This window comes from Terrapene carolina, unplaced genomic scaffold (assembly GCF_002925995.2).
Source record: "Terrapene carolina triunguis isolate 2854851 unplaced genomic scaffold, T_m_triunguis-2.0 Scaffold33, whole genome shotgun sequence".
Taxonomy (NCBI): Eukaryota; Metazoa; Chordata; order Testudines; family Emydidae; genus Terrapene; species Terrapene triunguis.
Window position 1 is genome coordinate 1,321,624 of NW_020664384.1, and position 72,089 is coordinate 1,393,712.

The 72,089-nt window shown below is 41.7% G+C and overlaps 1 protein-coding gene across 1 annotated transcript; it reads left to right on the forward strand.

Moving 5' to 3' along the window:
- Window positions 1–1,139: 1,139 nt before the first annotated feature.
- LOC112103087 (A disintegrin and metalloproteinase with thrombospondin motifs 5) lies at window positions 1,140–45,347 on the forward strand. The gene is made up of 8 exons (XM_024194689.2): window positions 1,140–2,876; window positions 14,542–14,674; window positions 29,857–30,024; window positions 36,654–36,937; window positions 38,420–38,603; window positions 39,090–39,265; window positions 40,770–40,945; window positions 44,264–45,347. Exons 1-8 carry the CDS (start codon window positions 1,836–1,838, stop codon window positions 44,832–44,834), a joined length of 2,733 nt encoding a protein of 910 aa, XP_024050457.2. The 5' UTR covers window positions 1,140–1,835; the 3' UTR covers window positions 44,835–45,347.
- Window positions 45,348–72,089: the final 26,742 nt, after the last annotated feature.

The following is a 72,089-nucleotide window of genomic DNA, read 5'->3' on the forward strand; positions in this document are numbered from 1 at the left end:
TTCAACAAACGGAGGTGGACTAGATGACCTCTTGAGGTCCCTTCCAGTTGTAGTTTTCTATGATTCACTGAGAGCTGCCTTATAGTGATTCTTCCTTCCCTTCTCAGGAACTGTTGTACTGTTTATCAGACAATTCACCTTGGCTGGGTATGGATGGCTTTACATGCTGTGGTCAGATGAAAAAGTAAATTGTCAATTAATTCAGATATCCTCCCTTTGTGGTGTCTCTGCTGGAGCACAAGGACTAGGGCGGAGGGTAGAGGGGTTAATGTGTGTGTGGAAGTAGGGGGATGATCTAAGTATCTGAAAGCATTCCAAAGGTTAAAGTAAGAGTTAACTCTTCCCCACCCTCTCTCCTCCTTGGGAATTGAGGGAAATTACAGCCCACCCAGACTAAATAACAGTTTGCTTGAAATAATGACAGGCGTGTGTGCAGAAGAATCACAGTCACACAGACAAAGGGAGGACATTTTTTGCATTTTCTTCTGACCGGGTAAATGTGGCAGCTCCTGTCCAGAGAAGAGAGGCATGAATCTCCCCAACTTCCCCATGCACCAGACTCTCTAAAGTCAAATGTCATGGAAAACCTGCAGCGATCTGTGTCCTTGCAGTAAATACAGGAAGCAGAAAGTCACTGCAAAACACCGGCTTGCTAATTCTTTTTCCCGTTAAACAGAGCAACTCATCCTTTTTGCTGGTTGCACAACCCCAGCCAAGTGGGATATCATGTGCTTTACAGCCCTCTACGGAAAGGATCACTTCTAAAAGCCCCAACAACTTCCTATCACCATTTTTAAAAAAGCCATAAATCTGTCTCATCCACTTAAAAAAATACACAAATAACAAGAAGGTAGGGAAGGAACCTTGCGGGACATGAGGTAAGCAAAGCTTAGTCAACCCCGATCAGTTGTGAAATATCAAAAGATCCAGGCGACACTGTGGCTTTAAATGATTCAAAGGAAATCTTGTGTTTTTCTTAAACAAACATTTTCTCCCAGTCTCTCTCTCCTCCCCTCGCTCCTTCCTCTCTCTCCTGCCTTCCTGTCTCAGTCCCTCTCTCTCTCTCCTTTTCTCCTCCCCCCTCAGTCCCTCTCTCTTTCTCCCCTCCCCACCGCCCCCCAGTTTCTCTCTGTGTCTGATTAAATGAGAAGGAAGTGTGGGAGTGGTGGTTTTGAAGCTCTCCCTTTAAGAGGCAGCCTGCAGTGACGAATTGTTGAAATTGCCATTGCAGGATGGCATTCCGCTATAAATTCATTGTTCCACCTCCTCTCATCTTCACATTTCTCTCCCTTCTCCTCTTGTTCACATCGACAGACTGGGGATAACAACCAGCATTAGAAAGGGAGAAGTTGTTTTACAAAATCCAGGGCATTTTTTTTTACCATCTCACCGGAGACGATCGAGCCTTTTTTGGCGTATGTTTCTTCTCTCTTCAAACAAAAGGGGGCAAAGGAAGGCAAGGCACTAGCTTCTGAAAGTGCCGATCTGCATCGGATCCCCCTGCCTCTGTTGAGGAGGATGATGCAGTGACTACAAGAGAGAAGTGGAAGAAGAGTGAAAAGTGCTCAAACTTCTCCGCTCGCCGGGTGTGAGCCTCACTTGTTTGCCGCCTGTTCAGCAGTTGTTTTAGGATTGTGGTGTTCTCCTTCCATGTGCTCCTGACTTTTCCCTGCAGAGAAACGCAAAGTTCAAACGCGAGCTGCCTTTGTTGACATTTTTTTTCTTCCTCCCACTCACACTTGCTTCAACCTTGGGAGGATTTTTTTCCACTCTGAAGCTCCTCTGTTGATCTCCACCGGGTGACTTTTTTTTTTTTTTTTTTAAGAGAGACAAATATGGTCCTGAAGTTTGTTTCCCTGCTGCTGGCTGCGGAGTTGCACTTTGCTGCTGCCAAGACCGGAGCTCCAACAGCAACAACAGCAGCACCTGCTTATGATAAAACCCAGCCGCCTCCCGGAGCAGCAGCAGCATCAGCATCCCCTCACCCTGGCCCCCAGCAGCTGTCCCGGACCAGCGGCCTGGTGCAGAACATTGACCAGATCTACTCCGGGGGCGGCAAGGTGGGCTACCTCCTCTACGCGGGGGGCAGCAGGTTCCTCTTGGATCTGGAGAGGGACGAGCTGGTGGGTCCGCAGGCCCCTGTGCAGCATCCCCGCGGCTGGGCTCACTGCTATTACCGGGGCACGGTGGACGGCAGCCCCCAGTCCCTGGCCGTATTGAACCTTTGCGGGGGGCTGGATGGCTACTTCGCGGTCAAACACGCCCGCTACACGGTGAAGCCCTTGCTCCGGGCCAAGGGGGCGGACCCGCGACGGGTCTATGGGCCCGGCTCCGCCCTGATCCCGCACCTCTTCCGCAAGGACCATTTCAGCTTCGAGACGGTACCTTCGCGCCCCAGCTGCGAGACGCGCGGCTCCGGCCAGGCCCCGCCGCTGGGAGGCAAAGGCGAGCTGCGGGGGGGCCAGGAGCGCCCCGCCCAGCCCCAGCTGGCCACCAGTGCAGCGCTAGCCCCGGGGCCCTTTGCTCCGCCCGGCGCCGGGCGCAGGAGCAGGCGCTCCATCTCCAGAGCCCGCCAGGTGGAGCTGCTGCTGGTGGCCGACGGCTCCATGGCCAAGAAGTACGGCAAGGGCCTGCAGCACTACCTGCTGACCCTGGCCACCATCGCCTCCCGGCTCTACGGGCACGCCAGCATCGAGAACCCCATCCGGCTGGCCGTGGTGAAGGTGGTGGTGCTGGGCGACAAGGAGAAGGGGCTGGAGGTCAACAAGAACGCAGCCACCACGCTGAAGAACTTCTGCAAGTGGCAGCACCAGCACAACCCGCTGGAGGACGAGCATGAGGAGCACTACGATGCCGCTATCCTCTTCACCCGGGAGGTAGGTCGCCTGAGGCCCTGGCACCCCTTGCCCAGCCCCACCAGGGCTCAGCAGCACAATGTGCAACAGCAAACAGGCCAGACGGGACCATGGCGATCATCTAGTCTGACCTCCTGTATAGCACAGGCTAGAGAATGTCCCCACAATAATTCCTAGAGCATAGCTTTTAGAAAAACACCCAATCTTGATTCCAAAATCTTGATGGAGAAGCCACCATGGTGCTTGGTCAATTGTTTCAGTGGTTAATTACCCTCCTTTCTTGTCTGGCCTAATTTTCCTTCCTCCTCGGTTGTTTCCCTTTCTTTGACAGCCCCTTTGCAGTCCTCCAGTCTGCAGGGTAGGTATCTGATCCTGGCTTCTGCTGGTATGTAGGTCACTACTCTGGACAGCAACGAGGCTGATTGCAACCCGGGTTGTGTGGGATCCTACTGTCATTTCCTAACCAGTTGCTTAGTTGACAGCACAACAGAATCATTATGATTTTTTTTAAAAATAACCCCTCCACACCTTATGAGTGGTGCTATCTAAACTGAGGTGTAATGAGTCCAGGTGCTTTGCAAGTTTCTCTGGCGCATCTGCCGATGCACTGCCTCCGTGGCCTGCAGCACCCCATGTTTATTCCAGAGTTGAGCCACTCTTGAATAGAGACTGCAGGTGTTTAGAGCTGGTGTTAATTTGTATGATTGGGACTCGTGGCTACTAGAGACTAGACCAGGGGTCGGCAACCTTTCAAAAGTGGTGTGCCGAGTCTTCATTTATTCACTCTGATTTAAGGTTTCACGTGCCAGTAATACATTTTAATGTTTTTAGAAGGTCTCTTTCTATAAGTCTATAATATATAGCTAAACTATTGTTGTATGTAAAGCAAATAAGGTTTTTAAAATGTTTAAGAAAGTTCATTTAAAATTAAATTAAAATGCAGAGCCCCCCAGACCCGGTGGCCAGGACCCGGGCAGTGTGAGTGCCACTGAAAATCAGCTCGTGTGCCGCCTTCGGCACGCATGCCATAGGTTGCCTACCCCTGGACTAGACCTAGATCAGCAAATTCATCTCCACTTGAGATATTACATTGCTGTCATAATCTGTTTCACATATCCTTGTTAACAGTAGTGCATCTTTTTTCATTTGTGTATAGTCACAGTAAAGAACTGACAACACCCATTGGATCAAATTAATCCAAGAATGAATTTGACCCATTGAGATTAGGAAAACAGAATGAATTGGTAAATAACACCTTAAGGAGCACATGACTTCCCTACTTAGCTGCTGTAATTTAACATGGTATTCCCAGCACGACAGAAAAATGGCAGTAGGCCTAGAGGAAGACAGAACTTGTGGTACAAGACTAGGACTTAAATATAAGACACATAAACAAAGCCACACTAACTCAGTGCAACTCAGTTTGTGGAGGAGCATGTAGTACCTTGCTATCCATGTAGTAAAAAATTGCTCTCCTAATCAATTAAAGGCCCGATACCGCAATTCTCATCCATGCAATATTCTGCATCAGTGCCGTAATTGCATTGCCATACATAGTTAAGGGGCACTGCTCCTGTGGACATGTGGCATAGTTTATGCAATGAGCTACTGTAAGAATATCCCTTTCCGTTATATTTTTTCTTTCCTCAGTAAGAAAATAAAAAAAAACTGTGGGACTTTCTGTTAGTTTGAATTCTCTTGCTTTGCTACATCACAGGAGGCTGCCAAAAAGGATTCTTTGGATGGTTTCTGGAAGGAGGTACTCGAGGAAAGGGGAAGAAAAAAACCTGGCTTACTTTTATAGCCGTAAATACTTGAAATATTAGGCGCCATCTCTGTCATCCCAAACTTGTACAGCAGGCGCTTTCTGGTGGCAGTTCAAACCCATCCATTCTGTTTGTTAAAAGCTATATCAGATCTCATTTTAAAACAGTCACCTTGCTAATTACAATCTGAAGGAGAGGAAGCTAGCTTGATTGTATCAGACTGCTCTTGTTTGTGACTAGACATCAATATTGAATAGCGATTCTGGGCCAAATTCTGTCACTCTTACATTTCTCTGTAAGTACTCCTGTCGATTTCAATGGGACTAATCGTGCTTCACGCAAATAAGGATGGCAGATTGTGGCCCTAAACTTTGAGATGATCACTAACGACTGGACTGCATTGCATAATATCTTACTCTGTGAGTTAGGCTTCAAAGGGACTAAGGGTGGTAGACTCTGATCCTAAACATTTATTTTAGATGAAAATTTCACAGCAAAGAGCAAAATATCACAATTTCTGCTGTCTGTTTGATCTTAGTGATTATAGTAATAATATTCATATGACACATTAGCCTTCATATGGAAAAATAGTTTGCACTGTTACCAAACAAGCAGATATCTGTTCCAAGAAAAATCACTGGCTGTGGTTTGCTTGGTAGTATATGGTTTTTGACACAATTAATTATTTGACATATCCTCAGTTGACGTAAATCAGCATAGCTCAATTCAACTTAATGAATTGCTTCACTGATTTACATCAGCTGAGGAGCTGGCCCTGTATTTTAAACTCGTGGAGATTGCATCAAAAGTTTATTTGGCTTAATGAGAAAAAAATACAGGTATTTTCTTACTATGTGCATTCCTGGACTGGTTTAGAAGGGAATGTGCTGAGATCCATACCGCTTTCATTTCATGGTGTTGGAAGGTTCAAAATGAATCTCAGTTAGACCTCAGAATGTAAACGTGGAAAAGGGTTAAAGGATCAACAAGCAGATGAGATACAGCTCCTAGAAAATAGGTTTTTTTTAACCTCAAAGAAAGATTCCCCCCACACTCAGAGTTTTATTTTTCAATGAGAAGAAGCAGCAGTTGGCATGAGGATCCAACTTCTACAACTGTGTTTTGAATGTATGAAGTCGGTTGCTTAGCAACTAGACGCCAAGCTATGGCTCCATGTTTTCATGGGCTCTGAATGCTGCTGTGCTAAGTGTTTGTACATCCAGATGTCTTCTTCTAAATGGCTTGTTTTTCAGGCTTGGAGCAAATGTGTGAGATACATTTTCCGTCTGTTTATTAGCCAAGGCCACCTTGAACTTTGCGTCTGTGTGTCAACAGAATAATATTGGCAATTCATTTATCAAACTAGCACATTTCACAAACTTTAAGTAACTCATTATGCATCATCAGTGTGTACATTAAGCAAGCATATTACCATATAGCTCTCCAGCATAACACTTACCTTGATTCTGGAAGGACTCTCGTACCAGAACTCATATTACACACAGCAAAATATTTTAAAGACACACTGATCTTGCTTGAATGTGAAAGTGCTTTCAAGGTCCTTTCTCTTGTTCTTGTTTTCCTTTCACTTTTTTTTAAAGACAAATCAACACATAAATGTTCATAGTACTGAATGCACCGAGGGCTTTCCCTCAGTGTAGAATTACTACCAGTAATTATGTTGTTAGTATTTAAATTACAGGTCGTGCCTATGCAATCTGTTTTTAAGCAGAACTACTGAGTCCTGATTTAGAAAAAGTAATTGACCTTTATGGCTCAATGATAGGTGATCTGTTATCTGTATTTCATTTGATAAGTGCTTCAAAATGAGCCACGCTGCATAACACAGGAGGTCAATATATAATTTGCAAGGGATCCAGGTTTAACTCTAGCTAATATAGACAAATGGCCAGGCTTTGAAAGGTATTTAGACACCTAGTGAGAACCTGGATCCATAGTATGCATTGATATCAACAGGTGCTTCTCCTGAGTAAGGATTACAAAATCAGACCCATTAGTTTCAATTAATCCTAACTCTTGTATGACAAATTCAGTGATTTGCTCCTCTGTTATCAACGTTATGGAAAAGTGTTATAGAATTTAATAGAGGTGAAATTTTAAAATCACTAGGTTCTGTAGAAATGTGATAGGGTTCTACAGAGATTATTTCAAAGCCTACACAATTTCATAAAGAAAAATATTCTTTCTGTAGGCCTGGTTCTGCCACTACTGCTCACTATGAGAGAACCAGGCCCTGTAGGGTATTTGAATTCTATAGAATGGTTAAAAAAATCCAATATAAAGTTGATAATTTTCCATTAAATTCTGTAGGACTTTTCATTAGGGCAGATAAATACATTCTCCATAGATCTGTTATTGTCTTTGTTTATTTTGTGACTGGGTCTCTAACTATGGTTCTAAATTTCTGGGCCAAATTCACCCTTTGTGTAAATTCATGGACTTTAGTGGAGTTACACCAAGGATGAATTTAGTCTGTTTTGCTTAAATCTCTTTTGTTTATGTCTAATGCTTAGACTCTGGAAACTATTTATTTGCTGTATTGACACAGCTTATTGACACTATTTGTTGCAACACAAACACATGAGTGATGTCGTTTCCAAACTGTACTTGAAACAACACCATTGTTTTCTTGGGTTAAGTCTTCTCAGCAAGTACCCAATAAAATCAGGCCAGATTAACGAGTGTGAACGTGCACAGCACTGTCTGCCCCTTTAAGGGCTTGCAGAGTCAGGGAGCAGCAAGCCCTGGCCTAAGGAGAATCCATCAGGCAGGTGTTGGGAACCAGCTGATACAGCCAAGCAGCAGCTTTAATGACTGGCTCTGATTCCCAGTTGGCAGATATAAGGACCCAGATCTGTGAGTGGAGGAGACATGAGAGACAAACACTTTCCTGAGCAGCAGTGGAAGGCTGCAACAGGGCAGGAAGGCCCTGTGGTCCCCCCTGAGGCTAAGGGAGGGCCTTGATCTCCTTGGGTGGTAGAGGACCCTGCAGTACCAGTCCAGTTCAGGACTATCACTTTAGTTTCTTATCACTATTTTTTGCCTTTGTGGGGCAGAGGAATAAAAGAACCTGTGCTGAAAGCTAAAACAGAGTTAGGTGTGGCTGATTGTTTTTTCCCAAACTGGTGGATGGGCCAACCATCTTACAGCCCCCATCTCAGGAGGGCCCCAACCACCAAACATCCCTCCCTGCAAAACCTGATTGATTCTGTGAGCCTCTGCTCCAGGTCACAACACCACTCACTCAGATTTGGCCAGCCATGATGGAGCAAACCTGTGTGAATGGCGCTGTGAACTGGCGCTTGGGCCCTCCACTTCTCCCACAACCACCAAACCAAACAGAGGTTTTGCTGCATGCCCCCTCCTGCCCCGAAAATCCAACCCCTCCCCTACCCCTAGTTAAGACCCTCTCTTCAAGGGGATAGCATTGTTAAGAGTGTATTGTTAAGAGTTTATAGGTGGGGAGCAGCACAGTGAAGTTTTGGCTAGGGCGGCAATTGTCTTCTATATCACATGCTCTGTGTAGTTTAAGGATGGGGCAATTTCCATAATGCACAGGGTCCCAAAATTATTTAATCTGGGCCTGTGTAAAATTCCCCCAACCTATATCATTCAAGACCTAAGCTAAACTTGAATGCAAGCTTCCAGAGGAGAACTTCTGAAAACACATGGACAAAATCCCATTCTCTTTCTTTCCTTTCATTCCACCTTGAATCAAGTGAAAACTAAAATAGATACTTCTCACAACAAATACAGGCAACCAGAACATGAAAAAGTCTTTCATAAGTACTGGTCAGCATAGTCAATGATAGTACCGTCATGCCTGGCTCTAACAAAAAAGTTCACATTAGAGCCAGAGGCCACAGTCCTGCCCTTTTCCACATAGCAATTATATGGGTCCTGCTTATGTGATTTAGTTTAACTATCAAGCTGACAGTGCTGTTAAAATTTAACAGCAAGCATTGGATTATCTCAGCTCAATGGATGATAATTTCATTGAGTGGAGAACGTGCTTTCTTTGGCTCTCTCCCCCCCCCCCCCCCCACCATCTCATCCAAATTACTATCCTTTGTTAGTAAGCCAGAGGTCACTCTGTCATTGTGCCAATTGCCAGCAGTATAGCTACATAGGTTTTTGATGTTTAATGTCCAATGTAACTGATCCTTATTACACTAAGCAATTACAACATTTGCTGTCACTCTTACTTGCAGAGCGGTTCCATTGACCTTATATAAATATAATATGTTTTGTGTAGGAAATGTCATTGGGGAAAATAATATGTGGTAATTTTGTGTGTGTAAGTAGATGTGAGAAAACCGTTGTAATATTTCACAATATTTGACTTCCTCCCCCCAAAAAGCTAGGCCTAACACAGTTATGCACAGACTTCTAATTGTCTGCCAGATTACCAATTTGGTAGCCCAAGGCACTTTTTTTCTGGCATGTCCAGAAACCTCTTTCAAATAGTTTTTATAGTTCTAACATGCAAAAGATGTTACACTATGAAGAATTAAGTGTGTTTGCTAAAACTGAAGAGCAAGGTTTATGAATGGAAGAAGTGTGGGGAAATGTTAAACTTCTTGCTCAAAGTATATCTAGCTAGAGCTTAAGACACTATTTAATGTCAGGGTTCAAAATTTGCATCTGTTACAGATAAATTTATTCCAGTTCTCAGAGGTACAACTGGAATTAAAGATTTTCAAGTGAAATTAGTTACTAGTCTCAGTAGGGACACTTCACACTTGTCTTCATTCACAACAATGCCACATGTAGGTGGCAAAAGATCAGACTTTCTTGATGCACTTCAAGAATGCCGAGAACATTTGGCCTTTAATGAGCTGTCTAGTTAACTACTGATCTTACGATGCACAACTCATTGTTCCTAAATCATTTCTTTGCCAAACCTTTAGGATTACCATCTATTGTCTCCAGTACAGCGAATGCATTTCCTATTGATGCATCATTTTGAAACTACTGCAATCGAGATCAAAGGGCAGACTGAATTCTTTCTTTAGAAAGAGCAAGAAATGTTTATTCTTGAAAGTTTCCACCATTATTTGGAGATAATTAAGTGAGCTAAAGGTCAGATGAAATTAGACAGATATGAATGGGTATCTAACTCTTTAAATGAACACCACACATTATGTGGAAATAATGCTTGAAAACTAAGTAAAAGTATTATATGGGTCCATGCTTGCTTAGTGCTTTTGAAGCAGTTTGAAAAATTGAGCAAGCCTGCAGATTTATTAGGTTACATCATTACATCAGGGTCTGATTTTAAGCAAGAATACTCTTCAGGTGCAATAAAAACCTCCAATATACTCCCAGCAACCTTACTTTAGGAGCAACTTTAGGAGCATCTGAGGTTGTATCTGACACTTCCCAGGGAAGCTAAGAATGTTATTGATACTTACAACTAACCATCAATAGTCAATGGGACCACTGAGGTGTATACATCAGGACAAAATTTGTCCTACAAGTTTCAATCCGCATAAGTATAAACAGGCTAGGTTCTTAATAATATAGTCCAAGTCTTTGCTATTGAAAAAGACCAGGCAACTAGGGAATGGGTAGCGAGTTGAGGTAAAGAGTATGAAAGCAATGTAATTGCAGAACAGTTGTCTCAGAATCATCACTTGGTAGGATTAAAAAATGCAGGGTGTACATTATACAGAACCACAGTAAAATGAGTTACATAGGTCAAGTCTGAGCAGCCATGGAGAGGCAGGGGAAAGGAAACATAGTTGAGATCATGAGCTGAGAACAGCATGGAAATGCATGTCTAAAAGTCTGCCTAAGTTAACGTGGATAATGATAGCATTAACTTAAGTAAAAAAAATGCATCTATGCATAGTTACCCAGGATTGAAAAACAGGATAAACCACCGCTGGCAGTATGTAAATCTGAATCTCCAAAACCAAGCCAACGCAAGTTTGACTATAGTTACAGCCATTGTAAAAGAGCAGCCCACAGCCACACTCTTCCAATAATCACTCTACACCAAGAAGCTAACACCAGACAGCAATTCCAATCCCCACACCACAGGTCCTCCTTCCACCACTACCCCCAACCTCTCCTCTCATGCCCAACTCTCTACCAAAATTCACTGACTGAGCCTGCAACGTACATCCACCCTTCTTCCACATTGCCTGGCACCTACTGCATCACAGGAATGGAGGCTTAGATGACCCAAATGACCAAAGTTTTTCCACCACCAAATACTGGATCCATGGGTCTGCTCTCTACATCCACAATTTCTGTTGTTCCCTTCATCCCTTCTTCTTTTTCCCATATAGGGGTTTATGATCACATGCTTCATTCCCTCCCTAAGAGGGAACATACACCCCTTCCTAATAGCATGATAACTTAGGAACACCATGGCTTGAAAGCTATTGCATTTTCAGTGTAATTGATCTCCTCCCTTGGGATTTTCCGGTTGTGACCACTAAATAATGCAGCTCATTGGGGACTCAAATCGCCTTATGTGAAGTTCTGTAAAAACAGGAAAAAGAGTCAAAGAAATTATAGGGGACATCTTTCAAGCCTGTTTTATTTTGGCTACATTCAAATGTTACGAAGACGAGCATGGTAGTGACATTTGTTGGTGAGCTGTTTGGGTATAGGTTTGACTTTGGCATGTACAGCACTTTGGGCAACTACTGGAGATGAGAATACACTTTTTGGGCAGTGTTGCAAAATTTCTGAAAACCTGTCTGTTGTATGGTGACACACAGCATGCAGTCTGATGTGATGTCAGCAACATGACCATATTAACAAAGCATTGCTGAATACAGATGCCCTGGCGTGTTGAAAGCCACATGTATATATATCTGAGACAAAAGGTTGGTGAGGTAATATCGTTTATTGGACCAACTTCTGTATATGTAGCAGTCTTGACATTAATAGAAGTGGCAGGGTGAAATCCCCATGCACCACCTTGGAAATTTAAGAGTAATATGTATGTTCAGGCAGAATTCATTTAGTGAAGTATTGTAGTTAACATCTCTGTCATGAATCTACCAGCTTACAGAGGAAAATTCAGAAGTGAATCTAAGGGCTCTTCTATATACAAAGGTTATTTATACCTCTTTAACTATGCTGGTATAGTTAAAGCAGTACAATGCCCCTAATGTGGTAGCAGTTATGTGGTATAAGGCACCTTTATACCAGTATCACAGCATCCACATTATGGGTTTTGCCGATATTACTATCGTGATAAAAAATCACACCCCTTAACAAAATAGATGTACTGATACAAAAACTGTGTTTAAAAGCAGGAGTAGCCAGATACAGAGTGCACCTTCCTCTACCTCTCTCTGCATCTAAGCTGTAGCTTACACTGCTCAAACTCCATTAAACTCCTTTACGCCTGGCCTGCTCACAGCTTTTGTAATTGTCAGTGGCTTGATAGACGCGGTCCATTTTAAATGGAGATTTGAAGGAAGGAAGAGAATCTGAATGATTTTAGAGAAAAAAGGTACCAAGCAGGGAGATTTCTTTGACAGATGCATTTTAAAATATAGTTGTGTCTTCAAATGGCACTTTCATCCAACCATTCTTAAGTGGTAGATCGACTGTGGAATAGGCATATTTTGGTATTTTCCCTTTAAGCCATCTGACCATCTCTGTTGCACAGGGTCTGTTAATTGCATTTTGCACATTACAGAATGCTAAACTTGCGGACAGATTTAGCAGTCCATACTATGTATATGTAAAATACATAAGGGCCTGATCCAAAGTCCATTGACATTTCAATGAGAGTCTTTCTGTTGACCTTTACATCAGGCCAAATATGTATATGCATGGCCACTCAATGTAATATTAATGCTACCATCTGAAAGCAGAAGCATTGGGAAAGTTAATATTGGTTGTTAATTTTGTTGCTAAGAGAGCTCTGTGTAGCTTGAACGCTTGTCTCTTTCACCAACAGAAGTTGGTCCAATAAATGATATGACCTCACCCACCTTGTCTCTCTAATAGCCTGGGACCAACATGGCTACAACCACACTGTATAGTTTTTAGACACTCTAAAGGACAGAAAGAAAGGTTCAGTGGTCAGGGCACTCACCTGGATTCAATTCCCTCCTCTGCCACAGACTTCCTGTGTGACCTTGGGCAAGTCATTGAGTTTCTCAGTGCCTCAGCTCCCCATCCATAAAATGGAGATAATAGCACTGCCCTTCCTGACAGGGATGTTGTAAGAATAAATACATTAAAGCCTGTGATCTACTGATGAAAAATATAAATATTATTAATTATAAGTGCCATTAAGGCCTAGGAATGCATAGTTTTGTGGTTACAACAGGAGACTGCGAGTCAAGACATCTGTTTTCATACCCAGCTCTCTCTAAGTGATCTTGGAAAAAAATCACGTACAATTCAGTTACCTCATCTGTAAAATGGTGATTAATAATACATGCTGTACCTATCTCTTACGTTTTATTATGAGGTTTAATATTGCATAGGAGATATTGGACCATCTCATTTTCTTAAGTGTAGGTAAAAAATGACCTCTTTAGAAAGGAATGATGGTCTTGGGGCTAAGGCACTGGACTGGGACTCCGGAGGTCTTGGTTCAATTCAGGGGCGGGCAAACTTTTTGGCCTGAGGGCCACATCGGGTTTCCGAAATTGTATGGCGGGCCGGTTAGGGGAGGATGTGCCTCCCCAAACAGCCAGGCATGGCCCGGCCCCTGCCCCCTATCCGGCCCCCCCTGCTTCTCGCCCCCTGACGGCCCCCCCAGGACTTCTGCCCCATCCAAGCCCTCCCTGTTCCCTGACGGTTCCCAGGACCCCGTCCCATCCACCCCTCCCTGTCCCCTGATGGTCCCCGGACCCCCGCCCCTGACTGCCCCCCGCCACCCCATCGAACCCCGCTTCTCATTCTTGACTGCTCCCCCGGAATGCCTTCCCCATCCAACCACCCCTTCTCCCTGTCCCTTGACCACCCCCGGAGCCCCTGCCATGACTGCCCCCTGCTGCCCCATCAACCGCCCCTCTCTTTCCTGACTGCACCCCCAGGACCCTTAGCCCCATTCAACCCCCCTGTTCCCCGCCTTCTGACCGCCCCGACCCCTATCCACACCTCCGCCCCCTGACCACCACCCCGAATTCCTCTGCCCTCTATCCAACCCCCCCCCCGCTCCCTGCCCCCTTACCACATTGCCTGGAACACTGGTGGCTGGCGGTGCAACAGCCACGCCGCCCAGAGCACCAGGACAGGCCACCATGCTGCCCGGCTGGAGCCAGTCACGCCACCGGGTCAGGTCACGGCTCTGCAGCTATGCTGCCCGGCAAGAACTTGCAGCTCTGCCGCCCAGAGCATTGCGCCAGCGGCGCAGTGAGCTGAGACTGCAGGGGAGGGGGAACAGCAGGGGAGGGGCCGGGGGTGAGCCTCCCGGGCCAGGAGCTCAGGGGCCGGGCAGGAGGGTCCCGTAGTTTGCCCACCTCTGGTTCAATTCCTAGTTCGGCCACTGACTTTCTGTGTGACCTCATTCTCTCTGTTCCACAGCTGTAGAATGAGGATTATAAGTCTCCCGCACTATCTTTATCTATTTAGATTATAAGATCTTTTGTTCAAGGACTGTCTCTTACTATACGTATGTATAGCGCCTAGCACAATGTGACCCTGATGTCAGTGGGAGCCTCTAGGCACCATAGTAATTAATTGCAAGTCTTATCCAACTCCCCTCAAAGTCAATGAAAAGTCTCCCATTGACTTTCATGGGGCTGGGATTGGGCCATCATGCTTTTAAACTGCACTGAGATCCTTAGATGACTGTCCAAAGTAGTAGTAGTATTATCCGGGTCCTGCTGTTTGCAAAGGGCCAGTGACTCTACTTGTTGTTATTTGTGGGTTTAAAAATTTATTTTAATGATTTTTTCCCCCTTTCTTGGCAGGATTTATGTGGGCATCATTCATGTGATACTCTGGGAATGGCAGACGTTGGGACCATATGCTCTCCTGAGCGCAGCTGTGCAGTGATTGAAGATGACGGCCTCCATGCAGCTTTTACAGTGGCTCACGAAATTGGTATGCAGTGCCTTTTCTGTTCCCTTGCCAAATCAAACACTTGTAACAGCTGCATTAGTAACCAAAATACTTCACAATTAATTCCAGATTTCCCCTGGTTCAGATGTACACTTGGGGATTAAAGCTGTATACATATGCACTTTGGGGTTAACTAATAAGAGATCAGAAGGCAAGTGAAGGCACACAGTAGGTGTTTCCTTTCTGACAATGTCATTTTAAATCAGTAGTTGAAGTGAAAATTCAAGGACTGCTACTGTCCAAAAATGTCAGTACATGTCCCTTATGAGAAAGTATTGGCCCGGTCTATTATGGTTTATATGCATCTAGCATACATACCGTGGGAAATAACTTACATTGCAGAATCACTTACTGGACCTTTCAGGAGCAATCATTATGAACATTCACTCAGTATGTATTTTATTGTCTGCTGAGTGGGCTGAAATCAGCTTTCATGGAATGGGCAAATGCCGATATTATTTTCACCCTATTAACATTCCAATTTTATGGTGAAATGCAATATTAAAATCAGTTCTGAAATAGCTGAAAATAGGTTTAGGTGCCAGAGACTTAGTCTCAAAAATGACTCAACCATGTGTCAGCTGATCCTCAGCAGGCAATAATTTACACTAAAAATCCACTCCCTGGCCTTCAGAAGGTGACATTTAAGACTGCATTAATGACGGAGGAGGGGTTGCATACCTGTAAATTACATCTGGTATCATATATTCCTCGAGACAGATTGCTGACACCTTCATCAGTTTTAATTTACCGGTAGATCCCACACTATGTTTCAGATCTTCACTTTCCTCAATCATTCACACTATCATGATTGCTGGAGATTTGTTTGTATAAAAACTATTAGCTCTGCAGCATGAACCGTAATGGAAATGGAAAACATAATTTTTTTAACATTCTTGGAAGGAAATAACAAGGCAAGAGACTTTCAGGCAGTGCCAACTTCTGAATTGCCTTGTACCTCATGCCAAACCAAAGTAAAGTTTGTTTTGGGAGTATCATTGCACTAGTTCAATTTTCAAATAGCTAGCAGGTAGGGGAAAAGAGTCCTGTGTCTAATATCCCTAGAATGGCAATCAGAAGTCACTTGGGCTTTACTCATGGTTTTCATGTTAGTGGCTCTAGCCCCTCTAGCTCCTCTACCAGACACCCTCAAATAATAAAGAGAAATTAACCCGGCACTCTTGCAATGACACAGTCCAATGAAACTACAGATGGCTTGAGCTAAATCATTTGCTGTAGGAAAACCTATAAAATGATGTCAGAGTGGATCCTGATCCTGAAAGTTCTTAAACAGGAGGGCTGGAATCATAATAGGAGATAAAGCCATTCTAAGTCATGAATTCAAAGCATTGGTAGATAGGTGCCACTATATGATAGTTATTCATTGACCCTATAGGAAATGTGTTTGCTTAGTTCATTTCCCAGCAAGAAGAGTCCACATCACAAAACCCACCTTCAAAACTGGAGCTGACTGATTCCCTCCTTGACACCCGTAGCAGAATGGCCAAGGAATTAAAGAGCATATAGTCTGAATTATCCTCTGACTTCTAGAGTTGGCACCTCCAGCTAAAGGTTAATGCACACTGGCAGAGAATGATGTGAAGGCTTGCACTGCTGCCATTCATACTAGATCTGTTCTGTGGATACTTTTCACCAGCAATAAATTCATATAATATTTTTAAATATCTTATACATTAAAGAGAAGAGAGGAGATGAATAAAAAGATGAATGAGTAATATGATACCTTTAAACTCAATGAGAAGAAAATATAAACATGCTTGAATTATTTTTAGTGATTTGGAAGCAGATTTTTCTTTAAAAAAAAAACCCCACCACTTTCTTACCTAGAGGTTTACCGTGGACCTGTAAAAGCTATAATTTTAAATATAAAAAAGGCATGTATTGAAACTAGTGGATAAATAAGTACCCTACTGCACACAAAAACTCTAGTTCTAAGTTGTTTAATAGCCAGGCTTTCCTCACCATAAGATTTTAAGAAAGAGGGGGTATTCAGTCAGAGTGGTCTTTGTGTGTGTGTGTGTGTGTGTGTGTGTGTGTGTGTGTTACCCAAAGTGTGAGATGCTGGGAAGTGTGTGTGTGTGTGTGAGAGAGACCCAAAGTGGAAGACGCTGGGGAAAAACACACTAACGTTGCTTAGTCTGGTACTTAGATGACAGTAAAGGTCAAGAAAAATAAAAGTGTGGTGGGACTACCTTGTAGTTAAACTCTTTGGGAAAAACCCTGATGTGTCTAAGCTGGAGGCCGAATTCCTTCCTACCATACTGGAGTCTTACAGTTCTCTTTTTTTGCAGGAAGGGAGTGGCTTTAATTTTACAGTAACTTAGTTATTCAGTGGAATTCACCTAGCAGAGCAGAAAACACCCTCAGGACAGGGGTATTCTAAGTATTCCAAAGCTAGCTGGTCTTTTCTATTAACAGGATTGGTTAAGCAAGCCAGCTAAGAAGCAAATCAGAATAATTGTCTGCAGTTCTTTAAGGGATTTGTGATGTGTTATAACATGAGAAACCAAATGTGATAACTAATTAATCTGATCCTGTGAATTGTTGTACACCCTTACTTTGCACTGAATTCAGTGGGATTTGAAGGCCTGGATTTGAAGGCTGGACCTTTTGCAGGATTGTGTCCTTTTTTAGGAAGATCAACAAAATAAATGGAAATAAGGATCAAATCCACAGCTGTATGTGCAACCCAAGTACACAGGCTGGGGCTGGGTAAATGGATAGGGGGCCAGAAGGGGACTCATCTGCCTGCTACAGCATGGAACCTCACTGGTTCTGCTACCAGCAGGACTTCCACACCCACATACATGGGGTTTGGATTTACCCCTGAAAGAGAAAATAGGTGAATTTTGCTCAGTGGTTTTTGAAAGATCGAATATGAATGACTAGCAATGACTGGCGAAATCAACAGAGGACTATGAACGTGAAAGCAAAAACAAACTAGTGGAGTCTTGAAATAACAACATTCATAGAGCACTGGTTAGCAGACAGTAAGTTAGACTTGGAGAAGGTTTCATAGCAGGGATCTCAGCAAAGTTGGGCTTCAATTTTCTCCTACTTATACTGGTGTAAAACAAGAATAATTTAAGTGAGCCCAGTGAAGTTAGACTCACATAAAACGGGCGTATGGTGAAGGAGAATCAGGCACAACATTCTTCATGCTAAGGATGTTGCATCAAAACCAGTATTTATGAAAAAGACCTCCATACCTTTGAAGGTAATAATCCAGTTTCTGCCACGAGTAAAAGCAAGCAGCAGGTATGGGCTATACTTTTAAAACATAACCTGTAAAGATGTTCAATCATTTGTGGTGAATATATATGTATTAATTTTCCTGTGTTAAAATATGCATTGGATGTGTAGTTGGGATGGTACTATTTATGTGATTGATAACATTTGCAATGGTAGAGATAGGTTAATTATAACCATAAACCCACAGGTTGCATACTAATAGAAAACGGGTGGGACATCTCAGGTGTATTGGAAAGTATGAGGCCAAAGATCTAATGCCTTGAATAACATTAATAGGTCACCAGTAGGTTACTCATGCACATCCTGATTGTGATTTATATTTACCTTTCAGTTTTAAAAATAAAACAATTCCAGGAGTGGTTATGCAATGTATCCTTCTTCCATGACAAATAGTTCCTAGTAGAAAAGTGAACAAATACATGTAGGAAAAGGTTTGTAAATAACTTTTCCCTGTTACTTTGGATCTATTTTATTGGGTTCTGTTTCCTGACAGTTGCTACATTTTGTCCTTCCCCTTAAGGAAGGGAGGTCCAGAGTTTAGGGCTCTAACCTGGGACTTAGAAGACATGAGTTAAATTCCCTGCTCTGCCACAGATTTCCTTTGTCATCTAAAGCAAGTTACTTAGTTTTCCCTGTGCCTCAGTTCCCCCACTTTAGAGTGGGGGTAAAAATACTTGCCACCTCACAGAGGATAAACACATCAAAAATTGTGATGTGCTTAGGCACCACGGTAGTGGGGACCATAGAAATGTGATAGCTAGATTTCATTGCTAACACTATGGAAGTCCCAGCTGTGCCCTGTTGAGATATGGTGCATGGGCATGATGTCATTAAAAGACTCAAGCAGCCAGTCAGAATGTGGCTTTTGACATGATCCAGAGTCGCCAGACATCCTTTAATTTTCAATATTACACTTGTCAATTTAGTAACCACTTCTTGTTGTTGTTGCTCTTTATATTACCACCGCATCTAAAAAACCCAGCTGATTTCAGGACCCCAATGTACTAGATTTTGTTCCTACACATAATTGGAGACAGCCCCTGCCCAAATGAGTTTACAGTCTAAAGAAATAAGACTTGCAAAGGCTAGAAGAAAGGACAATTGGGGATCTGAGGCAAACAGAGAACCAGTGATCTGCCCAAAGTTACAGAGAAACCCTGCGGCAGAGCCAGGAATCCAGGCTACATCACCCGCATCCCATTATCCACTATCTTTGCCACAAAACAGCATGCAAAACTCCTGTTTACTTCATGGAGAGTTACACATGCATAGAAACTCGCCAGGTGAGGTTCCAATTGAACATTTCATTGTTCTTTATTTCAACTTTGCAGAAGGCAATTTTGGTAAGCAGTAATGCAGGATAACATCAGTCTCTCTGCTAGGAACCTTAACATTCATTTGGCCTTTTGAAAATTGCCTAATTCTCCATATGTGATCAAACTGACACATCACTGCTCTCTGTATCCTCCTGAGTAATGTGGCTCAGGTATGCTCTTCCCAGTGTTTTATTTTTAGAATGTAACGTGACATTTATAACACTGAATTAATTAAGCTTCTGTTTGTTCATTAATTTCATTATTTTTCCTGTAATTCCTCCTCTCCACTTTCATCAGATAGGTACAGTCATGACATTATGGAGCTGTATGGAAGCTACAATTTGGGAATAACATGTTTAATACTGAAACCTTTTCTCTGTGTCAACATCCTATAGTATATGTTAGCACATGCTCCCATATTGTGAGAACCCAGTTTACAGTTGCAAGCGCAAATACTGTTAATACTGCAAACATGCTTCTGAGCTCAATATAAAGACAATGGTATTGCAATCCTTGCTCAGGAAACACATAATGAAGTACAGACACAAACCAAAACCCCAGATGCAAAACTGATAAAAGGCTTGAGAGCAGGTTCAGAACCTGGATCCAGCTGTGAATTTGATAGTTGTCTCTTATCTCCATAAAAGGCCAAACCAAGAACCTGGATCTTAACCTCCCTCACACTGAAATAGGCGTGTTTAAACTCTGCATGCAAACTTTGTGACTCTGACCCTTCTCCACAAGACTTTAAAGTCAATGTGAGTTTCACTTGATATCTGAGCACCGCTTTTGCTCACAGATAAATTATATTATATGACAGATATGTGAGTAAGCATATCTTTGTCTATGTCAGTGTTTTAACATTTGTGATATTTTGTATATGCACAAAATGTAACTAAATTCACAGTAGCTTTTTGTTTTTACTGATAAATATGTAGCCTTTGAGTTTAAGGCTGTCAAGATAAAACAGATAAGAAAAAGCCCTAGGCTAGATAGGAACAAATCTTTTGTAGTCCTTCCATCCCAAGGGGATACATTGCCAAGGGCACAGAATCTCATAGCACGAGAAACAATGGTGAAGGATGTCTAACTTTCATCTTACTCTTCCCACATGAAAGGTAAAGTTTGGGCAAATATCCAGGTGACTATAATTAGGCTGAGTTCCTTTCTAAAACCAAGACACTACAATTCATCTAAATCTTCTCAAATGGTATCCATGGGAAGAATTACTTAATACATTCTTTTTATATCTTCTTTTTCAAGCTTACATTTTAACTTTTGATGCTACCAAAGCATCTGGGTTAAGCCCTCAGAAACAAGATGAGCGCTCAACACTAAGCCCTGGTGAGAGGTAAGGAATAGGGCAGAGACTTCAGCTGCTGTTTCAAAATACAAACATGAGCTGTACAAAAGGTTTGTAATTAACGCCAGGTTAAATTTTTACTAAAAATTCTTGGCTCATCCAGAAATATTTTTATTAACTTGTAATGATGATAATTGTTCCACCTGCTGCACACATGGGGCTTAAAAATAACCCTTTTCCTGAAGCTGGGCCAGTTTGTTATTGGCTATAGGTGGGAGTGGAAGGTGGGATGGCGGAAGGAGGTTGATTTGATTTAGAATACCCGAATCCTCAATTTCTGAACATGCGTAAGTTTTCTTTCTCTAATGCTTGTTTTTAAGCATGTTAAGTTCCTTGCTTTATTGAAGGCTGTAAAGTGATTGTGAAGGAGAAGTGAGAGGATCCAAAATCAGAGCAAAATGTTCAGCCAGAGACTTAGGAAATGGCTTAGACACAACAGCCTCACTGCCGAGTTTTGCTGCTGTGGTTAGAGGTTTTCGGGAGTTGTGCTGATCTAGGTAGGAATATACCCCCATACATGATTAGATTAAACAAGGCTGTGTTTTGAAAAGCTGCAGTGGATCTTGAAACATCATAAATTAAAGCCACAGAGTCAAATATCAGTGTCCCAGCCATCTGCAGGGAAGTGGGAATGAAACCAGATTTTGCCTGATGTTTCAACATGATCATTATTATCAGTAAAAGTGTATGTTGGGCATGTGCGTCCCATCCCATACCCTTTCATGTTCTAGAGGAGAGCAAAGAATTTTTTAATGTTCTGGTAGTGCAATAAATGAAGATAAACATTGTGGTCCTGATCCCTGTAGTCCTCATGTTGTAGTCAGAGAACCAATGAACCTGGCACAAGGAGATGTAATTTATACATTCCTGCAGTATCTAATCTCCTTGTGTCTCGTTAGGGGATTCATGTGGTGTTCCTCAAAATTTGGGCTGGGGGAAACAGATTTAAGGCACAGGAATCCTGCTGACGGAGGCTGCTGAGAGAATGTGCTGAATCAGCACATCCTCTGGCCGTGCCTTCTTCCCAGGCAATGCTAAACATTTTTTGGGATGAGCTACTTTTCTACAGTCCTCCCTCTCCCTCCTTTCCTCCCCCAGTGGAGGCAAGATGGCAGCTGTTTTCTTCTCTTGTACCTTTCCTCAGTGGCCTTTCTGCCACCCATGTGCTCCATCAAGGTCGACACCAGCAGATCCTGATGTAGATCCTGGACTGAATGTATATGTGAACTCCCATTGAAGCCTGTTATGATAAGTGACTGGTAGGAGTTCTGTCTATGTGAGGTCTGTAAGACAAGGCCCTTTTGGCTGTGTTGTTTTCTGTTTTTGTCTGCTATTGCATTGAACTTTAATGAAATCATTAAGGTGCAGGTCAGTGATCCAGAGCTTTATTAACTATAAGATTTTAAAATTGCCTCTGGGCTGAAGATTTAAATTAAAAAGTAATTTTTTTGTAATAATTGAAGAATACCAGTTAGAGAAAATGAAGATTCAAATGGAAGTAGAGGGGAAAGCACATTGTTAGATTCTCAGTAGGTATTTTGTTGCTTTTACAATTCAAAACACCTTATAAAACAGAACTTTGTAAATCACTATTCCTTAGCGTCATCAGTTTTTATGTAAAGCTCCCATTGACTTCAAAGTGATCTCTCCCCGTGAGTGATAGCAGGATGTGGCTCTTAATGAAGATCAATTGTTTTTCATAGTTAGAAAAACAATGTAAAAAAATTGTTTTTATTCTAAATGAGTTACTGCACAGAAGTGAAAAAAAGTGATTATCCAAAATTTATGGACTGGTGATTAGAGCAAAAACCTCTGAGCCAGGAGATCACTGGACTCTAATCCCATGTGAAAAGAACAGGAGTACTTGTGGCACCTTAGAGACTAACAAATTTATTAGAGCATAAGCTTTCGTGGGCTACAACCCACTTCTTTCTGAATCCCATGTGAGCTACTGACTCATTGTATAACCTTGGGCAAGTCTCTTGACCTTCTTGTATCTCAATCATCGCAGCTGGAAAATTAGTTGAAAGTTATGACCTCACTGAAAACAGATGCTTCATCTGAGCTGAGCTTTCTTAAGTAAACAAATTACAATGTTTATAATATTTTTTAGCATGCTGTGTCATCGCATATGTCCAATGATCAAACTTAGTTTATGGACTGTACTTTAGTATGCTGTTTAATCCAGGGACTAAACTTTAATGTATACCCATAACAGACTTTACTCCATTTTGGATGTTTGATTGCATTTTACATTGTAATTTACATGCTATATGTTGGGCCCAATTCTCATTTACTTTGTTCTTGGGACAGGCAGGGCTGGCCTTATCATGAGGCGAACTGAGGTGGCTGCCTCTGGTGCCAGACTCTGGGGGGGCGCCACTAGGACCCAGAGTGTAGAAAATTGTGTCTGCTGCTGGTGCATATGTATTCTCTCTGCTCTAGATGCACAGAGATGGTGGAGTGCTGTGCTGGAGGAAGGAGGGCACAAGAGACATAACAGGCAGGCAGGAGAAAAGGTGAGAGGGAATAACAGAAAGCAGCAGGAGCTGCACAAAGAGAGAGGAGGAGGAGCCTCTTATGTACCTCTTTAGCACCCCCAGGAGCCTGGACTGATTAACACCAGCTTCTCAGGGAGCTTCCTGTTTCCTGCTGCTTCCCTGAATCCACTTGAGGAGAACAGGCAGTCAGCTGAAGTAGTAGGAGCCAGTTAGGCCCTTAAGATGCTGATATCTTCCCTCACTCAGGCCCTGATACCAGCCTGCTTATTTGTCCCCTTCAATTGAGTGTTGAGAACCACTATAGCTGGCACAGAACAGCAGTCATGAGTGAAAGAAGAAAATGCCCCTCTGGGGCAGCATTCAGAAAAAGAAAGAAAGCAAAGGAAGCTTTTTTATCTAAGCAGGAAGGCGCTCTCCTGAGATACATAGACACAAATGTTCATGGTGAGTCTTCCAGCCCCAGTGAGGATGTGAGTGGTGAGGAGATGCCTGATCTTCCAGTTAGTCAGAGTGCAGGTGACCTGGCAGCTACTGCAGCATCCATATCTCCATCTCAAATGGATGAAACCATGCACATTCCTGAAGAAAAGTGTAGATCAGAGAAGAGTGTGGTGGAGGCGCAAGAAACAGCTGCTGCTGAGTTTAGTTCCTTAAGTCTAGATGATCCAGGACTGTGGACCCACTTGAGCAGTAGCCTGAGGGACTTCCTTGTACTGCATGGGCCACAGCAAGTGAAAAACTTCATGTTCCCCAAAGACAATGAAAATAGAAGTTTCCATCCAACACATTACTGGTGTGAAATCCCCAATGGTGACAAAGTGGAGAGGCCATGGCTTATGTACTCAAAAACCCAGAATGCTGCATACTTTTTTGGTTGCTGGAAGATATGGGAAATACGATAGCTGACATGAGAGGTCAGGGCTACGATAATGGTGCCAACATGAGAGGAAAGAACAGAGGAGTGCAGACACGGATCTGAAAGTTAAACCCTTGAGCTTTTTTTGTCCCATGCAGTTCTCATTCATTGAACTTGGTGGTCAGTGATGCAGCATCAGCTTGTAGTGAGGCTGCCGAATTTTTTAATGTAATTCAAAACATCTATGTATTTTTCTCCGCATCAACTCACCGATGGCAAATTTTGAAGCAACATCTGGGAACATCCTCTCTGACACTGAAACCACTGAGTGCCACACCATTGGAAAGTCGAGTGGAGGCAATAAAGCCGATCAAACACCAAATTGGGAAGATAGATGATGCCATAGTTGCCATTATGGAGGATAATGCTATGACAGGAACTGTTCATGGGAGAACAGTGCCAGAGAGAAATGGAATCACCAGAAACATTCATAACTTCAAATTTCTGTGTGGCTTAGTGTTGTGGCATGACATACTGTTTGAAATAAATGTTGTAAGCAAGAGACTCCAAGGTGTTGACCTTGATATTTCTGGAGCAATGGAACAACTGGACAAAGCAAAGTCATACCTACAGTCTTACCGGTCAGATGAGGGATTTCAAAATGTTCTGAAGAGTGCACAGAAGTTGGCAGAGGAACTTCACACTGAGGCTATTTTCCCACCCATTCAAGAATACAGGAAAAGTCACCAAAGAAGAAGACATTTTGATTACGAGGCATGGGATAATCCCATAAGAGACCCCAAACAACAATTCAAAGTTGAGTTCTTTAACCAGGTGCTAGACTGTACAATACAGTCAGTTGAAGAACATTTCATGCAGCTCAAGGAACAGAGCAGTATATTTGGGATGTTGTATGATATTCCAAAACTCCTCACTATACCTGAAGAAGACCTACACCAGCAATGCAGGGCACTAGAGACAGTGTTGACACATGATGACATGTGCAATATTGATGCGAGTGATTTAGGTGATGAACTGAAAGCCTTTCAAGATACATTTCAGCAGGATCAACTCCAAAGGCTATTCTAGAATATATGTGCACAAATAAAATGACCACCCTCTTTCCAAATGCTTTTGTTGCTCTGCGCATACTTCTAACACTTCCTGTAACGCTTGCCAGTGGAGAACGCAGCTTCTCCAAGGTGAAGTTAATAAAAACACATCTACGCTCCACAATGACACAGGAGAGGCTGGTCGGCCTTGCAACCATCTCAGTAGAGCATGAGCTGGCCCAGACTGTGGACCTTCAGGAAGCAGTTCAAATCTTTGCAACCAAGAAGGCAGGGAAAGCACCATTTTGATTATTCAAACAGATAAAAATGCCAGTGTTTACTATGCAGACAAGAACAGTTACATTTGCTGTTCAGGTGTTTGAAAGTTAAGTGTTACTTAAAATTTTTGAACAAGGCATTTTAAGTTGTTAGTTCTCCTTTATTGGTGTAGGTACCAGAGTAGTACCATGAGAGGCGTAAAACAGGAAGAAGGCAGAATTGAGACCTTTCAAAGTTTTGGCCCAAGCGAGCGGGCATGGGGGCATCATTTGAGCTCCCCGCCTCAGGTGCCAAAATGTTGTGGGCCAGCCCTGGGGACAGGGATGGAGAGTAAAGGTGGTTTGAAGCTACCTTTGCACTCCCCATGTACAGAGGCCCACCTGGGATCTACTTGACCCTCAGCATAAGTTAGAGCAGACGCGGTGCGCTCAAACTTCTGTTCTGCTTTCACAGTCCCTGGGAAGAAGAGAACAGCCAAAATGTTCTGGTCACAGCTCCCAACACACCCTGTATGTGCCCCCAAACCATCCTTTATGCCAGGTGCTGTGAGCAAGGCTAGCATAAAGCCCTTTATGCCAGCTCCACGCTGGTCCAGAGAGACCCTCTGCACCCCTTTGTTCTGCCAAAGCACAGTAAAGGAATTGTGGTCTAACTGAGAATCAGGCCTATTGTGCACTGGTTTTCAGAGAGGATTTAGGCTTTGGTGGGTTTGTGACAGTCCCTTAGGAGTATTCTCACTTTTCTGCAAGATTCTCTGTGTCCAGCTGAGAATATAGGCCCCAACCCTGTGAGGTGTTAAGAATTCCTCCATGGTGCTGAGTTCTATCCTCTCCCATTGGCATCAAGAGGTTTTGAGGGCACTGAGCACATTGACAAAGGGCATTCAGCATTTCTGAGGACAAAGTCCTTATACTGTTTTAATGTTGCTTTTAATAGTTTGGAAAATAAGCAGTCCTTCGCTAATTTCAAAACAGATGCATTAATGAGGGTGTGAGTCCATTTAAATTCTCTTTTGCTGTTTTGGAAGAACAGTTTAATGTGTAAGAAGACTAGCATGCACCAGGGGGAATCTTGCATCATCTATTCTCTGTTTCTTTTACCCTTTTGTGCATTCCTGCAGCATAACATAACTAAAAACCATCCTTCTGGGAAAATGAGATTGTGTCATTTTCACTCAGTGGGAACTGTCAACGCCAGTAAGATGCTTCATTAAGTAAAAAACATAAGATGATCTAGTAACTCAGTCTGAATCAGTCATTGTCAGACAGCTGTTGGGAGCCTTTTTTAGTGTTATTATTATTCTTTCCTGACTTGAAGTTCATAGTAGTACAAAATAGTGTCATGCTGCAGTTGGCACCATTTATAAAAACACATGTTAGAAGAATATTTTTCCAAGATTTCTGTTCTTACCTGTAGCTTTCAGTGTGGTTTTGCCTGCTTATAGGTTGCATGTGCAACTTTAATTCAGGCATTCCCTAACTTTTGAGTGCTTGACTTTGCTACCCTACTATTCGTTCAATGTAGGGGTGGGTGTGGGTGTTGGATATGTGGATGGATGGATAGAAAGGAAGGTACATGTGACAAGAGGGAACAATAATGCCTGTTCCCCACCTGTACAATGGTGATAATAATTCTACCTTTTTCCCACTCTTTTTTTGTCTTGCCTATTTAAATTGTAATTTCGAATTTACTGTCTCAGAAATCAGTAAGCTACTAAAATTGTTTTCTGACAATTGATTTCTCACTTTTTTTAACATGCCAAAACATTGATTCTTCATTCTCTAAATTTGCTTTGGTTGACAAAATTGTAGCAGTATGAACAAGCTCCAAAATCATCTGAGCCTTTTACTTTGAGATAGGAAACCCAGTAAGATCTAAACTAAAGGTGATTAATAGTTTCCCAAGCAGCAACAATGTCATTCATGAATTATAGTACTGAGTTATTGCAATATTTTAAATGAAAAAATAACAGGAGGCTATCTTGCTCCTAAAACCACAGGCCAAATTCTGTTGTCAGTTACCTTGATGTAAATCTGGATTAGCATCAGATTCTGCTCTCAATTACAAAGGTATAAATCTTGAATAGTTCCAGTGGACAGTGTGAAACATTGATTCACTACAGCACTTGCAATTGTGAAAAGTTGAGTAGTCCATTGGGTGACTTAGGTCACCATTAATTTTGTTAGGTAGTAATTGGACTACATGAGCAGATGGCATATATTTATAGGGCCAGCTTTGTGGTGATCCAGCTATGTTACCCTGGAACATACTGGGGAATATATAAAAATGTATAAATACATTTTTTATTTAACCTCACTGATGCTTAATATTAACTTCAGTGGGTCTTCCCTTTTTCTTGTTAAGTTTTGTACTTGCTGATTCACACTCAATAACTATCCATATCCAAATACTTAGTGTATAGCGTGTGCCATGTAATGTTATGTATCCCTACTTTCTATGGTAATCATAGAGTATTTATAGGCACTTAATGGCAAATATTTAGCACAATGCCCAAAGTCTTAGAAATGCAGCTCCTCTTGTTGTTAATGGGATTTGAATGCCTTATTTCACAAACACACTATCCTGAAAATAATTAATGCAACCGTAGTATCCTCTAATGACCTTTGATATTTAGATATCATGCTGTCAATTGGTTTTGAGCCATTAAAGCTGCAATCCATTATGCTGTTAGATCTCATCAGCATAGCATTCTCATGGCTGTTGGGCTATTTTAAATTATTTTTTGTGTTAATACTCCTATTATTTTGATTGGAAATATATATAATCAATGCATCAACAAGTTCATTTAGCTTTAGCCACGGTAATAGCCAGTTGTTCTCATTAGAAACCGACCAACACTCCTGCAACATGTCAGCAGAGTTGTGGGAACTAATTGTGTAAATTTGTTACAAGGCAGTGATTTAACAAGTCAGCACAAAGCAGTTCTAGTTACAGTGGCTAAGAGTCTTATGTGAGTCAGACTTTATTAATATGTCAGTTGGATTGCACCTAGAGTTCTTTTCAGACATTGAATACACCATGGTGCCTGCCGTTCATTTCATGAATATGATACAAGTACTCTGAACTGATAACATCATATGGTGAGACAGCAAAAAGAAGCACAGTCTTCAGGTTTCTTGAAGAAGCTCATTGTTTGAGTAAAGGCTTGCAGGGCTTTTGGCAAAGTCAGAAGCAGAACATCATAGAGCCTTCATTGTTAAATTAGTTGTTGATCTGCTAAGCTATCAGTCTATAACATCATAGAATTTGTAATATAGGTTACCAATGGCACATTGATTATTCAATCGCTCTTTCTAAGAGACACATCTCTTCAAGATAATAATATTGCCAGTAAGTTTTATTCAGCATCAATAGTTGCCTTAAACAAAACAAAAAAAATCAACTCTTTTAAACTGGTGTTTGTATGGGGTTTTTAAATAGTAACATAGGGCCAGAATTGACCACCCTAAAACATGAGTACTGCCTTCCTGCAGAGTGAGGGTAGCAGAATATGGCTCATACATATTAAATATTCCCAAAGGAAAATATTCATATGTACAGAGAAAAAAATGCCTACATGTCATAGATATCACAAGTCTATAATTAGACATTCATTACATATACCAGTAAATATTTGATTTAATATATTGTTATAGTAATGTATGAATGAGTGCAAGCATACTGTTGTATAGAATTGTTATTTACATTGTATTACCACATAATAATATCACATTTCTATAGCAGACAGTAATGGGGATCAATTTCTATTGCAATGTACAGGTTTTAACTATATGAGACTAATTAAATTTAAAGAGAGTTGTATAGCTAAATTCTGCCGAACATTTATGCCACAGTATGTAGGAATACATTATATGTTTTCTTGAAATAGAAAATGTATTTGAATGAATAGAGCAAGCACATTGCTTCCCAGAGATTGAGAGAAGTAGATGTTGTTGCTAAATTTAGCAGCTGATTAAATCTGGTATTTGAGCACACTCAGAGATATTCATCTTGAGCACCCTCCTGACCAGTCAGTCACAGAATATCAATGTATTTGTAGAGATCACTGTTTGTCCTCCTTGTTACACCTTTTGTCCCCGATCCTGCAAACAGTAAGGACCAGATCTTCAGTTGATATAAATCAGCATTGCTCCATTTATGTCTCAACTGGTGTAAATCAGCAGAACTCTATTGACTTCAAGCTGAGAATCTGACCAACGGGAAGCTTAAAAGTGACCATCTTCATGTTGTCATTTCATAGAATCATAGAATCATAGAATATCAGGGTTGGAAGGGACCTCAGGAGGTCATCTAGTCCAACCCCCTGCTCAAAGCAGGACCAGTTCCCAACTAAATCATCCCAGCCAGGGCTTTGTCAAGCCGGGCCTTAAAAACCTCCAAGGAAGGAGACTCCACCACCTCCCTAGGTAATTGATGCATCCCACTCTGAATATACAGTTCACCTTCTAAAATCCTATCCACTGGGAAATAATATAATTACATTTCCTACTTGCATTCCTACAGGGCACCTGCTTGGGCTTTCCCATGATGACTCCAAATTCTGTGAGGAGAACTTTGGCTCCATGGAAGATAAGCGCTTAATGTCCTCCATCCTGACTAGCATTGATGCTTCCAAACCCTGGTCCAAATGCACTTCAGCAACCATAACTGAATTTTTGGATGATGGTCATGGTACGTATTATTATACCTGGTGTCAGATATAGGTTTCAGCTTTGCACACTCCTGTTATATATCACAGCAGTGTTTGCAGAAAGCTCATTCTTATGTTATCAGGAAAATTGTGGACCATATTCTGTCATCCTTACTGAGCACTACCAAGCAGCTACTTGCAAGCAGTAGGTAGTACACAGCATGCCTAGGAACTTGTTTGTATGAACAGTTAGCACATGGCAAGCTGGGGTGTAAATCGACTCCTGTTTCAAAATGGTGTAGCTCAAAGCACACTATGGAATGTTTAGTGTGTGATGTCCACATGGACAGTTAGTACACAGCAGGCTGGTACAAGACAGATTTACACCAGCTTGCACTGCATTTTAACTGTTCATATAGACAAGCCCTAAGGCTGGCAGAATCTAGCCCCTTGAGTAGCCTGCATAACATAGATAAGCATGGATAGAATGTAGGTGGATTATGATCAGTGGTGTTTTCACTGGGAACGTTGGTGAAGTTTAGCTAACAACCACAGTATTACTTTTTGTTTCCAAATGCTGAAGAAGAGAGTCCAGAGAGCATTTTACCCAAAAGATGCATGAACACCTTGGCTTATCAAGTAATTAAAATGGGCATTAAAGGTTATCAGATATTCGGCTAAAAAGTGAAGATGCTACACTTAGAAGTCTCATTCCTCCTACTTACTATTATTTATTATTTATGTCATGTTAGTGTCTAGAGGTGCCAGCCAGGAATTAGGACTCATTTGTGCTAGGCACTATTGACACACATAACAAAAAGACAATCTCTGCCCCAGGGATCTTACAGTCTACTATACAGTACTTTAGAGAACAAAACTAATATTCTATCTCTTGCCAAAACGAGATAGCTATTTAGAAATGGCTAGCATACTCAGAGGAGAAAGGCTCCTCAGCTAGCAAGCCAGAGTTTTTAGTCAGGGTCTTTGATTATTAACCTGATCCTGAATAAATACTATACACTGTAGTATGTTAACATTTTATTTAACTTTTACTTAATACAAAGCTTTTTTTAAAAAAGCATAATCAATAATCCTAAATGCATTTTAAATTGTTCATTGTGCTTGCAAAGCAACTGCAATTCTTAAACAAGCCAAGAAAATTCTAAAATACTGAGATAAAAAATACGTAATTGAGCGAATGGATCAAGTTGTTTTGGTAACTTCAGTACTTATGGATGAAAGGTACTGCATGCCTGCAGAATGTACGGGATTTTTTTTTAAAGCAAGTAAAGTAAATATTTTATTGGCTAATTTCAGGGCTGTCCAAAATGCTTTATCCTATTATTGTATCTGGAAAATTACTTCATTTTTTCTCTCCTAATTTTATGAGCTCCATTAATCTAGGGTTGTCCTGTTTTATGGTACATATCACTTTGGCATTAATTTAATTTAACAGGTTAGTTTCCATATGTGCAAGAGCAGATCTGTATCACATAGCTGTGTCAGGCCTGGAGCAGACCAAAGAATGAACTGTGATTCAGAACCACAGTTTATCCCCTTTCCCGCCACCTTTCTCTGGGGAGGGAGTAAGTTACTTCATCCCTTTTCTCCCCATACTGTGAACTCAGTCAGCTACTCTATGAGGGGCAACGAGTGTGAGTGCAAAGACAGGGCTCCTCCCATTCTCCTCACTGCCAATTTGCTTGCAATGGGAAGTGTATAGTGAATAGCCCCTGCTCCCTACCCCATGGCTGGAGTCACGATCTGAGCTGGAGAGTAACTGGAGTTGTGACAATCAAGCCCAAGGGACTCATGCCATTTACTCCAATGGGAGCAGGATTGGGCCCAAAATCATTCAGGACCATGTTCCAATCCCCTTACTCACAATAAGTAGTACCTTAGCACACAAGACATCCCCAAGATTTTGGTGCCACTTCTCCCACAGTAACGTACTACACAAAGTGAGGAAGGCTCTCAGAATCTGGCTTTCATTTAACATGATTGGGTCAGGTTGTGTTGCCCTTACTAACCCTGCTGAGCACTTAGTCACTAACACCAATAGTTCCATTGAAATCTCCAACATGGTGAAGTGCTCCACAATCTGACCTACAAGCCGCTTTCATGCCTGGCATTACTCCATTTATTTCAAAATCATAATGGAGTCCCTGTGGAAGCTCAGGCACTCTGATTGTTTGAGTGTCTGAACTTTCAGAGACATCTTTTCTAAACAAAGACATTTTTTGGAATAGAGTTTTGTTTCATTCTATTGTATCCCCTGTGCATGGGATCTTCCGTCTATTTTTAAATCAAGGATTTGTATTGACAAAAGATAAACGTAACCTATGAAATCAATCCCCTCTCCCAAAAAAACCCTATCCAACAGACTAAATTGTTAAATTTCCCTGAATAACAATGTTGCAGGGGTATTCGGTGTACAAGGAATGGGAATCTTTTAGTTTATTCTTTTTCAGGCTCACTGAAATCACAGATCAAAAGCTCCCACTTAGATTAATGCCCCAGCATGCGCTATACAAATGATGTAACTTCAGCCACTGAACCCTATTGGACCATGAAGCCAGTTTGAAGGCTGGGGCGTATTAAGAGTAAACAGGACCTAGATCAGTGGTGGGCAACCTGCGGCTCACGGGCCACATGCAGCCCATCAGGGTAATCCGCTGGCGGGCCGCGAGACAGTTTGTTTCCATTGACCGTCTGCAGGCATGGCCGCCCACAGCTCCCAGTGGCCGTGGTTCGCCATTCCCAGTCAATGGAAGCTGCGGGAAGCGGCAGTCAGCATGTCCCTGCAGCCCGCGCTGCTTCCCACAGCTCCCATTGGCCGGGAACGGCGAACCGTGGCCACTGGGAGCTGCAGGCGGCCGTGCCTGTGTACAGTCAATGTAAACAAACTGTCTCGCAGCCCGCCAAAGGATTACCCTGATGGGCCGCATGCGGCCCGCGGGCCACAGGTTGCCGACCACTGACCTAGATACATCAGATTTTCAGGGCTCCCCAAAATAATTTTGTGCCAGCCCTTCCCCACTGCACCCTTTCCCCTCTTGACCAACTCCTGGTGGCTGAAGTTTAGGATGGCTCCCTCTGAATTTTTCTTTTGAAGAAGTTATCTTTCTGCAATCCCCCATGTGGACAGGTGAAAAGACTGTGACTCCAAAATGCTATCAGGTAGAGAGAGGTACCTACCCATTCATTCAGACATAATGAGTGCGGAGCTGCAGTTGCCACACTATAGAGGAGGAGATACCTTGCAGAACACACTGTAGCATCTCTGAGAGAGAGTATATCTCCATATACTTTGGGGTTGTTTGTCTCTGGCTTTTACAGTGTCATGTGCAGTCTAACATAGGAGAGATTGTACAAGAAGAAGATACTTTCTTTCTTTGGAACATAGTAAACTAGCACTGTATTTTGCTTTGGACAGACAGGAGCTTGTGAACCATGAACTGTGACAACTAGAGCATCTGAGCATTGACGTAAGAAAATAAATAAATAAAGCATTCCATCTGCTGCATGTTACAGCTAAACTTACAGAAACCGAAATGAAATCCAAATTGCTGGACTTATTGGTAGGCTGCCTTCGTAAAAGAAGGGTGACTTCCTTACTAAGACTTTAGTTAACCTTCCCATATAGTTTTTTTCCCCCATCGATCTAAGGTGCTTTTATGGCCCTGTTACCACAGTATTTGAGCATCTCACAATCTTTAATATGTTTATCCTCACAACACCACCCGTGAAGTAGGCAAGTATAATTATTCCCATGTTACTGACAAAGAATCAGAGAAACTAAGCGACTTGTCGAAGGTTACAGAAGAAATCTGTGGTGGAGCAGTGAGTTGAACCGAGGTCTTCTGACACCTAGCTACTACCCTAACCACCGGATCCTCCTTCTTCTCCTTTTGCAGCCATGATTTAATTGCTGACTTTGTTACTGATTTGACTTAAGGCACCAATATAATATTGTGGAAGAAAAGGCCTAGTTACTCTTCAGAAGACAGGAGAAAATTCCTTCCATTTGCTTTTACCTTCTCTCTACCATATTGTACAGATTATCTGTATTTTTGGTCATTATTTATTGCATGCAGGCAATGTGTTCAGTACCATACGTAGCCTAGACAAAGAGAGTCTCTGTCCCAAGAAGGTTCCATCTCTGCTCATCTGCCTCATGCAGAGTTTTATTGTGCAATTCTCTCTTGTGCAACATGTGTGTAAGACTGCTAGAAGAGATAGTGAGATGGCTTGGACTGCATTGCCATCAAATGTCAATAACGTGTACCATAATTCTAGATCTTTGTTTAATCAGATCTGGACTATGCAGTCAGTCACAGTGCGGTTGTGTTCACAGATCTTGGCTGAGATAGAGGCTTGGAAACTGGCTGAAGCTCACCCTGCCTACGTTTATAGTCCCTAGATATATTTGTCCAGGGGCTGGAGACAGGGCATTTTCAGTAAAGAGAACTCATCTCTGGAATTCACTCCCCACCCAGTTAGGAAAACTGAGTTTGTTGATTTTCTGGGCATGAGGGCCCATATGTAGAATGTCTATACTTGAATGAACAATTGGGTTTTAATATGTATTAACTAAGAGAACAGAAAATTCTAGTGTATAGAAGGACACAATCATTTTAGCTGGTCATGGTTAATCCAAGGGTCAACTAAAATGACTGTGTCCTGTCTGTATTAGAATTTTCAATCATGTCAGTTAACACATGTTAAAATCCAGTGGTTAGTTCAAGTGTAGACAAGCCACTGGGGGCTGAGGAATGTTTGAGTATTAATACTATGGCAGTTTTGTATTATTTTTGTCATACGTTTCAAACTGCGGAATAGTTGGTGCTGTTAGAGTTTGATAAGCACTATGTATATCTGATAGTAATGAATACAGCTAAGTCTAACAAGCTGGCCCCCTCTCTTGTCAGCATCCGAAAGTGGTGCTAACTTCCTCCATCAGCAGGAATGGTGTGACGGGGCAGACATTTGCTGTTTTTTTATTTTTACTGAACACAGTTTTTGACATAAACTGCTGCTAGTTTTTGTTTTCCTTTTAGAAACCCCAGCCCTTTGTCTTGTAGAAAACATCTGTGTGTCCTCACCCTCCACTATGCCTTTAATATTTTATGTTACAAGACACATTTCACAGTAGGGTCCTTTTAATGACTTTTATCTTGGGACACCAGCCTAGCTGTTAGAAGAAGCACACCTTGTTTTCATTTTTAAAAAGGCAGTGTAGTCCAGACTAAAGATAAGATCAACATGTTGGGTAAGTCAAGGCCACTAGGGGACAAATGGAGCAAAAACTTAATGAGATGGGTCTTCTCAGTAATAAATAAGTGATGATGCTGAAAGGATTTTTGGCTGAATTTAGCTGTTGAGAGCCCTTAGTGGTCTTTAGGGAAAGCAAACAATTGCAGTAAATGTGTTTTCTTGAGGGAAATGAAACCTGTTGTTCATTTTTTTTAAAGCCTCTAAACTAGGTCTTGAAACATGATGCCAGACCTTGACTTCTCATATTTTGTAAGCTACGGTAATTGTGAAGTATTTATATTACACATTTTTTACCCATGAGTGGGCAGGGGTGGTGCTGGTGTTGGTTGCAAAGCAAGATGGGTTGTGGTAAGTTATTCTGGCTGAGGATAAGTGAAGTATGCCCATACCACATGATATGACAGAGTTTAGAGTGAAGACCAAGTTTCCCACGTCAGCATGTGAGTTTGTCAGTGGTGTGAAAAAAATTTTTAGAACAGGATTCTTGAAGAATGTGAATGTGCTTTGCATTTTTAAAGAGAGAGGGAGCCAGGCAGATTTTTGACATTTGCAAATAACAGCGTTCTATCTTATATTTTAATTTATTTTCTATTTAAAGATTAATAGAACTGTTCAAACTGGGTCCAGAAGTGGCTAACTGTGATGCTTTACATGAGGAGCCCAATGCAAATTTACCACCAACATAACCTTTGATATGCTGCTTATATTTTTCTTTGAACTGATGTTTTTTTCTTAAAGGGCCCCACTGGCTACAAATCTATTTTTTCATGCGTTTTCTGGCTTTCTTTTAAAAGGTTTGCCTTTTCAAATGTTCTAGCTCAAAATTCAAATGACAGCTTTGCTTATTTTATGTGTCTCTTGATCATGCCTCAAATCACAAATTGATAAATAGAGTGGAACCCACTTTGAGTGAACTCAGATACAGTGAAACACAATGCAAGTCCCAAATTACCTCAATGCAGTTCAGTGTTCTAATGTTTATAGTTTTGGGGTGCAGGGAGGAAGGGCTCACCACAAGATGAAATAAACAGCTAGACAAACAAGAGTTTGATACCTGTTCCCTGAAGAAGTGAGGTTTTTTACCCACGAAAGCTTATGCCCAAATAAATCTGTTCGTCTTTAAGGTGCCACCGGACTTCTTGTTGTTTTTGTGGATACAGACTAACACGGCTACCCCCTAATACTTGGTTCCCTGGAGTGCTGTAGATAGAGAACCCAGTTGCAATAACAGTGCCTGATCCAAAGCCCGCTGAAGTCAATGGGAGTCTTTCTGTTGGCTTCATTGAGGTTTGGATCAGGTCCATAATCATTATCACTCTGTCTGGCTTGAAAGCTAGAGGTCCTATAGTACAGATAACAAGGAAGTGAGTAATAAACTGGATTGTTCTTTCAGGGAACTGTTTACTCGACCAACCACGAAAGCAGATCTTGGGCCCTGAGGAGCTTCCAGGACAAACGTACGATGCCATTCGTCAGTGCAAACTGGCATTTGGACCCGAGTACACAGTGTGTCCTGGCATGGACGTATGCTCTCGTCTGTGGTGTGCAGTTGTTCGCCAAGGTCAGATGGTGTGTCTGACCAAGAAGCTACCTGCTGTGGAGGGGACACCATGTGGGAAAGGAAGGATCTGCCTCCAAGGAAAATGTGTTGACAAAACGAAGAAGAAATATTATTCGGTATGTTACTGCTCCAAGGGCCAAAGCCTGGGGAAATCTTAGAAGGCTTGATCCTGCAATGTGCTGATTGTAATGGGTGTTAAAGGGATGGAGCATTGGCAGGGTTACACCCATGGTCTATAGCAGGGATCGGCAACCTTCAGCCCGCGGCCCGCCAGGGTAAGCACCCTGGCGGGCTGGGCCGGTTTGTTTACCTGCCGCATCCACACGTTCGGCTGATCGCGGCTCCCACTGGCTGCGGTTCGCCGCTCCAGGCCAATGAGGGCTGTGGGAAGCGGCACGGGCCGAGGGATGTGCTGGCCACGGCTTCTCGCAGCCCCCATTGGCCTGGAGCGGTGAACCACGGCCAGTGGGAGCCGCGATTGGCCGAATCTAAGTGCATTCTCTCTTTATATAACTGTATTTTCTCAAATGACGTATTCCCATCCTCCTAGTACAAAATGCATACATTTCAGAAGTATAATTACAGTGCAAGTGGTGCATTGTGCACAGAGTTTTTTCTCTTAAGTGAGCCAAGTTAGTAGAGTGGCAGGCTTAGCTGCAAACAGTATCTGACTGCTCTCTCTTATGCCAATGCCTCTCAGCACTTTAGCTCGCTGGTTGAGAAGTTGCTTTAACTGCACTCCTTTTTCACGGTCTGTTTTACCAGCTCATACCTTTGCCTCATGAACTTAGAACAGCTATGAAATTCAATCTGTATTTCTGTTTATGTGCTGAATAAATTAAAGACAGTCACTTAATAGGGGAAGATTATAGCAATATAATTCAGGAAGATCATTTAATTAGCAATGTGGTAGGCATTCTGTGATATGGCTGGCATGCATGTGAAGTGTCACTTTGAAAACAAAAGTGATTTTGGTAAAGGTACCATGAACACTATTCACATTTCTTGAGAAATCTAAAATACAAATCGGAGTCACATAATCTTGCTTAGGTTGGTCAGGTCATAGCTATTTATATAACTGATAATTAGCAAAAGGACTCCATGATGAAGAACAATATCTCCTTACCACAAGCAGTGCCATACAACTGTACTACTTAATTATTCAGGGATCACAATGATCAATAATAGCAGCATATTACCTAGGCAGAGGAGAGCTAAGTGAAGAGGGCCTGGAAGAACAATCATTACAAAGAAAGAATGGAAATGTGATTAGGAGTCCTTTAAGTTGAAGTGTGTCCTCACAGTGAAATGGGTAGAATTTGGTTCTGTAGAGTTAGGCCATATACTGCCCTTGACCCACATCCAGAACTCTGCCGGACATCATGCCACCTACATGAAGATCAAGGGCAGTAAATGGATATGACTGCAAGTGAAAAGTTTCTTAGAGTTACTCCACATCCTAATATGAGGAGAGCCCCAGTTTAAACAAGAGGAAAAACATCTGCCATTTTGGGGACAAGTATCTGTGCTTTTGAGATATAGTATCTTCATTCAGGTTTGGATCATCTTTTCACATCCCACTGTTTCATGTGTTCTAGGCTTCAAACCACGGTAACTGGGGTTCCTGGGGCCCGTGGGGACAGTGCTCCCGTACATGTGGTGGAGGAGTTCAGTTTGCCTATCGTCACTGCAACAACCCAGCTCCTAGAAACAACGGGCGATACTGCACTGGAAAGAGGGCCATCTATCGCTCCTGCAACGTCGCATCCTGCCCAGCAAATGGTATGTTCTGCAGCAGCCAAAGCTGCTTGACTTTACAGCCTTTGTTCCTGTTATATGGTAAATACTAACCTACATAGGAGAAAAAAAAGAAGATGGTGTCCATTATAGCTTCCCTCAAATGTACCACAATGTGGAAACATTAGCAACAAGTGATAACAAAGTCTCTTTAACACAGTTTAAAGCATAATTAACCCTGCAAAGAGATGGTGGCTACTGACAGGAGGATTCCATAAACAGCAGCCCTGTTCTGGAGAAATGAACCAGATGAGCAGAGTTTTGTCATTAAGATGCTTATAATGCCATGGGAGCATTGCCAAAATAAAAGATTCAGAGGATTTTCAAAGGCCATTAACAAGTGTTGGGGCAAGGAGGAGGAATGGTGTGAATTAAATATGGTATCACAAGACCAAAGAAGGTAGCTGTGCATACTGACATTTGCAGTATATCCTATGATAAACACTAATGAGATGAATGATAATTCTCCAGCTAAAGCCTTTCGACAAGAACAATGTGAAGCAAGAAATGGCTATCAGTCTGATGCAAAGGGTGTCAAAACGTTTGTTGAATGGGTCCCTAAGTATGCTGGAGTGCTTCCTGGAGATGTGTGCAAGCTCACCTGCCGAGCCAAAGGGACGGGTTACTACGTCGTGTTTTCTCCAAAGGTAATGTATCTTCAGTGACAATTTCAGTGCCAGGCTCTGAAGGGTATTTTGGAAAGCTCTGTAGCTAGGCTGTATCAAGGAGAAGAATACCTTTTGTTTAATCATATGTTCCAGAAGAGCATTGGCCAGAATTGACCCCTAAAATTAGACAGTTTTCCACATCTAAACATGTGCATGCACATGAAATTGTGTTTGCTAATTCAGTCAGTACTACTTTCACATCAATAGTAGGTAAAAAGGTTTCTCTATTTATAGATGGCAGTGCACATTGGGGTCGTTCTAGTTGAAAGGAATTGCTTTGTCTGTCTGCAAACTGCTAAATTTTGTTCCAAGCTGCATTGATATGAATCCAGAGTAGCTCACTTAAAGCCAATGGTCTGTTATGTGAACTATGATCAGAGTTTATGATTTCTGACATGGTAGAATCAAGAGTGAAGTGATTCCTATGTATCCCTTAGTTATGTGCCTTTCTTCCTCTAGATGTTCTGAGGCTGAATTAATTCAAGTTTTATAAAGTACTTTGAGATGGTCAGATGAAAGTCTGTCTATAAGTGCAGTCTCTATGCAAAAGAATAAATGGACACAAATCTGACATCAGGAATCATAACATTCAAAAACCAGTAGGAGAACACTTCAACCTCTCTGGTCACTCAGAACCAGACTTAAAGGTGGCAATTTTGCAACAGAAAAGCTTCAAAAACAGACTCCAATGAGAAACTGCTGAACTTGAATTAATATGCAAACTAGATACCATCAACTTAGGTTTAAATAGAGACTGGGAATGGCTGAGCCATTACACACATTGAATCTATTTCCCCATGTTAAGTATCCTCACACCTTTTTGCCAACTGTTTGAAATTGGCCATCTTGATTATCACTACAAAAGTTTTTTTTTCTCCTGCTGATAATAACTCATCTTAATTAATTAGCCTCTTAGAGTTGGTATGGCAACTTCCACCTTTTCATGTTCTCTGTATGTATATATATCTTCTTACTATATGTTCCATTCTATGCATCTGATGAAGTGGGCTGTAGCCCACGAAAGCTTATGCTCAGATAAATTTGTTAGTCTCTAAGGTGCCACAAGTACTCCGGTTCTTTTTATAAGTGCAAAGTATCACTGTTCATAAAATCATCCTTAAATCAGAACTTCTGATTTAGTGCCTTAGGGTAAACAGAAGAGCCATATGGCAGATGCCTGTGGCCCCTTTGTTAATGTTTCTGCTGAGGGTTAGATTGCATCAGTCCTGGCTGGCAGAATAAGAACTGTATTCTGTTAATCATCACACCAAATGCCAAGCAAGCAGAAAAGTGTGAACTAGAATTCACACATGCAGAGGGCACTGTTAAAAAACACACTGAGTAGTTGCTCCTTTATAGTACAGCTTTAGATAATTCACAGTAGGTATACTGTGGCTGAACTAAATACATAGCAATGCTTGCCAATCAAAAAGCAAATCTTTTTTCTTTTACAGTTTTAACTAACAAAGACTTAATTCCATAGGTGACTGACGGAACTGAATGTAGGCCATACAGTAATTCAGTATGTGTCCGGGGAAAATGCATTCGAACTGGTTGTGATGGCATCATCGGTTCAAAGCTCCAATATGACAAGTGTGGGGTGTGTGGAGGAGACAATTCCAGCTGCACGAAAGTCATGGGAACCTTTAATAAAAAGAGGTAATAATTTTGTATGGAAATAATTGTACCCTTTTGTGCAAGCAGAATTATTATCAGGCTTTAATAACTATAGATGCAAATGAAGCTTACTGAATAGATGTGTCTAAGTTAGAAGTAAAAGTACTGCTCATAAGTAAGGCTGCGAGTTTGTCATGGAGGTCACGGAGGTCACAGATTCTGTGACTTTCCATGACCTCCGTGATTTCAGCAGCGGCCGGTGTGTCTGGTTTAGGGGTCGCTCAGGCAGCCCCTGCACCAGGTGCACTGGCTGCTGCTGGGGCAGTCTCAGGCAGCAGCAGAGTTTGGGTGTGGGAGGGGGCAGGGGGTTGGGGCTCAGGACAGGGTGAGGCGGGCTCTGGGCGGTGCTTACCTGGGGGGCTCCCCGGAAGAAGCGACATCCCACTCGCTCAGCTGCTAGGCGGAGGCGTGGCCAGGCAGCTCAGTGGGCTGCCTCCGCCCAGAGCGGTGGCTTCGCAGCTGCCATTGGCCAGGAGCCCCAGCACCCACAAGGCCCCCGGTCAGCCCTCTCCCCCCCAAGTTTTATTCACTGGTATTTTTAGTAAAAGTCATGGACTGGTCATGGGCCGTGAATTTTTATTTACTGCCCGTGACCTGTCTGTGACTTTTACTAAAAATACCTGTGACTAGAACATAGCCTTACTCATAAGACCTTGTAAAGGCACAAGTCTGACTGGGTGCCAGATTTCTATTCATGAATTTTATTCATATAAGACATCCCAGACAGGTGCATTTCCTAAGTTTTATTGCACTTCTCAGATGTTTAAAACAAGCTTCCTAACACTATCCAGGCTATGTAATAATCAGAGAAAAACATTGCACCCAATTCACTTCTGAGGTTCTGATAGAGAACCTAGGCTGCAGCCCCAGCAATGGAAAATTTGCCCGGAATAGGGGCATAGTTTTACAAGCTACCTGTAACCATCGATGTACCAGAGGGCCTGGAGCCAGGTTAATATCCCCTAGAATGTGGGGAACCAATCAGAAAGGGTTGGGGCTGGAACAGTCAAGTGATGCACTAATATGGTTCATTTCCCAGGTGACCTGTGCTTGTGAGGGTCCTATGGAGTCACAAATTGAATTTAAAACTGTTCAACTCTGTTGGAGGGCTGGCACTATTACTTACCCCTTGCTAGGTTAGGTGCAGTTTGGAGGCATGGTTGCAAATTACATCCCTCTATAATCATGTGCTCAAATCAAGCATATTGCCTTTAATATCTCATTGTCTGTATATCACTCTCTACCTATGGACACCAAATCAGTCAACCTTTGGTGCCCTTATTTCCCAGGCAGCTGAACAGTTGTGATTAATGCTAGCCACCAAGGATGGATTTTTTATTCAATTAAAAATATTTACAGCAAGTTGATCAAAATTTTACCACCATCACTACAAATACAATCGTTAATTTAAAAGAAAACCCTCCGTTTAAAAAAAAAATCTCTTTGTCACAGAAAAGACAGAATTATTACTGATCTTAATGGTATTATTAGTTTCTGTCCAACCAGTATATCCTTCACAGTAAAACAGTGGCTGTTGTTTTTCTGTTTATAAGGGGAACAGTAACATCCCTTATATTAAATTTATCTAATAATTCCCATTATAAAAATTTCTCATAATAATATACAATTTGTTTATGCCTTTTTTCTTAATTTTTAATGTAATTTTCTAGGGGTTTTTTTAATGTTAAAGAACTTTAAGGTTGCAAAATCAAGTACTCAGAAGTTAGAAAATGCCAGAATTAAGACTATCTGTGCAATCTTGTGTCTTTGCATTATGATACAGTCTTTAATTATATGATCACATACTGTTTTTTCCGTGAGCAACCTTAATTCTGACATTTCCTAACTTTTGGGCTCTTGACTTTGTAACCTTAATAACATTCTTTTAACACAGATTTTTGGATATGTATTTTATGTAAATATTTCCTGCAGTGGTGGATGGTGCAATTCTGTACTGCATTACTCCTGGCAGTGTAACTCGATTTTAATCATTAGTTATTCCAGCAAAACAAAGGAATAATACAAGTACTTAATCTAGAGTAGCACAGTTACATAGTCTTTACATAAATACTCAAAACTTCATAAACATAGCAGCCTGTCAGCTAACTGGCTCCCAGGGAGACATCTTCATTTTTTATATTTTTATCACATTTTCTCATGGCCCCTTCCTTTTACTTTAAAAAGATATTACACTGCCCTTTTCAAACACAAATGTGATACTTCCAGCATCAGCTTATTTGTCAGAGATTTATAAATGAAAATAAATGTATCGACAGTCCAGCTAGTAGTTTACAATGATGTATTTATTATTTCTCTAGATGTATTGTATCCCTCTTGAGATATTAAATATTCTAGAGAGCCTACAATTCTGAATGCTTGTGACCTTGAGTATAAGAATTAGACATCTCTTTCTAAATCTGAATTGAAATAAGATACCTTGCAAGTAGTGGTTGACAAATGAAGTAAAGGTGCTGTAATTATCTGAGTTAAGCATTTGGCCAGGCCTTTCATTAGACATTTTGCAATTAACCTTTAGCTTTATGAAGTTTCAAAGGAAACACAGTTTTTTTCTCAGTGATCAAGATTATTTTTAAATGTTCCCAAGGTACCTTACCCAGCTGTTAGCTTGCTCACTCTTTCCTTAATCACCATTATAGCAAAGGGAGTATGAAACAGCTGTAACCAATGCATACAGAGGTGGCAGAAACTCAGTTTGAAGGGGTTAGAGCTGAGGTGCTCTGCATGGGGAGTGGGGGAGCAAGCAGCGATGGAAGTTTGGGGTGTCAGGGATAGGAAGGTGACTGGGATGGATGCTCTGCATGGGGAGTGAGGACTGCTACAGAGACTCAGCTGTAGGGGGTGGCTACCTGCTTCCGATGCATATCTTTTTAGCTTTCCTTGGCAGACCTAATGTGCTTCAGATTTCATATCTCCCCTCTTATGCTCAAATACATAAGCTTCAGGTATATAAACTGTTAGTTATTGTTCATACTTCTTGAATCCAACTCATATAAAATTAGTACTGAAACCAAAGATTAAGTCATTTGAAGTAAGTGCAGTGAATTTTTTTCAAGGACATAAAAATGAATTAAAAAAATATAATGAACAACATGTTAAAAATTAATTGGATAGCATCAATCTGAGATGGGCCTCAAGCTGAATGCTTTCAAGGCCTGATCCAAAGCCCATTGAAGTCAACAGGTGACTTTCTATTGACTTCAATGAGCTTTGAATTAGGCCCTCAAAGCATGTCCATTTATTTCTCACTAGCTACTTAACATGCTCCTTTCCTCCTTGCAGCAAGGGCTACACGGATATAGTGAAAATACCCACAGGGGCAACTCACATCAAAGTGCGGCAGTTCAAGTCTAAAGACCAGAACAGATTCACAGCTTACCTGGCCCTGAAGAGGAAAAATGGTGAGTATCTTGTCAATGGAAAATACATGATCTCCACTTCGGAAACAATCATTGACCTCAATGGAACTGTCATGAACTATAGTGGCTGGAGTCACAAGGATGATTTCTTGCATGCAATGGGACATTCTGCCACAAAGGAGATTCTTATAGTGCAGATTCTTGCCACTGACCCAACTAAAGCAGTGGATGTCCGTTACAGTTTCTTTGTGCCAAAGAAGCAAACGCAGATGACTAACTATGTCACGAGCAATAGCAACAGTAATAAAGTAACACCACAGCTCATGCAGCCACAATGGGTGCCTGGACCCTGGCTTTCTTGTTCTCGAACATGCGACACAGGATGGCATACCAGGACTGTCCAGTGCCAAGATGGGCATGGAAAACTAGCTAAAGGATGTCTTCTCTCTCAGAGACCATCGGCATTTAAACAGTGCTTACTAAAAAAATGTTAACCTGTGGTTATGATCTTCTTAAAAAGAGGTCTAAGTAAGCCATTGTTGACATACTAGTATTAGGTCTACCTAGACAGACGAAGCCAAGGCTTCAATATACTTACATACAGTCTCAAATTATGGGCAGAATCTGCCTATTTGGACCAAATGAAGATGTGCACTGCTCTAAGTGACAGTGGAGTGATCTTAGTATGTCGCAAAAACTAAACATTAGAATTGTTATAAGCCCTCTGTGTCTGCAAAAAAGGAAGAGGAAAAACCAGTGAATGGACAATCATGGGATATTTGAAGGTTACAGAATCATCTCCCCCTTTTCACCTACCTCTAATACAGTATGTCCTTAGACAACTTTGTCATACTTACCCATGATACCACAGTAGCTTATTTTATACAGTTTATAAATATCTTCCCTTTGGTATGTCACTTTATATCACTTGGTTCTACTAATTAAAAAAAAACAATCTTTCTATAAGCAAAGTGATTGACCAAAGTATGTCTGCAGCCATTGTGACCTCTTCCATTTTTCAGAAATGGCTGTGGATGTTTTACTGGAAAACGAAGCGCTTGCTGTTGTTTTTAAGAGTTGTTACAATTTTCTGACAACAGGAAATGCATTTCCATTCTAGGAATTTCCTGACAGCAAAACTTAATTGTATAATAAACAATGCTCTTCCTCCAAGAAATTCTCACAGAGGAGCATCTCAGCAGCCATGCAGATGAACAGTAGCTGCTAGTCTTTAAATAAAATAAAGGCATATATTATTTTGTAGAAGCAAGTTATAGAACCAAAAATTACAGTTCAGATAACTCAGATATTTTGAGACTGTTCTCAGCTGCTTTCTCTGTTGTTTTCTCTATGGCTTCCATGTGAAATCTAACAATGTGTAATGTACCTACATCTACTGAAGAGACTATAAAAGGTCAAAAAACACAGCAAGCAGTTAATAGTATTTGATCAGTGTTTTGTCCACCATATCTAACTCTGGTATCCATTTTACCAGTAGAAGTTTGTAAAAAAAAAAATCAGTTTGTTTCATTGTGTTTTAAAAAGCTGTAGAAGTCATTCACATTTTGTACACCTTGCATATTTTGGAGGATTAAGGGTCACAGGGAAGTTAAACCACATCAGGATGTGGTGGATATAACCAATCTCAGTAAGACTGTTTCCACAGAGTAGGTAGAAGCTCTTAATGTTTTTCAGCAACTCTTTCCAGATCACGTTGTTATCTGACAGAAGATCTGCCACTGCAAAGGCCATTTCATTGTAGGCAAGTAACAGATAGTGGGCTGATCCAAGGCCCATTGAAGTCCTTTCTTTTGATCCAAAGCCCCCAAAAGAATAAGCGTTGCCTAAAGTCTACATAAACCTGCTGATGCACCTAATAGAACCTAGATTAGACCAAAATAGATTCTGACCCAGACCTTATCCACCAGTTTGTCCACATGGTGTGAGTGTATGTAATTAGGTGTCTGTTTTTAAGTCAGGATTTTCAAAAGAGCCTAAGGAACTGAGGGAATCTGACTCCCTTAGACTCTTCTGAAAATCTCAGTCTTTGATATCACCAGTAAGTCAGTAAAGGAAACTGGTTTGTTTGCAAAGCCCAAAAGGGAAATTTCCCTTCAGGCTGGCACAAGCATGTATTTGGGACTCTGAACTCTAGAAAGCAGATAGTCATTTTCAAATAGCAGAGAATTACTACAGCTGTACATTTGGAACTTGGAGAAATGTCTATTTTTGTACAATATATTAGTTATACTAATAGAAACAGGACATGTTAATTTGTGATAATTGAATGTGTGGGTATGTTACTAGATATGAGACCAACTGCTGTTGTAAAGAGTAGTGTGGCCTTATTGCTAGAAATGGTCCTGGACAAAAAATATTGATTTTTTTAGAATTCCTACACTGAATTGAATGAAATGAATCTAAACAGACACTGACCATCCCCAAACTTTTGGACAGTTCAGATCCAAACTTTCCATCTCTGTTCATTACAAAGAAAGATTTATGCCCACAGTGTCAGTGTCACTTCTAAAATTACATTACTTATGAAGACAGAATGTGCAAGCAGTTGTGTTTGAATCATATTTCTCATATATTAAACAGTGATGAGTAAACTTTTTTTGGATGTTATACAAATTCCAGAAAATGAAACCACAAAGGATTCTAAATTTAAAGCATTGTTAGATCAAATGTATACTTTTCCTAGAGTTTTGTGTAACAAGTAGGTATCAGAACAAACCAAATAGTGAATATTTCCCTCTCACGGTCACCCATCCTTTAACTAAAATTAGTTTTTCTAACTCATGTAGCACCTTAGCAGGATAGCCAAATACATAAAATTGGGCAACTGAGTGTGGAGTAGGGGAAACTGGATTGTCAGATCTTCAGACTGATGTTCAAGAGTTGATTCCCTTCAAGTTGTAGAGAAAATGTGAGGGGGAGTAGACAACAATCTCACAATGGGACTGATTCAAAGCTCGCTGCCTTCAATGGGCTTTGGTTCAAACTCTGATTAGGGGCGTGAGATTTGTCTTTGTGCATGTGCGTGGAATGTTCCCTGTCTCTCCCCACAGCTGCATCATGAGCAAGTGTCCCAAAGACACTTGAAATCAGTGAAGTTACACCAGAGATGAATTTGGCCCTTGCTGAGAGGCAACCTTTCACAGTAAAAGGCATGTGCTAGAGGAAACTTGTGAAGTGAACATGGACTGCTCAGGTGCAGGAGAGGGAGGACTCAAAGGAAGAGGAGCAACTTCCTTAGAAGTCTCCAGGCCAAATCTTGTGGTGGTATAACTAATAGTTTAAGTTAGGCATCAGGAGTAAGTTGGCCAGAACGCAGGTGAAAGTAGTAAGATAGTATAAATTCCATCGATTTAGCATTCAGTGAATATGCAAAACAAGTGTAATTTACACACTGAGGGGGCCAAGAGTGGCATAGCAAGAAAAGCAGCTAACAGGATGGTGAAAAGTAAGGTAAGTTTGCCTGCTTTATTTTACACCCTCCTTTTAGCTGCTTTCTTCACATCAGTTACATTTGTTTTGTGCATCTGCTGAATGCAATTTTGGTGCAAGTTACATGACTTTATCATTTTGACTCATGTTTTGTCCAACTTAATCCCTAAGTATTCAATTCATATTTTACATCACAGTTTATATCACTGCTGAGTTTTGCACAAAGTGCTTCAGAAAATGCTTCTAGCTAATGGAAACCCAATTCAAAAACTCCAAATAATGTTCTCTATATAGAAATGAAACATAGAAGGAATCTCCTTTAGTGTCTCCAGTGCTAAATTAACAGCTGATGTATTGGGATTCAGTTCCATTGTCTTCCACTCATATCACTATTACTTGGTATGTCTTACACTAAATAAGACATCACATTCTTAGAATAATTATTTTCATTATGACAAAGGTTATCACGTTTGATCTGAGCTGATCAAGAAATTCAACTTAGTCACCTTCCTGTGGAAACAGTTTTATCCCATGGGGAGTGGGGGGGGGGGAAGAAAGGGGGGGAGTTAGGGGGTTAATCACAAATGTAAAAAAAGCAACACAGCACTGAAAATAAATAATTTATTATTTTTACAACTGGTATGTGAATGGATGTAATGAATTTATTTATTCTTATTTAACAAAATTACCAATTGTGCAAATACTATATTTAAAATGTTTTGCTATCATCTTTTCTTTTCTTTTTTTTATTTATGCTTTGTATTTGTGTGGAAAGTACACTTTGTGAGTTTACATGATGTGTAGCACTGGTTGCTTTTGAGTTTTGTTTGTTTTGTTTGGTTGTTTTTTTAACGAAAGTTTTCTGCATGAAATAGGGGTGTGTGTACACATATGCACACACACTGTATATATGTATATTCATTTTCTGCTACCAGATTTTTCCTTTCCAAAAGAAGTTATGATTTTTAATTTTTGTGAAACAGTGTGCAAAGCTCCTTGATATACTTAATGTGCTTCTAAAGTCTCATAACAACCAAATCGTAGAGCCCATTGACCTAAAAATCATTGAACCAGAAGTGCCAGATTCTCATTTCAGATGCACGCATACAGATTCTATTAGAGGCCTCAATCATTGACCATTCAAGTCAATGGGAGTTTTGCCATTTAATTCAATGGAAGCAGGATCAGGCCCATAATGAATGGGAGATGTGTATATGCTTCCAACAGTGAAATTTGTCTGAGTTGTCGAGATGGTGTGTGAGCGTTCAGTCGCACAACCGCTTGTACTTTAATGTGGACACTATGAAAAGTTCTTCCTTTGTGCCTTTTAGAAAATTTACCCCAAATACTGTAGGATTTGATTTACAGTGACATATGCTACTTTTCCAATCACATCAGCACTAGTAGTTCAATACTATCATCTTCTTATCATCAGGTATAATGAAAAGCCAACCAGAAACACTTGCTTCATTTTAGTTTCATTATTTTCTAGCCATGCATACTATATTGGACTTCAAAAAGGCACACAAAAAAGTCATCCAAATGTGCATTTGCCAAAAAGCCCACAATGTGTCCCTATGAGCTCTCATTGCTTCCACCATTTGTCTGATTCAACTCCTGTTGAAGTCAATGGGAGTTGGACTGGGCCTTATTTGAGGAGAAATTAGCAGTGTAAGCAAACTTACAACATCTGTACAGTCATTTATTTAATGATGCAAAATAACCTTCTGATCACTCCAGCTTAATGCTAGTGCCATACAAAGCAAACAACCAAGTCCAAATTATTCAGTTGTGTATCATTTATATAGTGTGTACAGTTCTCCCTCACTTAGGACCTGATCCAAAGTCCACTGAAGTCAATAAAAGCCTGTTCATTGACTTCAGGGAGCTTTGAATTAGACTCTAAAAATAGACTTGTGGGGAAGGAGAGTTAATCATTTTGTCCTACTGAGCAATCTTTTTTGGATAAACATTCTCCTCTTATTAAGACTGATATGAAAAATTATATGTTGTCCTCTGCAAAGAAATGGTAGGAGCAAGGAGCACCTTGATATATTGGTGTAGCCAAAATTGAACGTTCTCTAAGTGAGGACTGCAATTTGCAGCCGAAACAGGGAGTTTATTTTTGGCACATCCCTGCGATAGTGCATAGTTTGTAAATAGCTGCCAACACATGTCTATGCATTAATATACATCACGAGGAGCATTCCCAAGAGGGCTATTGTTTGTTGTTACCATCCATATGAGTGCACAGAATATTGGCTTGTTTATAAGGCTGGTTCTCTAGTTTGGAACTCTACACATTTGTCAGTGCCTTTGCAAATGCTTGCTTATGTTTACGCTTGTCAGTTCCATTAACTGTTCCTTCAGCTATTTCGGGTTTTAATGTGCACACCTGTAGTGATTCTTAGCATGAGAAAAATTGTCAGTGACATATCTTCAGCTGGAGTTAATTGACATAGCTCCAGGATCTGGCCCATTGTTGTTGCAAATTCAAGTTTTCAGTGGTGACACAAAAGTCTTGGAAGAACCCAACTAGAATAACAATCTTCTGGGTGAATGAAATGAGAACTTGTTTCCTGACACTCAATATTTCTCCTGAATGTCTTGGCAGATTTGTTGTCCTGCTTCTTTATCTACTGCAGCTTTAATTGTCAAAAACAAAAGCCACACAATTGTTTCTCCTTACTTAGATATTTACAATAGCTGTCAGGACATTAAAAACACTTCTGTGTATATCAGCTGAAATCTTATCTATTCAAAATTGAACAATTAGGAATCTGTATGAATGTATAGATTAACTCAGTCTATATAAAAATGCATTTTTTATGTATGGACGGGTATATGGGTCTCCAGTATACTCACATATACAGGGCCAAATTCTGATTTGTTACACCAATGTAGATCTAGAGTAACTTCATGGATTGATTTGACTTCTATTTATACTATTGTAACTAAATGCAGAATTTCTCATAATGTATCATAAACTGGTTTGCACAATTTGACATAAAAATGTGATGAAGTATGCAGTGAACACGGTTCATCATTGAAGCATTACTCAGTGAAAGTCATGTAAATGTACATTACTAATGCCTCGTGAGACACAGGAAATATGCTGAATCTAAATGCTTTTGGGCAGTTGTTTAATAATCCATTTCAGTTTTACCACAGGGGCATGTACATAAAGTCATGTAGGACCAAAATGAGAGGTGTCGTAGGAAAGACTAGGGGAAAAACACATAATTATTGTCTTTAGTTAATTTCACATATCTCTTAATAAGCTGTACCGGAGGCCACATATTCAGTGAGGCATTACATAGTGTGTTGTTGAAATACCAGTACCTTTTGGGAAACTAAGAGATATGTTACTAAAATTTATTTTTCTTTTGATAAATGACTAATCAAGGTGAATTAACAAAATAGAGCACTACCATGTCAGCCAGTTTACACCATAAAATAATCTGTTATATAGGCTAAATCTGTTTGAACTTCATTGTATGAGATCTGTACTGTGTCCTGACAATACTTTGCCAACGTACTATTCCCTGTGTATAATTTACCAGCTGTAATTTTAAAACACTTGATTCTGTGGTTTCAGTGAAATTAATAAATATAAATTGTATCATAGGTTAAAATATTCTATATGGTATGTCTGTGGACTATTTTCCAGTTGTAACCCAAAGATGTACAAGCTAAAAGAGAACAAGGAGTCCGGTGGCACCTTAAGGACTAACAGTGTTGACAGGGCCAATTCCAGTAGGAGAACACTTCAATCTCCCTGGACATTCTATAACAGATTTAAAAGGAGCCATACTTGAACAAAAAAACTTCAGAAACAGACTTCAAAGAGAAACAGCAGAACTAAAATTCATTTGCAAATTTAACACCATTAATTTGGGCTTGAATAGGGACTGGGAGTGGCTGGCTCATTACAAAAGCAGCTTTGCCTCTCCTGGAATTGAACCTCCTCATCTGTTATTGGGAGTGGACTACATCCACCCTGATCGAATTGGCCCTGTCAACACTGGTTCTCCACTTGTGAGGTACTCCCGTCTCTTCATGTGTCATTATATAATGCCTGCATCTGTAATTTTCACTTCATGCACCTGCAGAAGTGTTTTTTTACCCACGAAAGCTTATGCCCAAATAAATCTGTTAGTCTTTAAGGTGCCACCGGACTCCTTGTCGTTTTTGTGGATACAGTCTAACATGCTACCCCCTGATACTTAACACCATGCAAGCTAAAAGAGGTTGACCTCATCCAGAAAACAAGGCATACATTTCTTCTACATGTAAACATCATACATTTGTATTGTTGGGCTTGGGGTCTTCCATGGCGGTTTTTGTGTGTTCTGTGGAAAATGGAAACACCTATGTGTTTGTTCACAATCACAAAGCTCGCATTTGCCCCAATCCTTAAATATGATGAATGTAGGTGGACAACTGCATTCACAGAGCCCTATTAGAGCCTCACTGATTTCAAGTGAGTGCAGGAATCAGTCTCTGAGCATCATATTCCAGGAGCAGGGCCAATGACTTCAGTCATGCAGAACAAGATAATAGCAATTAATAACATAATAAGCAATTTAGGCCACATTTCTATAAACCAGACTAAGAATAGTTAAAATATGATACTGTCAAAACAAGTAATAGAAACATACAAGGTATGCACAGAGGAGATGGAATTGTGTATATATAACAAAGGAAAGAAAACAGTAGCATCTCTGTGATTAGGGAACTGATATGTAGATGGAGTGGCATGCTCCAATGATTAAGAAAGCAAAAACACACACTACATAAATATAGCCTAGTTCTGGCCTTTAAAGGGACACTATCAAGCTAAAATTATTTTTTTAAAACCCAACAGTTATGTTGCTATTTATTAAAACTGAATTTAAAAAAAAAAAGCTTTTTTTGCTGTTTCCTTGGTTATTACATTTCCTTTGGTGAAACTAAATTGGTTTCTGGTTCTCTTTCCGTAAAACTATCTATATTCATGTTTGTGGGGTTTTTTTAAAAAAAATAATTTTTTAAAATTGATTAGAACAGCGGTTCTCAAACTTTTGCAACCCGAGGACCCCCATTTTGATTTTAAAAATTTTGGGGACCCCCCGAGCCTCCCCATCCTCCCGCACAGCCCTTGCCCTGTCCTTTCTCCAAGGCCCCGCCCCTTGCTCACTCCATCCCCCCTCCCTCCGTCTCTCGCTCTCCCCCACCCTCACTTTCACCAGGCTGGGGCAGGGAGTTGGGCTTCAGGAGGGGGTGCGGGCTCTGAGGGAGTTTGATTGTGGGAGGAGTTCCTACGCACTTTAGATGTTGCAACACATGTGTTGTACAAAACCTCGATGATTTGAGAGTGTGGGTCTGGTTCTTATTTAAACAAAGGGGCCTCTACACCATTTGTACCTGTGAGAATCCGGCTTTAATATGCCTATATTTAATAAATAATAGTATTAAAAGACAAACCCAGAAATAGTTTAATAAAATCTGGTACATAACACAAATTTAAACTGAGATATGGTTGTTATAAGGCTTTCTGGTTATCATACGTACGATACCAACAGCAGCTACTGTGTAGACATTGGAAATGCTGGGCTAGAGTATGTTTTACCATCTGTCCTGCATAATGAGTTTAAGGGAGTTAGTAAGCTGCCACTGGGCCTCACAAGCAACAGGTTACTATCTTCCTCTCCTGCCATCTCTGGTGCTATCTGCCAGTGCTTGAGAGGTGGAGCTACAAGTACTAATATTTCATTGAGTGTTTAGCATTGATTAAATGTTTTTGCCTGCAAAGTGAACTGCATTATCACTAAGCCAGTGGATTTAGTTTCACAAGGCCTATTCTGTGTTTCCCAAACTTCCATATTCATTTCCAGTGTTCGTATTTGTGATAGGTCAGGGAAAGTCATTACTGGGAACACAAAGGCATTCATACACAAATCAGACAGCATGAACAGCAATGCAAACTTTCTCAAGTGTCCTACTCTATCATCATCCCATTATGGGGAAGAGAGACCTTCCTGTACAAGGGAGAGGAATTCATTCTCCTTTAATGCATTTTCCATCTTTTACCAATGTAACATTTCACCTCTTTAGAAACCATAAATAATTGCATCTGATGAGAGAAGACTCTATTCCCAGTGGTCTCACCTAAGGAATCCACCAATCAGATTTGATTGACTTTTAGTATTCAAGCTAAACTGATTTTTTAAAAACTTTTGGAAACCTCAAAATATAGCAACTAATTTAGATAAATAAGATGCTAAACAAGCTTCACAATTCATCAGAAAGACCAAGGCATATTGAATATATTATAATCTCATTTTCTGTATGCTAGATTTAGAGTAATTGATAATGAGGACATTCTAAAAGATGGGGGTCAGGCAGAATTTGGAAAAATAATTGTAACATAAGTCAAAGCGGAAGAAAGTCTATTAATTTCCACAACTTCAGAAATAAGGAAGACAAATTATTTGTTTGTTTGTTTCACTGGGGCCAGGACCATTTTTCATGTTCCAACTACCTTGCTTTCCTTTGGTTACCCTGGTAAAGTGTACATTAAATGAAAATAACACCTTTAATTGATATTTTCTGTAACAGCAGCTCCATAAAGCTGCAGTGACATCATTAACAACTGAATGAGTGTAGAAAACAACCTAAGGGGAGTAACAATGCAAATGAGCTCAAGGCCACTGTATTATTAGTAGGACTACTACTAAAACACTAGCGTAGTAGAGGACAATCAGGTAAGGTTCCTGGGGCTGTGGTAGGGTAGGGCACCTAAACAAGTAGGAGACGTATGACAAGTATAAATGTAAGGCCTGATCCAGAGGTGCTGTGGACCTGCGACTCCCATGGGTTTTAACAATTTTTGCCAGAGCAAGTCTGCAGATGTATATTTCAGCCCAGTTCCGCTCTGCTTCACCCATCTTTCCCCGTTGTATTTCTACCACCTATACCAGCTTCTCAAAAACAAGATCCTTCCTGGAAAGAGTTCACCTGTCTTTGGAATAAAAGAAAAACACCTGTTCAGCATTTGCTCCTAAATCCTTCTGTAACCTGCAAGAAAAACTCACCCCAGTAGTGGAGTGGCCAAAAACTGCCAGTTAACACTTGAAGACATGGTTTATCACATATCGGCAATGCATAGGAAGATGTTTAATATACAGAGCTACTGTGCTAACTTACATAGCAATTTTCCACATAAATTAAGTTCATTTTCCCTGGAAGCATACCACATACGATTGCTGCTCCTCAACAATTGGCCTGCTCCACTCTTATGCCCCCTGAATACTCTTGGAGCTTAATCTGTGTTTAGTCACCACAGAGAGGACGCACAGCCTGGATGGAGGGGGCTGGAATATACTAAATAACTAAGGCTAAGATTTTGTCATGGTTATTTTTATTAAAAGTCTTGGACAGGTCACAGGCAATAAACAAAAATTAACAGAAGCCATGACCTATCTCTGACTTTTGCTGCTGCAGTTCCATGGTTTCCCAGGCCACGGTGGTGGCTGGGAGCTGAAGAGTTCTCTCCCCACCTTCCCGCGAGGCTGTCCCCAGTTGGTGGAACCCTAGGAGGGCCCCCTGAAGAGGTTGTCGCCCGTTGCTGGAACCCTGCAGGGAGACCCTGAGCAGGCTGTCGCCTGTGGCCGGAAATCTGCAGGGGGCCCCCTGTTGCTGCTGTCACCTATCACTGGAACCCTGCCGGGGCCCTGCTGGCTGCCAGCTCCAGTCCTGCAGCCCCAAAAGCTGAAGCAGAAAATGTCACGGAGGACTCTGCAAGTCACAGATTCAGTGACTTCCATGACATAAATGTAGCCTTACACATAACTGATTTTTTGTTCCACATAACCCTGACCCTTGCCCCAATTTCACATAGTTTTGCTCCACAGCATGCAGTGGGATGACCATAAGGGCATTACTTACAAAAGATAGGTGTCAAAAAGCATAACTATTGAGTAGACAGGGGTATTCTATATATTACTGTATTTCTAAATCTCAGTGCCCAGTGGACCATAGTTTCAGTAGGTCTAGATTCTTTCTTCAGTGTAAAGAGAAGAGTACCATTTGCTCCGAGGTCCAAGAGGAAGTGAACAGCAGACCTACTGAAAATCTCTGGATGAAGATAAAAAGGGAAAAGAATAGTAGTGATGTTATGGTGGGTGTGACGGGGTGTACATGCCCCGCACTGGGACTGCAGGGGTTAATTCCTCTCTTTGAGCCAAGGAGGCTCCCTCGACCCTGCTGGGCATGCTCCGGCTGGAGGCCAGGTATAAAAGGGAGCAGCTCTGTTGATTTAGGGCTGACTGCCAGAGAGGAGGGAGGTGTGCTGCAGGCTCCTGCTGAAGGACAGCCAACACTTCAGGACACGGAGGCCAGCCAGACGGCAGTGACCCATGACCCCCGGGCTCCGGATGCCACAGAGGGAGGAGAGACCGGGGCACCATGAGACCACAAGCTGCAGAGAAGCGGGTAGGAAGTAACCCAGGGAGTCTTTGCGGGGAGGTGATTGGAGAACCAGAGACTAGCTTGGTGTGTTTTGGCTGGATCCCCACCAAGCTAGTGGCAGGCAACCCCACCACCAATGGGCCCTGGGTTGGGACCTGGTGGACAGAGAGGGCCTGGGTCCCCCTATCCTGGCCGCTGCCCACCCCAAGTGATGACCCACCTCACCAGCTCTACCAACTCTGTCTGGGCCGCATGGCCCTGATTGTGAGGGCAACCTTATTGACTCTCCCTATTGACGCTGGTCACTAGGCCGCCCAGCCCTAATACAGAGGGTGGTGATAGGGACTTTGACTGTTAGACTACCCTGCCTTGATAGAGAGGGCAGGTAGATTGACTTTGGCTGTTAGGCCACATTATTCCGAGACCCAGGGGGGCTGTGCAGACTTGGCCACAGGCCTATAACAACCCATGTGCCATCCCAAAAGGGACGGGGTGTGCATGACTCGCGACAGAGGGGGGTCTATTATAGACCATCAAATCAAGAAGAGGCATTCTACAAGCAGGTAATAAAATTATTTAACACACATAAGCTAGTATTAATTTTAACTTCCCTGCTATCTGTTGGGAGAACTATTACAGCAAAATGAAATTTGTACTGCAAGTTCTTAGCATGTCTAGAGACAACTTTCTGATTCATTTTGGATCTGGTATTGATCAACAGAGATTAATTAGTTGCAAATATGAAGGTGGTCAGGAATTTGGGAGGAAGTGCTCATGATCTCATAGAATTCAAGATCCTATGGCAAGGAGGACATCCTATGGCAAAACAAGGACACTGGACTTCAACAAGGATTTCAATCAACTCACAGAAATAGTAAGCAGAAAGAAAAGGAGTCGAAGGGGCCTGGCAGTTCCTAAAAGATGTAATATTAGAGGCTCAACATCAAGCTAGTCCTATGCAAAGGCAAGATAAGCAGACCCACAGGAAGCCAATGTGGCTGCACAAGGAGCTTTTTAGCTATCTAAAAACCAAAAGGGATCCATACAGGAAAAGGAAGGAGAGGCATGTCACCAAGGAAGTATACATGGGAATAGCATGCGTGTGTAGGGTCAAAAATCAGGAAAGCCAAGGCAAAGAATGAATTATAGCTGGCAAAGTGTGTTAAAGACAACAAGAAGGGTTTCTACAAATACGTCAGACAAAAAAGAAAGATCAGCGATGGTGTGGGTCCATTGCTCAATGGAGAAGGTGAGCTGGCAACAGACGATGATAAGAAGGCAGAGCTGCTCAATGCCTACTTTGCTTCTGTCTTCTCACAAAAAATAACGTGACCGGATGACTAGCAAATTTACCATAGACAATAAAGGGGCCGGGATGCAGATCAGTATAAGTAAAGAACACATCAGAGCTCTTCTGACAAATTTGAATGAACTCAAGTCAGTGTAGGCTGGTGCTATTCACTACACAGTGCTGAAGGACTTAGCTGAAGAAATCTTGGAGCCACTGGCAATAATATTTGCAAACTCATGGATAACAGGAGAGGTCCCAGAACACTGGAGAAGGGCTAATGTAGTGCCCATCTTTAGAAAAGGAAAAAAAAGGAGAAGCTGGGGAACTATAAACCAGTCAGCCTGACCTTGATACCCGGGAAGCTACTAGAGCAATGTATAAAACGTTCAATTTGTGAATACCTGGAGGATGGAGGGGTAATTGCTAGCAGCCAGCATGGATTTACCAAGAACAAATCATGTCAAACCAGCTTAATTACCTTCTTTGACAGAGTAACTAGATTGGTGGATAGGGAGAATGCAGTGGACATAATATACCTGGACTTCAGCAAGGCTTTTGGCACAGTCCCAAAAGACATCCTGATAAGTAATTTGGTGAAATGCGGCTCGGTGGAACTATCATTAAGTGGATACATAATTCGTTAAACAGCCACAAACACTGAGTAGCTAGCTATTAATGGAATGATGTCTGATTGGAAGGAGGTCTCGAGTAGTGGGGTTCCACGGGGATCTGTTCTGGGTCTGGTTGTTATTTAACATCTTTATTCATGACCTGGATGTAGGAATAGAGAGCAAATGATCACATTTGCAGTTGACACAAAACTGTGGAGGGGGGTTGTAAACACTTTAGAGGATAGAGCTAAAATTCAAAGGGATCTCAATAAATTGGAGAACTGGGCTATAGACAACAAAATGAAATTCAACAAAGACAAATGTAAGGGTCTACATTTAGGGAAGGAAAACCAAATGCACAGATACAGAATGGGGGATATCTCACTTGGCAGTAGCACTGCTGAGGAGGATCTGGGAGTTGTGGTGGATCACAACCTCAACATGAGTCAACAATGCGATGCTGGAAAACAAGCAAATGCAATTTTAGGTTGCGTTAACAGAGGCACAGCATGCAGGTCACGGGAGATGATTGTATTGCTCTACTCAGTGTTAGTTAGGCCTCAGCTGGAGTATTGTGTCCAATTTTGATCTCCGCTGTATAGAAAGGATGTAGAGAAACTGGAAATGATCCAGAGGCGAGTGTCAGAGGTGATCAAAGGGGTGGAATGCAAGCCATATGATCAAAGGCTGAAGGAACTGGGTATGTTTAGTTTGGAATAGAGGAGATTAAGGGGGATATGATAGCGGTCTTCAGGCTGTCATAAAAAAGATGGAGAAAATTTGTTCTCTCTTGCCACAGAGGGCAGGATAATAGGAAATGGGTTCAAACTACAGCATAGCAGATTTAGATTAAATGTCATGAAAAAATTCCTTACTGTAAGAACAGTAGGACTATGGAACAGACTGCCTAGGAAGGTCACTGGAGGTTTTCAAAAGGAGACTGGATAGTCATGTGTCTTGGATGGTTTAGACACAACAAATCCCGCATCTTGGCAGGGGGGTAGACTATATGACCCTTTCGGTCCCTTCTAACCCTATGGTTCTGTGATTATATGATTCTATGATTTCAAATTACCCTAAAAAGATGGGCTCATGCAAAGTATATATGCTATGTGGTCAGAAGGAAGCACAGGATCCTACTCAACAACATTGATTTCCATAGGTCATACTGAAAACTAGCCAGACCATGTTAGAGAGGGAGCCAGGTAAAAGGCTTTTCCTCAGTCTACGGTCAAATGCCCCCCTCATGGCACTCCACCCACTGTCCTCTGCGCAGCAGGCCTCACGCTTTAGCCCGTAAACATGGGTTGTCTGAAATCTTGCAGGGGCTCCTCAGAAGACTTTAATGAGGAGAAGGTGGTGATCTTCCAGCTGATCTCAGAGTTGGCTTATACGAGAACTAAATGTATATGGGAAAGGAGACATGCTCACTAGCAGCAGCAGTCATGAGGAGAACTATGTGATGTCCCAAAAGATGCTGATACAAAACTGTTCAGGTCTTACGGTCACATTCCACCAAGTTTCCCCTGTAAACTTCCTTCTGCTGCCTACTACTGACCTTGAGTAGGTGAGCCCAGGCAGCTCCTGAGACAGGAGAAGATGAGACAGTAGTTAAGGGGAAATGAGGAGTACTTTGTGGATTTCTGTCTTCTCTTGTATTGGTAGGGACATTAAAAATATTATGGCTTTAGTTTCAAAATAAATGGAGTGTACAAATAGGACAACTTCTGTCTCAGTGAATTGGTTTCTGTATATGGTGTTCCTGCAAATTCCCAGTCCTATAAGAACTTAAGACATGCTGGTGGGGTAGAAGAGGAATGCGTTGGAAGACCATAGTTCTTTAAAACATTTTGTAGGTCTTCAGGATTTTCACAGGTCGCTGTTTCTGAGGGCAATGCAATTTATCATCAACTTTGTTTCAGAGAAGTAGTTGACATAAATAATGTATCTCATAAATAAACATTGACCAACCTCACAAAATGTCTGCCTAGGCACTCAGCAGGCCGGACAGTGAGATGCTCGGATACTATGGTGATGGACACAATATGAATAGGCTAGATTAGATTCACAGAAATACAGACACCGGCCAGTGCATCCTTTTCACAAGAAATCCTGTCAGAAAATGCCAGGATTTCCTACAGTGACCTAGCTCCATGTTCTCTGCATTGTTCTTTTCTGCTCCTTTCAACAGTTGCCAATTGCTCATTGATAATGACAGTGGCTTGTGTAATGCTGAGGGAAACGTAACCTGAGGCTATGTAGTGCTGCTCAGTTTGGGGTGTTAGCCAGCTCTGTTTGTGTTTGTTGTCAGTTTGGTCTCTTATTATTTGAATGTATTTATGTACTGAATTGTGTGTATATGCCTAGGGCATCGATGGGCAATGGAACTTGCTCTTCTAAATCACTCAGCTGCTTTTGGAAATCCCACCCTTATGCTTTAAAAATAATCTCCTAGCACAATATTCAACACCATGAAATGATTCTGGGAAAGCACTCTCATCCCATGCAAGGCTGCTTGTGCTCTGCTTTGTGGCTGTCCACACCCTTTCCTCCAGGCGAGCCAAGGGTAGGATATAGCCCTAAAAGAAGTGTATCTTTAGTGTACCAACACCAGAGAGACCACATACAATATACTATCACCCATCATATTGAACAGATTGGTTCCACCAGGGCTGATAATAACAACATGTATTTTAAAAGGTCTCTTTACCTTAAAGAGAAGTTTATTTTAAAAATTGCATAGTAGTTATGGCAACTGCTTCCTGCCTCCTGCATGCCAAAAGCCACAACCCATCCATGAAAAGGAACTCCTCCATCCAAACATATTTTTCAGTGGATAGCAACATTCCCTGGCTGGTGCATACTCTTCCATTCCCTTCTGGCAAACTGGAAGCCAAACAAAATCTGTAACTAATGTGATTTGAGAGAGTCGTGAACTTCTTACTAATATCCTTCACATTTTAAAACAAAACCTAAACAAACAAAAATGTAAAACACAAACAACCAACACCCCTTTTCTTATATTAAAAGAAAAATCTTCTCTGCATACAGTATATATTTAACACTCTTAATATTCCCAAATTTTGTCACAGTTAAAAAACAAAACAAAACAAAACAAAACAAAACAAAAAAACAGTGAAAGGTTTCCTCTTCCTTTGGTAAATTTTATCCTTAATACAGATGCTGGTGTCAGGGCTTTTAAGAGTCTGGTGTACATCCTGTTTTGAGACCAAAGTTTTCTTTATGAATCAAGAATAAAATGTTGAGACTCTTTGCCTTGTACAGAAACTTTGCTTTTGGGCATTGCCATTATGTCTAATCTTCACAATCAGCATCTCTTAAATGTTCCACTTTAGAAAGTGGGAAACTGTTTTGTATAACTGTTTTATGGCCCTGTATTTATAAATGTTTTTTCCCTTACTTGGTTCCATTAGGTTTCTCTCCAGTAAATTCATGTAGGAAGCCTAAATTTTCCCCCCATTGTAAGCAAGCTTTTAACCAACCTGAAAATCATTAGCAAATTTTCCAACATTTTGTTGGTTTCATGATTCTTTATTATTAGACAAAACTGCAGCATACTGTTTCTGCCAATAGTTTAATGCATCATCATTTCAAGCTCATGTATAATGAATAAATACAAACATAAAAGAATGCCCAGTAAAGTATGTGATAAATAAATATTTTTTAAAAAACTAATGAATATCTATTCAATGATTTCCTGGAAAATATATATATCTTGAACCTGACAGTTTGGGGTACATAGTAGACATACTGTTTGCAACAAATCATTTCCTAAGGATATGCTCTTTTCTGGATGCCACATACAGGATGAGGTTGTAGTTCTAACTCTAATTGGTCATTATACTTATTAATTTCTCTCTCAGTAGCCCCTTTGTATGAGATACTCTTCAAACCACACAAAGACAGTGCCTGTCTCAGCAAGCTCACAGTCTAGTATTTTAGACAATACACAAGGTGAATAAAGAGACAGCTGGAAGACAAAGTAACAGTAGACACAGGGGTGATACTGTATTGGAACTTGTGATATAAGGTAGCAAGGTCAGTACTACACAATGAAATTAAGTTTGTGTTTCCAAGGTCTCATTGGTAAAATCTCATTGCTTTGGAATTTGTTCCCAATTGGTTCTGATTAGCCAGCATCTCTTTCCCATGGGCTGGAATATATGTCATATACATGTCTTTTAAAGTTGGCTGAGATTTTTGCCTTAGAAACTATTATCTTTTTCACTACTTCAATTAACGTGATCCATGATTTAGTATTTTAGTCTTTCTTATATGAAACACATAGTATACTATAACAACAGTTAAGGATTTCAAATCCCTTTACAAAGGTTAGCATTGTGTCTGGAGTCAGCAAGTGGAACTGTTATGCATAGTCTTCCAATTTTATAGCGTGAGAGCAAGTTTTGAATATGTTTTGGAGTTATGCAAGATTTTTGTACAGAGGCAGCTTAGGGGGAGAGAGAGCTATGTGAACAGCAGAAGAATTTGCCCTCTGTTTTGGTCTCTGATTAGAGTCAGTTGTTGAGCCAGAGTTGCTCTCAGGGTCATTGGTGCTGGGCCGAGATTCCTGTAAGAAGCTGTTTGACCATTTAATGTCAGAACTGCTATATATGTGTAAACAAAGCAATTTACACTTAGGGTACTGTCAGGGGTTGGTTGTGTGCTCCAGGTCAGCAGTACCGCCTAGTGGCAGTACTTTGAGACATGACACTTAATGGTGAGAGTCCAAGGGTTGATTTATCTAGCTATTACAGCCCAAGGTAGTGTTGCCCACTGGCAAGAGTCCAAAGGCCGCTGAGCCTAATGGCTACAGTTCAGGGGTAGCATCATCTACTGGTGAGAGTCCCAAGGAAGCTCCATTAGTGGCTACAGTTCAGGGGTAGCATCATCTACTGGCAAGAGTGGGTGGGTCGGTAGGGGAAGCTGGGCCCACCCTACTCCACCAGGTTCTGACCCAGGACCCTTTGAAACAGTAGACCTCGTACAGGGCTCAGGGTCTGATACCCCACAGCATGCTCCCTGGGTCACTTCCTACCCTTGTTCCAGTCTCTCTGGCATCATCACGGGCTGGACATGGGATCTCTGATCCGTCTCCACATTCTCTCCCTCTGGCCCCAGTGAGTCAGTCACCCTTGGCTCCTGTGGTCAACCAGCTCCCAGAGGCTTCACTATGAGGCTCGGTCCTAGCGGTGTGGAGCCCTTGTGGTTTCCCACCAGGAGTCTGCTGCACCCGACTGCTCTCCTCCGCAGTCCACCCAGACTGAGCTGAGCTGCTCCCTCACTGGAAGCGTGCCTAGCAGAGGGGAGAGGGTGTGGCCTGTTGGGCCCAAAGCAGCTCCTTAACTTTCACCTCACCAGTGCAGGGTTGGTACCCTGTGTCACAGGTACACATGGACCCCATGTTACTGATTTGTCCTTCACTGAGAAAGCAAACTGCAAGGCCCCAGAATTCTGCTATTGTCTGGCAGACAGTAATGCTGATGTCAAAAGAAGGGACAAAAGTAAGTGGGTATTATTACTACAGCTGGTCTGGAATTTTTCAATAATATATTTTTTCCTTTGAAAAATGATGATTTGTAAAAAACAAGATTGTTCATGGAAAACTGGTTCACCAAATTTCCCATTTTGACATGTTCCAAAAAAAAAAAGTTCCATTTTTTGGTTTGAAACAACTTTTCATTTCAAATTTTAAGTTAATTTATTGTAAAAAAACTAACCAAACAAAAGCATAAAAAAAATTAAATAGGTCAAAATCAAAACAGAACATTTTGAAATGATCAAAATTAAATGTTTTGAGTTCCCTGAATTTTTTTCTGTTGGCAAAAATAGTTGAGATTTCAACTTTTTGGTCCCAATTTGCAATGAAAACATTTCTGAAATCTTGAAAATCTTCCCTCCCAGTTCTAATTATAACCCTTATTTTTACAGCTGAAGACTCTGCGGCACGGAAAGGTTAAGCGACGTGCCTGCCTAAAGTCAAACAATGATCAGAGGCACAGTTAGGAATTTAGCCCTTGTCTCCTGATGTGCAGATGGTAATATCAAATCACTGTACTTGCATTCATCCCTTGCTGGGATTTTTCTCCTTTGCTTTCAGTATCCGGTTGAATAAATTATCAAGTTGAGAGGCTGCAAATGGAACCATGCACCCATGCACCATCAGTGGGAGATACTCCTACCCAAAACAGTGGAAGTTTCAGGGCTTGTCTACATGGTAGGGTAATGTGTTCTACAGAGGTGTGATTTCCACACTGCTCGAACGTGTTGTGCATGAATTGGTCCATGTAGACCCTGCTGGTGAACACTAAAGGTTCCCTAGTGTGCTTTAACATAGTACTGTTTCAAACACCACTACCTTAAAGTGCACCAGCAGGGTCTACACAGACCAATTAATGTGCAACTAGCTAGTGCACTAGAAATCACAACCCCGTAGAGCACATAACTCCACTGGGTAGACAAGCTCTCGGTCACGTAGTGTCTGCTGGAGATTGCTTTATAAAAATTTCACAGTGATTGTCATTCATGAGACCCAGTCCATGAAGACAAACATGACTGCTGCTTATAGACTAACAGACGTATTGGAGCATGAGCTTTCATGGGTGAATACCCACTTCGTCGGAGGCATCCGACGAAGTGGGTATTCACCCACGAAAGCTCATGCTCCAATACGTCTGTTAGTCTATAAGGTGCCACAGGACTCTTTGCTGCTTTTACAGATCCAGACTAACACGGCTACCCCTCTGATACATGACTGCTGCTGTAAACTGTACTAGTAGTCTGTTGTCTTCCCAAAGCACTGGACACGATGGGGGTCCGGTATGTCTATCGACTGATTGGGGTTTTCCAGCAGTGCCTTTCACTGTTTGTGTTATTTAAAATAATTTAAAATTTTAATTCTAAAATATATGAAGCTATAGCAATTGTGTTCCCATTTTTTTTAATCAAAGTAATCATGTTAAAGGGCCACTGGCCCTTTAAACCCTGTGCCACAGCTGTCATGGAGAGACCAGCATTGCAGTCTCTGAAGGATCTTGGGAGCAGCATCCTGTTTCCAAGCAGTTGTCAAGCAAAGGACAACATGCCAAATGGCTGAGTTTCTTTTTGGGAATTGAATTGGTGGAGGAAGAGTCCAGAGTTGAATATGTTGTGCTACAGGTTTTCACCAAGGTACTAATGAAAGATTTAATATGGTTACTATTTAAATCCTCTCTCTCTCTCCCCATCTCTCTGCTCATACTTCATTACTAACCCCTTCGTTTTCTAGTTTTACTAGTTTGCCCTCGAGTAGTATAGGGAACTGTACATCTTTTCTTCAGCATGCAAAATAGAAAAAACAGATTGACAGAGCCAGAAGAGTACCCAGAAGTCACCTACTACAGGACAGGCCCAACAAAGAAAATAACAGGACGCCACTAGCCGTCACCTTCAGCCCCCAACTAAAACCTCTCCAGCACATCATCAAAGATTTGCAACCTATCCTGAAAGACGATCCCTCACTCTCACAGATCTTGGGAGACAGACCAGTCCTCGCTTACAGACAGCCCCCCAACCTGAAGCAAATACTCAGCAGCAACCACACACCACACAACAAAAACACTAACCCAGGAACCTATCCTTGCAACAAAACCCGATGCCAACTCTGTCCACATATCTATTCAAGTGACACCATCACTGGACCTAATCACATTAGCCACGCCATCAGGGGCTCGCTCACCTGCAAATCTACCAAAGTGATATATGCCACCATGTGCCAGCAATTCCTCTCTGCCATGTACATTGGCCAAACCGGACAGTCTCTATGCAAAAGAATAAATGGACACAAATCTGACATCAGGAATCATAACACTCAAAAACCAGTAGGAGAACACTTCAACCTCTCTGGCCACTCAGTAATAGATCTGAGGGTGGCAATTTTGCAACAGAAAGACTTCAAAAACAGACTCCAATGAGAAACTGCTGAGCTTGAATTGATTTGCAAATTAGATACCATTAACTCTGGCTTGAATAGAGACTGGGAATGGCTGAGTCATTACACTACTTGAATCTATTGCCTTATGATAACTATCCTTACACCTCTTGTCAACTGTCTGTAATTGACCATCTTGATTATCACTACAAAAGTTTTTTTCCTGCTAATAATAGGTCATCTTAATTAATTAGCCTCTTAGAGCTGGTATGGCATCTTCTCTGTATGTATATATATACTCTTATTATATGTTCCATTCTGTGCATCCGATGAAGAGGGCTGTAGCCCACGAAAGCTTATGCTCAAATAAATTTGTTAGTCTCTAAGGTGCCACAAGTACTCCTGTTCAGAATGTGAGGTTTTTTTGCATTTTATTGTAATTTCATAAAATACCTCCAATTTTTTTTTCTTTTTTTGCCTTTAAAACATTTTTTGGATGGGGGAAACCTCAACCTTTCTTGTAAAAACTTTATTTTGCAAAATGTTGTAGGAAAAGAGAAATGTTGTCAAGATAAAATTGCTTGAATTCAAATTCTGAAACTTTGGGCAATAAAACATTTTTTGTTTCATGCAGCTTTAGTATATAGTATTTTATACAATATTTATCCACCATATCCAGATGGAACCAGGAGTTAAGGTCAGGGAAAACCCTCTGCCTCTTCCCCAGAAACTAATAGAGTCCATGAAACAGGAACTCCAGTCGATGCTAGCATTGGGGGTGATTGAGGAGTCTTTCAGTGACTGGAAAAGCCCTGTGGTACTAGTCCCAAAACCCGATGGGAGTACTCACTTTTGCATTGACTTCCGCAAGGTCAACGCAGAATCAAAGTTCGATGCATATCCAATGCCACATGTTGATGAGCTGCTCAAGCAGCTAGGAAAGGCGGAGTATATCACCACTCTGGGCTTAACAAAGGGATATTGGCAGATCCCCCTCACACCCGAATCCACGGAAAAGACAGCTTTCTTCACCCTCTTTGGGCTCTTCCAGTTCCAGACCATGCCCTTCGTTTTGCATGGCACCCCTGCCACATTTCAGCGACTAATGGACCGCGTTCTCCACTCCCATAGCTGGTATACAGCTGCTTACCTAGATGACATGGTGATTTATAGTCGCGATTAGCCGAACCACTTAAAACGTGTGGCCGCAGTGCTACAGTCCCTCAAAAAGGCCGTCCTGATGGCAAACCCCGCTAAATGTCACCTTGGGAAGGATGAGGCCACCTACCTCAGATACACGTTGGGAAAAGGCACCGTCCAACCCTTGAATGGCAAAGTCAAGGCTCTCCAGCTGTGCCCCCTCCTTCCTCAAAAAAGCAAGTACGCCAGTCTCTAGGACTGGCTTGTTACTACCACTGCTTTATCCCAGGGTTCTCCATTGTGGCCCCGCTTTCCTCAAGAATGAGAGTCCTAAAAGGATCCAGTGGACCAGAGCCTGTGAGGAGGTGTTTCAAACTCTGAAAGCCCAGCTCTGTCAGGAACCCGTCTTGTATAGCCCTGACTTCACTAAGGAGTTCTTGTTACAGACGGATGCCTTGGCCTAGGAGCCGTTCTATCCCAGGTAGTGGGAGGCGACGAACACCCCATTCTCTACATTAGTAGAAAGCTGTTCCCGAGGGAGAAGGCCTACTCCGTAATTGAGAAGGAAGCCTTGGTGGTAAAATGAGCAGCGGAGTCGCTCCGTTATTATCTTCTAGGCACATACTTTACCCTAGTCACTGACCATGCCCCTCTCCACTGGCTGCATGCTATGAAGGACACAAACCCCAGAATAATGAGGTGGTACCTTTCCCTCCAACCCTTCTCCTTCCGCATCCAGCTGGGAGAGCCCATCTAAATGCAGACTTCTTCTCCCAGGATGTTGGAGGGAAGTCACACCCCAAATGGGGTCATGGGGGGGAGGGGATGTGTGAAGGAGCAGAGAGACTGCTGCCTGGCACATCAGGGGTTAAAGAACACCAGTGGTTCAGCTAACCCAGCCCTGTTATACCTGCAACCAATGCCAGGATGGAGGAGGGAGAAAAGAAGAGAGTCTGGCTCAGTCAGGGGCTGACTGGTGAAGAGGCAGGAGCTCTCTGTATGCCTGCCTGAAGGCATAGACTGGCACCCTGCCAGCCACTCAGCCACAGGAAACGAGTAAGTCTTTCCCTGCTAAGTGGAACCTACACCTAAGCCCCAACTGTGGGGAAACTGGACTACTGGGGCCACGAAAAGTGTCCTGAAACCCCCCCACATGTCTGGGAGAAAGATCCAGCCCCACTACTTAGAGGTGTGAGCGGCACAGGACCCTGGGCCAGAAACTGAGGGAAAAGGAGGGGTCAGGTCCCCCTGACACAGTGATCTAGCTACTAGGCTGCCCGGCCACTGAAGGCCCTATCACAGTGCCAAACATTTGCATGGGGCCAGGAGAGATAGCTGACCCAGTTATGGTATTCCTTGAGAGTTTTGTTCTCATACCTGAGAAGTTAGCAACATAGGCATGGCCATACTGGATCAGACACATGGGCCACCTAGTCCAATATCCCATCACTCACAATAGCCAGCACCAGATGCTACAGAGGAAGGCGCAAGAAACCGCACATTGGACAGAATGGAATAATCTACCTCCTATGTTAGATCTCCTAATCCCTAGTAGTTAGAGATCGATTTAAACCCTGAAGCATGAATTTACTATCTCTTCTAAAATGTATATTAGCATTAACTATTATAACTGTGGATATCCTTGTTATCCATATAAATATCCAGTCCTTTTTGAAGCTTGCTAAAGTTTTTAGCCTCAACAACATCCTGTGACAACGAGTTGCACAGGTTAATTACACATTCTATGAAAAAGCATTTCTTTGTATCAGTTTTGAATACTGTTTACTGTGGCAAACCTTTTAATGTCCCAAAAACAACATCTGAAGTGAGGTTTTTTATCAACGAAAGCTTATGCCCAAATCAATCTGTTAGTCTTTAAGGTGCCACCGTACTCCTTGTTGTTTTTGTGGATACAGACTAATTCGGCTACCCCCTGATACTTTTAATGTCATTGACTATTCTCTTGTTCTTGTGTTGTGACATAAGGTGAAGAGAAGCTCCCGATCTACCTTCTCTAGACCATATATTATTTTATATACTGTTATTATGTTAACTCTTATTCCTCTCCTTTCTAAAGTGAACAACCCCAGTCTTTCTAATCTCTCTTCATATGAGAGTTTTCCCATGCCCCTAATCATTCTTGTTGCCCTTCTCTGAACCCCTTCTAATTCTGTAATATCCTTTTTGAGATGGAGTGACTAGAACTGCATACAGTTTTCCATCGGAGGCCACAGCATTGATTTATAGAAAGGCATTATAATAATCTCCATGTTATTCTCCATCCCATTCCATATGCATCCTAATATCTTGTTTGCTTTTTTAACTGCAACTGCACACTGAGTAGAGGGCTTCATTGAGAGGTCTGTAATGATGCTCAGGTCATTTTCCGAGTCGATACAGTTAATTTAGCAACATGTAAATTGTATGAGTGATACAGGAAGGCTCAGCAGCTGTGTTCTGGCCAGTTTTGGCTGTGGTAGCAGAAGCTCCAGTAGTAAGATGGGAAGCACCAGAGACTTGCCAGGGTGACAACTCCACAGGCTTAGTGGCTGGGAGAGTGCAGTGATGGAGTTGCCTTCATACTGTTCATTTATTTATACCACATCTACCACAGGTCTAGGTGTTTTATAAATACTATGTGAGGAAGCCCTAACACAAAGGCAAGCTTGTGAATATGTGGTGATATTGGTCTCTTCCTGTGTTCTGGAACCACTTGCTAAGCTTGATTGGCCTAGTGATGCTGCTGAGACAGATTTCACTTCATAGCTATCTCTGAAGCCTTCAGCAGAGAGCTATCATTGGACCAAAGGGCAGAGACTGAGCAGGGATTAAATATAAAGAAGGTAGTCTTTCTCCAATCCCCCATCTCTTGCAGAAAGCCAGAGAGGCAGGTAGACTCAGTGGGCCGGCTGCTCAGGAAGCCACATTGGAGGGAAGGGGAGATTCCTCCCTGCAGTCATATCTTGATGGATTTCAGATGAAAAACTAATTGTGACTGGAAAGTAATGTTTTACATAGTGGATGTCATTTAAAGCTTTCACCAGTTTAACTCTCACCTGATATCTTAATTATCCATTAGTAGAAAAATAGTATCAATTAAAACCTATTTCTCTAAACTAGTTCCATTATTCATGAGGTAACCAGATAACATAACATGCTACCAAAGGCTGTCTCCCCACACAAACTAGTAAGCCCCAAACAGGACTCTCTAACTAGGACTCTTTTGTAATCTGCTCTAGAACAAAATCCATACACAGTGTATATAGTAAAAACTCACTCCCTTTCTGGGGACTGGTTTTATTCATGAAAAAATTAGCAATAACATAAAGCACAGCTCAAGCCTCCTCTGCCTCAGGCATGTTGGTTCATGAGATTCCTCCCTCGGGACTGTTCAATCTAGACACTCTCAAGTCAGAGCCAGCTATTCCCACTTTTCTTATATGTAGGTGCAGTGACAGGCCACCAGTCTACATGAATTTGCACTTAACCCTTTCCCAGATACATCAGCACCTACTAACATGGTGGGGTGTTTCAGGCAACCGTTGCCAGCTTCCTACAGATTTGTTTGGGGAGATTAATATTTTACTAACTCATTTAGTCTCAGCTGACAAATCCTTTTATGGCATAAGTGATACGGCTGCTAAATTAGCATGACTGCTTGTTCTGTGTTCTGCACTTGGGTATCAGAACTGGCTGTCCTAAAAACTAAAGGCCTCTCAAAGAAGACAAATCTGATAGGGTATGAATTCCTTTCTCTGGGAAGACTAGCTCTCAGCTGGGTGCCAATCCTAACTCCTGTGCAGATGGACAGAGTCCCCTTAGCTTCATTGGGGCATTGTGTGTGCCCTCCTCACAGAGGGCACAGATGTCTGTTCAGACAGAACTCCTTGCAAGCAGAGGTGGATTAAGAGTTACTGGGGCCCTGGGCACAAAGAACATTTGGGTCTCCCACACCCTCCTCACAACAGAGCCCCACCCCCTGCTTCTCCTCCTCCCCTGAGACCCTGCCCCCTGCCCAGGCTGGGAGCCAGAGCTAGGCCATGGTAAGAGCCGCCCAGGGAGCATTGTGTGGGTGGGTATGAGTCTCCTCATGCAGTTGTACTGAGTGGTAACAGAACCTGGAGCGGTTTGCTGCTTGCAATGAGTAAGGTATTGTGAGAGACAACCCAGATTAGTGAGTTAAGGGGGCACAGCAGTCCCACAGTCCCAGGCTGCACCCCGGGGATCTTGTCACACAGACATAATATGGAAAATATATAATCACAATAGACCAAATTGTGCCATGTAAATCCAGAGCAACTGCACTAGCTTTAGTGGAGTAACTCCAAATTTATATCAATACAAATGAGAGCAGAATATCTGGCCCAATAATCCCATATTTAGATATAACCCAAAAAACATAATAAATTGATTTCAAGTTCTCCTGAAGACCAGAAAACTTCACGTTCAATGCCAAACTCCCAAATACTATGTCTTTAAAGAAAGGTATAGCCGTTACCTATTATGAAATTGTCATGCATATGACAAAAATGTTTTCAGACAGGCCTTGAAAAACAATATTTCCTATCTTTGGACTTTGATTATATGAATCTGCTTTTTCTCAGTTTCTCATTAGTCTAATTCAGAATTACATAGGAAAACTTGGGCTTTTGCACAGAAAATTTCAGAATTAAGCCAATCTACTATTTGTTTGTGTTATTTGGGTAAACTATATATACATAAATGATATACAGTGACTAGCTGTTGTTTAGTGCCATCTTTTGGGCGGTCCTATTACTACAGAGCAGCTTAATCAAACAGATTATATAAATTTGCATTCATTCTCACAATTAAGTGTTACTGTTTTTTTAAGTTGGTTTCTAATTTTTTTTCTGTT

Excerpts from the sequence above, each read along its gene's own strand:
- LOC112103087 (XM_024194689.2), top strand. The coding sequence starts at position 1,836 with ATGGTCCTGAAGTTTGTTTCCCTGCTGCTGGCTGCGGAGTTGCACTTT. Across the intron at positions 14,675-29,856 it reads TACAGTGGCTCACGAAATTG|GGCACCTGCTTGGGCTTTCC; the intron begins GTATGCAGTGCC and ends GCATTCCTACAG. Across the intron at positions 30,025-36,653 it reads ATTTTTGGATGATGGTCATG|GGAACTGTTTACTCGACCAA; the intron begins GTACGTATTATT and ends TTGTTCTTTCAG.